Consider the following 72,089-nt stretch of genomic DNA (forward strand, 5'->3'; position numbering starts at 1 on the left):
CCATATATTCATTTATTGGGTCAAAGAGGACATGGTTATTTTGATGATCATCATAACATTCTACATCTTTAGACAATTGATTTTCATCCACACACGATTTCTTTGATATGCTATCCAACTGCCTTTCTGAACGATATCCACAAACAATGTAATTTTCTTCATTATAAAGATCATTCTCTGAAGTCTTCTGAGCTCCTGCTACCTTCAGAGTTCAGTCTCTTGATTTCAGGAATGATTAATCTTCAAGCTCCTGGTAGACGCACCAAAATGTTATCAAAAAATCAGACCCCGATAGGCTACTGATGAGGTAGACCTTGTGTAACTCTTTCAAACCAACTTTTGGTTGAGGCTTAGCCTCCCCAACCTGAGAGGGCTCTCTCACAAGATTAAAGATTTGGATAATGAATAAGATGGCTAACTCTATGGATTGAAATCAAATGAAAATGTATAAATGGTTGAAATTCCAATCAACATATTGGGCTATGGAGTCATAGTATGTTTTAGTACAAGAATATATCAACTTACATGGAAGTCAGGGAATAAAGAGTTTTAATCTACTAGCAAAACAGAGACATGATATAGGAAACACAGTTTATGAACACATGAAGGAAGTTATAGCATTATCAATGAATTCTAAGTAACATGTGTTCATACCACTACAAGTGAGAAAATGAAGAAATCCATGAGGAAATAAAACACATAAAACCCTCTCTGAATCCTGAGTAGTAAAGCCAAAGTTCTGCATTAACATAAAACATACAGTGTTCTGCAATAACATAATATGTACCGTTTCTCTTGAAATTTCCATCCCTTGATACATTTCTCTTTATCCTATATATAGAATTCCTTACATAGCTTAGATTCCTCCTCCAGCATTAGGGGAACTCGAATTTTGCTTGCTATGACACCTATTCAAACTTTAACTAACTATTAAAGGCAATAAACTGCTAACTAGAAGTTTTACAAACCTAAGACAATTAGGAGTCTAACTCTACATCATGCTGGTAATAGAATTAATTACGATCAAATCTCGTTCTCTGACAAGTGGTCTCCTTCAATTTAGCTGTGGTGGATGTTCTAGCTCCTTACTGGTCCTTAATGTCTCATCCCTTTACTGCTGCTGAGAAGTAGGAAACTGCCCTTGTTTTTATGCTTTTAGTTTCCTCAAAGATATCCGGAACCAAATAACCATGTTGATCTTCTTTAATTACCTAAAAATCTATTGGAGTGCCATGTTCTTCATGTGCTATAAGCCTTTTCCATGTACATGTGTGATGACAAAAACTTTTCAACGTTGATTGAAAAGTCATTTACAATACTAGCGGTGATCATTTGTATAACAAAAGGTTTAAAGTTCATAGAACTTCCTCCCACTTGTTTTGCTTTGGCTAATTGCTTGCACATTGTAAATGATCTTTTTCTAAGACTTCCTTTCAAAAATTTTCCCTCAGTCCATCAGAATTGGTGGACTGAGTTTTAATTATGTAGCTACAACAGTTTTGTAGTGCGCTACAAAACTGCTATGTAATCACAAAACATAGTTTTAATACCAAAATCTGACTGTCTCGAGGCTCTTTTATATTTAAATGTCCCTTTCAATTTCCCTGAAGCTATTCAAAATTGCTGTGTGATTTCCTTAAGGAAATATTTCCCGCTATCTTAGCTACATCTTCAAAAAATTTAAATTGAAAGCCTATTAATTTGCTTGCCATGTATGAACCCTGAACGTGATGATTTTCTAGGTGATGTGTTTTTTTTTTTTTTTTTTCGTTAACTCTACAAGGTTCGATATGTCTGAATCCACACTACCAAGTAGTAGTAATAGACCTCCATCTGCTCCTGAATTTGCAACCGCAAGAAGTGTTCCCCTGCTTCCATTGCAGATAAGACTAGCCAATGCTTGAGCAACAAAATACCTATCAATCATTTCATCGGACCTCAGTAACATAGCGAGAGACGGTATTACACGCATTGTAGCACCAACTCGAATAACATCTCTTTCTTGGAATATAATAGCGAATAGCAATGCACTGACCCATGTACCTCCACCATCCTCCGTTTCTATTTGATGTGCACTTGAAGAAAAATTTGCCAGTTTTTGAATTAACACCTCGATTGCACCTGCTTCCATGATGGCCACTTTACTTTCACTATTAAAGGAAGCAATCATTGATAACAACAATAGTGCAACTATTCCTCCCAACACTGATGCAGAATCGTGCTCTGTGACTGTTTCTCTTTCTTGAAAATGCCCTCCCTGGTTTGTGCGACCTTGAACTTCTTCAAATTTATCATCTGTCAAATCCTTCATTTTCATAGCATGCTTCATCATGCGCACAAGAGAGTGAATAAGCTGTGCTAAGAGCCCAGATTCATTAAGAGTATCCAATGCTATTTTCTTGTGTTCCTTGGCAGCACAAATAAGAAGAGCGGTTCCTCCAACTTTCACTTCTAAGCTAGAAGAATATATGACTCGGTTTGCCAGAGCAACAATACATCTTGGAATTTCTACCACCAAATCTCCAAGAAGTATAGACTGGTCCCGACACAATCTACAAAGAACCTCAATTTCCTTTTCTTGAACTGGTGGAAGTCCAATGGCCAAGCACTTCAACAATGGTTCCATGTTGTTAGGCAATTCAGCAAGGACTACCCATGTTGGAATAGCAAGACCTCCACCTTGTTTCAATCTAGCCAATATGGCAAGAGCTTCTAAAGCATCTGATGACGTTACATTGTCTAGATCAGTAGAAGCCAAAAAGTTACCAAAGCAACAATTGTACAAAAATGATGAAGACATTCAATAAACACATCATCAACAGGCATATGACTCATAAATCGAGCAAGAGCGCTTGCTGCATGTCCATTTCCCCCTTTTGTACCATCCCCGAGGACTCTTGTCAATGATGGAATGATATCCTCTCCGAAAACCTGCTCAGCAATTTGGGCATCTGATAGAAGACTAGCCAATGCATTGATTTCCATTTCTGCGGCAGAAATGCTTGAAGACTTCCCACGTTCAATTAATGGTTTGACTGCACCACTAGCAATTTAGACCACATCTTTGTTAGTTTCAGTTGAGGAGAAAAGTGTTGCAAGTGCTCGAGTTGACTGCATAGCAATGCGCTCAGTTCCAATATTTAATAACTTGATTAAAGGGTTGATGATTTCTAGCCTTGAAGGATTTTCACAAATATCATTTCTTATGCCAAATACATCGGCAAGAACTGGTGCAACATTTTCTTGAGTTTCCTCTTCAGAAGAACCAAGAATCTAAACTAGTGATTGGAGACCTTCATTTGCAGCACCTCCTTTCTGTATGATCTCTTCATGAGATGCCACTGAAAGTAAGCAACCCAAATCCATTATCACATGTGCTTTTGAGTTCGGTTTATTCCCACACAGTAAAGCCACCAACTGGTTGACAATGACAGCATTTGTATCTCTAATAAGATACTTAAGCGCCTTAGTAGCAACTTCTTGTCCCTTTGGACCAGCATTTCTCAACAGCCACAGGAGGGCTGGAACAACATCTACAATTTGAACACAAGCACGAATTTCTTCACTATGAGAACATAAATTTCCTAACAAAGTGTAGCATCCTGTTTTTCTTTTTGGGATCCAGATTCCAGCAACTGGACAAGTGGAGTTATCCCACCTGCTGCTGTAATTGCCCATTTACTATCATCGACTTCTACAGACAAAATAGAAAGCAAAGCAACAGCATGCTCATGTTGTTGCTCAGTAGATAGACCAAGGAATGAAATTAATATTGCTATCTTTTACCAAGGTGGAAAAAAATTTCATTCCCATACCAAGCGCTCTTAAGAATATGTGTATGCAAAATGGAACACGATACAGGATATTCATGAAAATGCATTGGATCAATACCACTGGAAAACTAAAACTGAGCTCAAGATTGTTTATAAGGAATAGTTACAGACTGCTCCAAATCTAAAGAATAGATGCAAAACCTAGAAGAACATTTCCCCAATTGCTCTAATACTATTTTGAAAAGCCTGATTGAACGACCAAAACCGCAGAACAAAATACAACTGCAAACATGTGCCAGTACCAAGACACCTAACAACCTAATGATGAGGATAAGCGGTTGCATATGATAGATGAAGTGTATAAGCTGACAACTGTTGATGTAAACACAACAAATTTTGATAAATATGACAGCTAGGTGAGATTTGCTACGAATCCGAATGAATCCCTGATTTCGTAGAGCATCCAGTATAAATTCTGGGTTTTGCGCTACGAAATCACCTAGATAGGGTTTCTGCACATAAGAACTTTTTAACGAGTTTCGACATATAATATTCATGTGAGATATGAGACCAATGATAGCCTGAAGCAGAGAATTGACCCCTTTTGACATACCAACAAGAATCTGAACAAGACTCCTATTCAAACTCTCTAAGCTCTAAAACAAGATGAAAAGACAAGACCCAAAACTGACACCAACCCTTTGACAAATTTAAAAAGAAATTGAAGCTTAAAATTTAAAATATTTTTCTTAAGTGATAACACATCAAATTTCTGTTGGACTCATTTTCACTGTTCAAATTCCACACCATAACCCTTATCACTTAGCAAATTAGATGTCCAACACTTTTAAACAAAATGAATATATTTTTGTTTTTTTATTTTTGTAAATCATGACTTCTCCCTCATAATAAAGAAAATTTGTTACAATTTGCAAATACTACATTTTGAATATTTCATAAGTTTTGGGAAAAATCTAAAAGAAAAAATTGTTAGTATTACATATTAGTGTATATTATGCTCTTGTACCTTTGAAATAATCCTTAGTCCTACATTTCTTCCTTATCCTCTTTTTACTTTACAATGCACCCTTAGAGAAGAGTCCATAGTGATAGATGGTAAATTAGAAATTGGATAGTCAAGATTGAAGAAAAAATTAAATGTCGAGCGTTGGGTAAGAGAGACATTTTCTTATTAGATTAGTCGAAAGGTGGTGGGTTTAGTCAATTCACAGAGATTACAAACCATATCAAATTTCTACTTTCCATTATGCTCTTCAAGAGTTCTACATTCTAGATATTTGATAAATAAATGAATAAATAAGAGTGAGAAGTATTTCATTTTATTATTCTACACTATGCTACTTAACAAATTGAAATAGTAGAGAAGTATATCTTTAACGTTGTGAGAACATTTTTACTAGTAGTCACTAGTGTTATCCATAGATTTCATAAAAATAAAAGAACATAAAGATGTAATTGTTTGACCATTGACATCTACATGGGGCATGTAGGTGACAACATCTTCACATGGATTTGAAAAAGGGTTTTATAAAATGATGAGAGCTTTCATTACTTCCAAATGGCGAGGAGGACGTTAGATAAACATTATTTCCTCGCATGCTGCACAAGGAAGCCCTAACTTCAACATTCTAGTTATAAAAGTTGTTGAGGTTGACATTGAATATCTTGTTGGTGCATAGGGTTGCAATCCTTCCTTCTAGTCGGAAATGAAATAATGGAATCCATGTTTCCATGCATAATGAGGGTTGCATAGGTGGTAGTGGATCATGCCAAGTTGGCTATGAATCCATGCTTTTTGAGACATCTTTGCATATCCTCCACATCTACATCAAACATCAATGATAATAGTAATGAACTATTGGGGTTGTATTCCAAAATGTCCTAACCATGAAAATACATTTTAACCCTAAGGCATCAAATATAAGTCTTATATATAATTGTTCTAAAGAGCTCTCCGCACCTCAAATATTTCTAGATGTAGCTACACCCAACTCCACAAAATAGTAATAGTATAAGCAAAAGTCAATGGTGAGGGAAGAGAATAAAGCCAAATACATTGAGAAGGATGACTAGGGTAGATATTCAAATACTAAGAAAGGGGGATAGAGGAGCTAACATTTTTTTCCTAAATGTGATCCTTCCATGCTTGCATTGGGATGGAGGTGAGCAAGGGAATGTTAAGCTATATGTGTTTGGCCAAGGATTCCTCTAGTGCTACATGAAAATGCTAGAATGGGAGGAGAAGGGAGAATATTGAATGCCCCATTCTCCTTACTACATATTACAGTAGTTTGACAACAAGTGAAGAGAGGGGGTAGGGGTAATGACCCCACCTTTTGAGACTCCTTTGAGGTTATGAAGGTGGTTGGATTTGTCCACCCGTTAACCTAACTAAAATACTTTTTATATTAACCATAACTAAAACATGGGTCCTAGGGCCTGGTTGATGTGAGAAAATATAGAGTGGATTTGGAACCCTCCCTCCTAAAAATGAGTTCCCATGTATTTAGTTTGTTTGACCATAGATGTATTGATTTGGAGGATAAGGATGAAGGTATCCCTTTATACTTATTAATTATTGTGTTGGCTTGTTTAATAATTCTAGTGATTGGTAGTGAGGAAAGGCCTCCCTTGTTTTAAAAGGTATTTATAGTTAGGATCAAGCTTCTTATGATTTTTATTGTATCTATTTTGTATTTAGAGATATTATTAAGACCTTAGAATGAAGCTAAGGCCTTAGCCTCATTATTTTTTGCAATTTTATGTAAAATCTTAATTTTCACTATGGTCATTGATGAGCCCACTCTTGTGAGCCCAGCTCACCCTTGTGCACCTATTGCTCCTAGAATCTAAAGTGGTTTTATTACAATGAATATACATTCATTAAAGCTAACTTTTAGTTAATCAGATGATTTTTTTTTTTTTTTTTTTATGGTATGTGGAGTTAAAATATATATTAAAAAAAATAAAATATCTAATTAATATCCACTTAAATTAATTCATTTTGTTGAATACATGTCAAGTCTCTTTAATGAAAGAGAGAAATGAATTCTACGATAAACTTCCTTCATACATGCAAAGGATTTATACTTATTATGTTCTAAAATACTTATTGATATCTAAAACTAGATTATTTTCATAATAACACCATGTTCCAACAACTAAACCACAACATACACTTAACATCCCAGATTTATTTTTCAAACCTAACCAAAAAAAACCATGCGTTGTTAGTTATACAAATTGATGCCATATTAAGACATTTTAAAATATAAATTATAAAGTTATATTTAACTGTGTAATGCTATTTACAATTTTGTTTTTCATAAAGTGTATTGTTATTAATTATGAATTAATGGTTAATTTCTCTTTCACCGGTTGGAATGAAAATATTTTTCTCACTATGCGAAACCAGTATTTCTTTTTTCCAACCATATAAATAATAAGTTACCCAGTTATTTAGCAATACAATAAAAAAATATATTAATTATAAAAATATTATATCATTTATATTAAACAATAATTTATTGGTTTATTGTTACTTTCTTAAGAATAGTCAATAACAACATTATAGTTATATTACATCATTAAAAACATTAACTATAAGATTTTATAGTAAAATGGTTAGAGAGTTTCCAGAGAGTTTCTATATACAATAATTAAAATATATAAGAGTAAGTTAAAAAATAATAAGAAACATTTTTGGAAAAAAAATCTACATGCCAATATACAATATAATTAAATATTTATATTTTAAAACAAGTTCGCACAATAGGAAAGTTAAATATTAAAAAAAAATTATTCATCTCTCTTTACATAAATTTATTGAAAATTTATAATGTTTGTAAAAGGTGTTATTATTATGTTTTGTAAAAGGTGTTCATTATTATTAGTTTTCTCTTTGCCATGGACTATAGCATTCGTTTCGTAGTCAAAGTGTGTTGTTTTTGTATTATTTTGCTGTGTTTTTACAATTTTAACCAAAATTTTGGGAAATTACTTAATATTTCTGTCTTCGCATAAATTCAAAAATAATTTTCTAATTTTTTGTAAATATTATTTATAATTTACGATTGGGTGAGGGAGCTCTGATGAGACATAATTCCAGTGGTAGAAGGAGTTTTATTTTCGGTATTTTTCAATGCTTGAAAATTCAATTAATTATTAAAAAAAACTAATTTTGTGATTGGTCATTCTGTTGGTAAGTGCTTTAACACTAACACTGTTATATTAATTCTCTTCCCAATGATGCCATAATTGATGCGGTTTCAGGTCCTTTGCATGGGGGGCAGGGGGAACAAAATTGCAATTAATATTATTATATTTCTTTTGGAAGACGAGGTATGCGTAGACAATGGTTACATGTGTATTTGGTGAATTAAATACTGAAAAGACTGATATTTACCGACATAATTGCTTTCTATTAATCATATATACCAAGTAACTTTAATCAAATGTTATTGCTATGCACAATGATGCCAAAATTGACGTGGTTGCAGGTCCTTCACATGGGCAGGGCAGGGCGTGTGGGCGGGGGGGTGAACAAATATATATATATATATATATATATATATATATATATATATATATATATATATATATATATATATATATTTATTTATTGTACAGAGCTCTATTATGTGGAGGAAGGGGTATTTGTGGGCCACGATGACACATGTATTCAGTGTATACTAGTTAAATTTAATCATGGGTTATTGGAAATGCTTTTGTGACATTTTGTCAATGTGTTGTGGCAGGACGAGAATTATATTATGAATCTATTAGCACAAAACTAGCATGAAATTGGTCAATGAGGAAAATCATTGGTCAAATTGTAATCATTATTGGAAGATCAAGGTGATAAAAAATCATATTTATTTCATTTCATACATTTTTGTGGCTTAGGTTAGATATTTGTATATAATGTGCCTTGTGTAAAATGTTTCACATGCAAAATAGTTACAGGGGGATTATATAGGGAAACAATAATTCTAGAGTTTCGTTGTTGATTAAGAAAGTATTTTCAGATATAAAGCGAAACTTGGGTAGCAATTTTCTTGTTGCACGATGCGTTTAGAAATTTTGAGAATTGTGCATTTATAAACTAAGAGTATTCTTATGTTTTCTTACATTATCTCCAAAGTTGGCATTGCATAAGATCACATCTTCGACTTTCAATTGGGTCTGAATGGCATCTCTAAATATCGTATGAAAAGTATGAAATGTTGAACATAAACAAATGTAGTATTTGGAGATGTTGTTCAGGCTCAATTGGAAATCGAGGATGTATTTTGCAAGAAATCATGAATGTGAAAGACAGTTGATTGTTGAACAATGGCAATTTTTTTCTCTCTACATAGTGAAATCTCTCTACACAAGCATTTGTTAATAGTTGTATGGGGGTTCAAGTTCTTTTAAGGGTTGGTGGGGGGGCGCCGGGTGGGGGGGGGTTATTTCTTTGGTTATTTCTTTGACATATATTGCTAGTGCATTTATTTTTCATAGTTTCACTCTAATATTTTTTCCGTTTAACACTTTTTTCAGATTTAACTGTGTGGAAGAGTAATTGCATAGTGCTGTGAATCTGTGCAAAATGAAGGATGTGTAGTAGAATGAGGATGAAAATATGAATTTCTTTAGCAAGGACAATATTATTTTTAAACTCTTTTCAATTTGCGTGACCAAGGACTATAGCATTGGCCTCACGGTCAAAAGTGCGTTGACTCTCATTATTTCATTTTAAGCTCTTTTCCATTTAAAATTTTTCCATATTTAGCCGTGTGGGAGAGTGGTTTCATAGAGCTAATGAATTGATCAATGAATTTTATCTCATAGTGGAAGACCTTTTCATAGTGGAAACTTTCTGTGAAATGGAAGTTGTCCACATAAGCATTTGTTAATGGGTGTGCGGAAAAATAATCTCATAGAGCTGTGAATATGTGTGAAATGAAGGATGTGGAGAGGACAAGGTATATGCAGGAGAACAGGGTTCAGAATAAAAATATTAGGAAGAAGTATTCATTGTGTGGAATAAATGATGTGCAGTTCATGGGGTATATGTGAGAGAAAAATGGTGCAGAGGGTTTATTTTTTATCATTTCATTTAAACCTCTTTTCCAATTTTTTTTTTTTTACTTACAGATTTAGCTATGTAGGAGAGCAATTACATAGAGCTATCAATCTATGTGGATGATATGGCATGTGTGTGAGGATGGGGGGCACAATGTATAGAAGTCGGTACATTGAATTTAGACATGTGCATGTGCGTGGTCGGTGAATTGAATGATGAGAGGATAAATATTTACCCACAACGCTATTTTTTTATTAATTAGAGGAAAAAATTGAAATGATAAAAAATATGGATGGTAGCTTTATCTCTATAACATGTTTCAAATGCTAAATAGTAACATTTAGTGATTTCTAGGGAAATGGGATTGCGAGCATTTGAAATGGATGGTATAGTAAGGGAAAAATGTTACTTGCAATGATACAAATAATTAATTTTCTCTTTGCAGAATATTTCTGAATACTATGTGCATTTGTGATATGCGCCTTTTTATAGTTATTATTGTGCGGGAGAAGAAGTGTGCATAGCAAGGAAGAGAATCTTCAATTCATAGTGTAACAAAAACTTTTATCTGCAACATTATCATTAGTCTAAAATACTAATTATCGAATATTCAATTAAGTGTATTTTTATTGTGTTTTAGGAACATTATTGCTATTGAACTGATAGTAATGCAATGCTATACATTTTGACATCATTGGGCATAAAAATAACATAATACATGTTGAGGAGGACTCCTATTTAAAAGTGTCAATGTTTTATGTTAATCAGATAACAAACATTGGGATGATAAAAAAAATTTGATGTTGTCTTCATCTCCGATACAAATATTTTGTGACTTGTGTTAGACATAAACACATAACATGTGGTGAATTTTAGCGAAACAGGCAAGCAAGAATTTGAAATCATTGGTGGAGAAAGGAAAGAAGCTATTTGGTCATATAGTGATGGATGTAACGTTTTCTCTTTGCAAAATGTGTTTAAACATTAGGAGTATCGTACGAGCTTTTGTTGTCTTACATAAGTTGTTATCTCCGTAACTAAGGTAGCATAGAAATGCATTCTAAACTTCAATATTGTCCCAATGGTGTCTCTGAACATATTGGCATAAACTACTAATTCTTGGTTAGTAGCAGTAGTGTAGAGATATAGAAGCTCTACAATACTCCCAACTTTTAAACAGATTCAACATGGACAATTTTCTATTCGCATTTATTATGTTAAAATATATAAAAAAAATTCCCAATAGAATAATAATTAAACACTAAATATTTTACGCGATTAGGAGGAATAGCTAAATATATGATAATGCATATTTTCAATAAAACACACATGTATGCAGATACTTATTTCATATCGATGAAAAACAATGTCTAATTCAAATGGAAGATAAATGTATATGAAAACAATCACATGTGGGTTGTATTTATTTATATGGTAAATTTATGTTTCTTATGACACATATAATAGTGATATTAATGTAGTAGAAAAGTGTAGAATAAATGGACATGATGTTGGATAGCTTTGGTGTGTTCAATTGCTAATTATTGAGCATGCTATGTGTAATAGATTTGGCACATGTAGTAGTAACATCTACAGGAGAATGGTTATGTAGACCAAGGAACATAGAATTTTTTTGATGCAATGTTTCGTATGTGCATATGCATTCAATATTATTGAATTTCATAGCAAGATGATGTATTATATCTCAACATTCGAAGACTGGAAACATTAGGTATTTTAACAAATATGTAAACATAATATTGATAGGATATTTTCCTTGTGCGAAGCCTATAATAAAAGCATTCATTTGGAGGAAGATTGCATCTATTTCAATTTGAGGAAGCTCATTGTGTGAGGATTATAATAAAATAATCGACCATGCAAAGGAAGAAAATAAGAATTTAAAGAGCTCGTGTTGGATTACATATAGCCAAAATTGTAGGAGGGTGTTCAATTGTGTGGAGCTTACAGTGAAAGGTTTGATTGTGAAAATGAATATATTTGCATAAATGCATAGTCAGTGAATTGAATGTTGAAAGGAATAATATTTATCTGTAGTTTGGATACAATGTAAATGATAGCTAATTAATCAACGTAATGTGTGCAGAGGTAAAGAGTGTTATTTTATGTTCCTTGACTTGTCCAACTTGCTCGAAATTTTTGGTTTTTTTTTTTGTTTCAAATGAATTCTAATGTTAAATGAAAATTTTCCTCTCTATAGTAGCCATTTCAAATTCTTGTTGAGTCATCTCCCTAAAAATAATGATCTCTTACTATTTTTCATTTAGAACATGTCATGAAATATTTGTATCGAAGATAGAGTTGTCATTCAGATTTTCTATTGTACCGATATTTGTTCCTTGATTAATAAAAAACATTGTTGCGGGTAAATATTAGTCATTTCAACATTCAACACGTCGAGTATGCATGTGCGCACATCTTTGTTCGATGTACAAATGCACGCAATATCAACATTTGTCATCCTTGTTTTTCATATCTGTTCTCCCACAAAACACTATTTGTACACACACATTAAAAAAATACTTAATCTAATGTTGCATAATAAATTCCTCTATACACGCTTGTTCTGCTGCACATATTCGTTCCTCCACACATCCTTCATTTCCCAGTTGTTAGCAAAATCAATTGACTTGAAGACAATGAACCTAAAGCTACTTGCATGAACTATTAGTTAGTGGGAATGCAATGAACATAAGGATATTGATATAAACTATTATTTTGTGGTTAATGGCATTAGTCTAAGAATACTTTATGTATCATGATATTTTTTTGTCGAGTATGTCATATTATGATTAGAACCAGACTTTGTATATGTTCAAAGATTTTGGTCTAGTATTATGAAGAAGGTAGGCATACAAAAGAAATGTGTAGAGGAATATATGTGATTCTATGTAGATGGCATGAATTCATTTTTGACACTTAGCTTTTCATTGTAGTGTTCAAAACTGCATGTCAAGTCATTTGTAAATCAAGTTTGATTCGATTTTACATAGTGGTGGGGAGCAACTGTTAAGTTGATTCGACATAGAAGGTAGCTAAACACATTTCCACATTGTATTTATTTGTCAATTTCCTTGCATAATTTACTATTTATAGCTATTATTGGAAGTTTTAATCTAATTGTCATGATCAAATCCATAGTGTAACGAGACTTCAAATTTGTTTGGATAATTATCGCAATTTTGGCACGTCTCGGATAAAATGTCGTAGTAATTTTTGTAAATCTAGGTTAGAACTGTCAAGCTTGAAGGTTTTGGGTGGTGATGGGGTTTTTCGTAGTACTAAATTCATTTTTGGTATAAAAAATGCGATTCAAACATTCCTACTACCATATTTTTTAGAAAAATACAAAAAAAACTCAGATTTCATAAATTTTTGTCTGCGTGGGAAAATTTACTGCCTCGGTACACAATGCCACTCCCTTTTATTTTATATTATAAATTTTTTATCCTTATGACACAGATGTAAATGATATTAAAGCAGAAGCAATGCGTGGAGTAAGTGGACAAGATTCTTTTGGAATTTTGAAATTTATTTCCATTACTTTCCATAAACATTTGCTTTGGTATCTTTAATTGCTATTTATTCATGGTGTCATGTGTAAAATTTTTTACATGAGTAATAGTAACAATCAGAGATTGTGAAGAGAATTGACAATTGTAATGTTAAAACTAACTTTGAAAATGTTGTACACTGACAAAGTATTTTTTACTGCAAATCACATATGGGTTGTAGAGGAAAGAAAGAGGCTATTTGCATTGACGCCGTTAACTCACTTGTTGATACTGACAATAGCTTTGACTGGTCAATGATGTATTAGTGGTATGTGAATCTATCAACAGAAGAGAAAACAAGAAATGATATTTGGAGTACTCTATTAGGAAAAGTTGGATGTGTTCCATAGGTCTTTGATTTCAAAGAAATTGTTAATCTGTGTGCAAACAATTTCAATTAAAAAATGAGAACAATTATGCTAAGAGCAACAAAGTTTCCTCTAAATTCTAAGGAGTTTAGATGGTCACTCAAGTTACTGAAACCAGACAAGTGTTTAAAATTGTCCGATGCAATAGCTTCTTAAATCAAGGAGCAAGCAGGATTGAAATTATCTGAGAATTCATTTCCTTAACTTCTAAGGTTCCTTCCGATCAGTCTCTGCTAAATATTTCTTTGTTTAGATAATTGTTTATGGATTTATGTTGGCTCTTTGCTTGAGTAATTTGCCGAGAAACTACAACAAATGTTCCGAAATGTATTTTCTATGTTGCTGATGAGACATACAAAAATAATTGTACTTTCGATTGGGTTGACGTCATTTCTAATGAATTAGTGGTTCAGATACTTGGATTTTCCAAGAGAAATAGATTCTTTATGATGGCATATCTGATAACAAACCTCATGTCAAGGGACGTGTTTGACAATTTTCCCTATAATTCTAAATCCATTTTTTGTGAGGAACTTGTACAATTCTAGTATCCTATATTGTGGAAGCATACAACTTCTTTAATTTTTTGCTTAATTCAAGATGTGTTTGTAAGGGAAGTCTATTGCATGGTAACTGGACAAGGTCCTCCTCAAATATCTGCAGAGGCCCATGTTTTCCTATGTGGCAAAGGGGAGCATGAGGAAAGAGAAAGTAATATGGTGATTCGAACTAAGGATTTTGAATATAGTCCATTTATGATGTCGAGGTTTGTTATAGATTGGTATTTTTTATTACTGAGGTTTGTAGGAAATATCATTGTTGGCTAGTTACAATTGAATGGAAAAAGAAAAAATAGTTTATTTCTTTTTTGTTTACAGTTGGAGGCTGTCATTGTGAACTGTATGGTTCACACTCAATTTTTTGCAAAGTCTTTATATTCTTTTAACTTAGGTGGAGCGAAGGCTATTTAAGGCTTTTATAAAAATAAACTTTTCATAGAACACCTAGAGTCTATAAGGTATGGGAAGTTGTTCCCAAGAACTAGAGAGTAGAGTCAAGAAATCCATAGTGAACTAACAAAAAAACAAGAATTTCTAATAGGTGCTGAAGAGATTGTTGAAAAAGAGATCATGCCACGGGTCGAAGAGACAAGCAAAGAGACACAAATCCTATAGGAAAAACTCGATCTTTCACACGTAGTGCTGGCTTGACTTCATCTACCGGTCCAAAAAGGAAAAAAACTACTGCAAGTCAAAACTAATTCATAGTGGCCTATTAGATGACGAAGATGACAAAGAGCATCTTCGTATAGTAAGTCTATGTTATGAAACCAGCTCACAAAAAGATAGAAAAGATAGATCAACGCCTTAAAATTCAGCCTCTTCGAGGGGGAAACATCCTTTACATTACATAAATGAACAATTCTTTGATGATACAAATGAAAAGACCTCCTTTCTATATATAGGAGTCTAAGGGGTCATAATATAATTAGAACCGACATAATAATAATAATATAAGGGCACAATAATAACAATAGTGAGCTTCTGTGGGGCACAATAGTAATAATATGGGCACTAAATGGGTACATCAATATAATAAGGGGGTTGTACTAATAACAATAAGGGGTTACACTAGTAGTATAGGGGACTAACATGCCCCTCTCCTTGAAAAAGTGTTGTCCTCAATGCTTGAGTAGTTCTTGATGCTTCTGTATAAAATTCTTGTCCTCCCATGTGGAATTTTCAGTGGGTAAGTTCTTCCACTTGATGAGATACTCTGAAATTGATCAATTTTGTAACTATCGGGTTCTTGTTTCTGTGGTTGCTCCAGGTTCCAATATGATTTTTCCTTCCTCTTCAATTTCTGGCAATATTGTTTGAATTGGGATCTTTTGCAACTTTTGAATTAGTGGCCATAATTCTTCGTCCTTCTTCCATTCATCCCTTGCTTCATTCATCCAATCTGGTTGGATAATAGAAATAGCACAAAACAATGCTTCCACATCCTCATCCTTTCTTGAGAGTGCATCTGCAACAATTTTTTTTTTCCATTTTCTATAGATGATGTCAAAGTCATAACCCAACATATTTGTGACACATTTTTCTATTCTTCTAAAGATAATAGTTGTTCTAAAAATTATTTAAGATTATCATGATCCATTTTTACCTTGAAGTGTCTTCTCATTCGGTAAGGTCGCCATTTCTTAAGTGCATGTAGTATTGCCAACATTTCCTTCTCATAAATAGCTTGCTTGAGATGTAGCAGTAAAAATACCCAATCGCCTACATCAAAACATTTTTCACTACGATGTTGATCTACTTGTTGTTTCATTCGATTTTGCACCAAAGTGGTGTTATCCTTTAAAATTTGGAGAACTTGTTGTTGATGCTCGACGTGATTTTTCACTGCTTGAACCTTTTTCTTCTTGATATGTCCTTCTATCTTTAGAGTTTGAGGAGTGGTAATTTCTTCCAATCCTTTACAAGATATGGTCGGATTCATTTCTTGATGCTCGATGTAATCTTTCACTTCTTGAACATTTTTCTTCTTCATATGTCCTTCTATCTTGATAGTTTGAGGAGTGGCAATTCCGACCAATGAATTACAAGATATGGTTGGATTTATTTCTTCTTTCTCAATGTGATCTTTCACTTCTTGCACCTTTTTCTTCTTGATATGTCCTTCTATCTTGAGAGTTTGAGGAGTAGTAATTCTTGCCAATTCTTTACAAGATATGGTATGATTCATTTCTTCTTTCTCTGGGGTTGGGTCCTGGCATATATCCTCTTCTTTTGATGTTTCTTGATCCTTTTCTTCCTCCTCTTCATACTCTATGTAAAATAATTTCTTCTCAGTACACTTATGACCTTTAGTGCATTTTCTATCACAATTGTAACAAAGCCCTTTTTCTCTTTTTTCTTACAATTTTTGTGGTGTAACCCTTGTAGGTTGTGGAAGGCTAGGAGAAACAACACTTCCATCTTTATAGTTGTGAAGGGTAGACTTCCTTGTTGCCATAGTTTTACTTTCCACTATGTAACAAAGCCCTTTTACTCTTTCCAATTGTTGTGGTGTTGCTCTAAAGAAGGTGTTTCTCTTTTTATCCTCATAATGTGCTATCATTTCCTCCATGAGAATTGACCACGTAACAAGTTGTTTACGAGAAAAAAGCCCTTTATACCATAAAAATTGATCCAGTTCTAAATATGAAGATGCAATACATACCTTTTGTAACAATGGTACACCATGTAGTTCAAAATATTGCTCCATATGAAGTATCCAATGTACCGGATCCTTGCCATCAAACTTCCTCATATTGCCTTTTCTTGATTTTAGGAGCTTGATATTGAAATGACTATAACTCTGTAATATCGACTCTTCCAGTTGTAAAATTGTGACTTGCAGTAGCCCTCTGTGTCCTCTATCTAATGCCACCAGTTTGATCAAATTTATATTCTCAAAGAAAGAGTTATGCATAATCTCCCAAGATGACCTGATTATATAACTTTTCAGTAGAGTGAACTTGTAGGAAGTTACACATGTCGCTGTTTCGACCTTAGGATCTGAAAACTATACAAAGGAAACTACAGTCCGTCCTCTTTCTATAACTTCTTACAAAATTTCAATCTGATGCTCAAAGAGAAAGATATGAACACTTTCCCCAGGTCACCTGTTTGGAATGTAATTCAGGAGTTTTCAAAAAGACTAACTTCCTCAGATCATATCTTCGTAAATATAGCGTAAAAAGCTATGAAATTCAGACCTGAGGTTCAGTGTGATTTCGTCTCAAATGGGAATTTTTTTTTGCTTCTGAAACATCGCAGGAAAAAATTTATAGCGAAAATGCCACGATGACCTATTTGGAGCAGCAAAACCCTAGAATCCAAATCTCTGATCCCAAATGTTATGAAACTAGCTCACAAAAAGATAGAAAAGATAGATCAATGCCTTAGAATTCAGCCTCTTCGAGGGGGTAACCTCCTTTACATTACATAAATGAACAATTCTTCGATGATACAAATGAAAAGACCTCCTTTCCATATATATAGGAGTCTAAAGGGTCATAATATAATTAGAGCCGACATAATAATAATAACGTAAGGGCATAATAATAACAATAGTGAGCTTCTATGGGGCACAATGGTAACAATATGGGCACTACATGGGTACATCAATATAATAAGGGGGTTGTACTAATAGCAATAAGTGCTTACACTAGTAGTATAGGGGCCTAACAGTCTAGAAAGAGAACGCATGGATAAACCATATAGATCCAAAAGCCTTCCTAAAACAATGAGCATTAAAGAGGATATGGACATGGAAGTTGATAGTGCTATAATACATGATTGAGTTATTGCTTGTTTGCAAGAAAATGAAAAAATGATGGAGAAAATTGTCTATTAGGTGACAAGAAGTAGAAAATATGAACCTAAAGGAAAAAGTAAAAGAGCTAGAAAATCCTTTAAGCCTGGGTCTTTTGTTAAATAATCCACTAGAAATATACGGATCACCATTAGTAATCTCTAGTCCTAGGGCATCTCATAAATTTGATAAATTCGTTAATCTTATTAATCTAGTAAAATCTTTCATTGTTAGTAATATATGAAAACGATTGTGAATTATTGAATCTATGTGGACAAAAACTTCAATCGATGACATTTAAAGTAAAAAACTAAGTCATCTATTGAATTGGTTAAAAGTGAGCTTGAGGGAGACAAGAAATTAGTAGACAATGACTTATTAACTTTTAGTCGTAAGATTGATTTATTGTCCAATCTAAAAAAACAAAAACAAGGGCTCCTAAACATTGATCGAATGAAGCAAATCAAAGTTGCACGGTCAGAGAAAATCATAACATTAGAGGACATTATTCCTGAATGTGGAGCCATAGAAAATATAAGAGTTAACACAAATTTCAAGGCGGTAGTGATTTTTCGAGATTTAAATGGTCCGTGCATTACATATGAGCCTAGATTAATTATGAAAGACAAGCTAATGGATGAATTAGAGAATCTGGAAAAATCATAGGAATCAAAGTTCGATGATATAAATGATTTTATTGTAGAGGAAATTAGAAAATGGATAATTACTTTTGTTAGTGTTAACAAAGAGGACTCTGCCTTGGCTTCATAATTGCAAGATGAAGCTAGAGAAATTGAAGAGGAGAAATTCAATGAACACATTAAAAATGATATTACGGTTTCTCCAATGAAAGAGTTCATTAAAGCTAAGGTGAAGCAATTCATTGAAGAAATCATGATTCTGAGAGATAACTGACATCCAAACAATGTCGAGCTATGCTTTTTCATATTGTAAGTGTTTTAATACCTTGGAACATTTGTTTTTTTTTCATATTACTTAGAAATTAAAGTTTTCAAGGCACATTATCACGGAATAGACTAATTCCTGAATGCAATTTTTGTTTTGGGTTGCATATGACTTTTAGAGATTACGGTCCATGGGAGCCCAACCCCAGTCCCCATTGGGACAAATAATTTTACTTTTGCGATTTAAGTATTAGTATTTTGATAAATGCTTTACACATTCTCAGTCTTTTTAGAAATTATGTAAAGGATTATGAGATAGGCCTGAATTCTAGGAAATTGCAACAAACACTAATTGAACATATTTTTTGTTGTTTTCTCTTTCTGATTTTATGTATTAGCTATTGTTTTGTAATTCAAGATAATTAAAATTGAATTTGTTTACTTTGTCCTGCTGGAATTCTTATATAATTTTTTGCGTGTGTAATTGTGTAGATCTTGATTCTATACCATTCTTGAAGAACACTGATTGAACATAAGTTCATGGAGCTATGTTTTTGAGCTTTTATATTCTGTGTAATGGTATGAAATTGATTACAATGAGAGTGAATGTTTAGCAAGAGTTTTCTTTCTGAGATATCTATGCCATTTGTACTGTTTATTCTCATAGCTATAATGATTAGCATTTGACTATTAATACAATTGTAGTTTCAGATTTAGATTTCTGCAATTGTTTTTTTTATATAGAATTCCTTTCTAGATCCATCACATAAGTATTTATTGTATCAATGTTTTGAACCAACATATGTGGCTCATCATCGCCATTTAATTTTAGTTACTGTAACTATGTTGGATAGTGTCCAAAGCTTCCGAAACAAAAAATTGATTACTATCTCCCAATTCTCTTTATTTATGAATGCATGTACACAAGAACATGTTGCAGTGATGAATGTTTCATTGTGTCGTGCTTAGAATGAAATTTTTCATTGTGTATAATAAGCTTCTTGCCGAGAGTGAAAGCTCCAAATAATAGAAGATTGACTATGACTAAATCATATTTTCTTAATAATAAATTTTATCACTTTCTAAAAAAACCAGGGACTTATGACGTAGTAAGTAATTTTTCTCAATGTGAAAGTGAGATATAATAATAATAATAATAATCATAATCATAATAATAATAATAATACAATGAATTAAGGATTCTATTTTTCAAATCATTATGCAAAAGCTCCATATTTCATTTTCCAATAGTCATGGTAAATCAGTCTTTGTAAGTATTTTAGTCATAGACATGTACATTTTCTTTTGCTAAAGAAAAATAAGAATTCAAAGAACTTGTGCTATATGTAGAAACACGTTTCATTGTGTGGAGATTTTCTTCTTCATACATCATATTAAAGTTTAAATTGTCGTTGTCTATGTTCAAAGATTTGGATTTCGTATTATGCGAGAGGAATGTATATAGAAGAAATGTTTAGGAAGATATCCGTGACTCCATCTTGCTTCCTTGAATGCCTATTGACAATTATGTTTGAAACTGTTATTTGTAAATCAAATTTTGTTTGGTTTTACATGGTGGTGGGGAGCAGTTGCAATGTCAATTCGTGGTAGAAGGTAGCTAAACATGTCTCCATGTGATATTTAATTAAAAATTTCCATGCACATATTACTAATTATGATTGATAGTTTTAAGCTATTTGTCATGATCACTACTATGGTGTAACAACACTTCGGATTGCTTTGGAAAACCATGGAAATTTCGGCATGTCTCTCATAAACTTTGGATGATGGGGTTTTCGATAGATCAAAGTGTGCTTTCCGTGTTTTCATATTTGAAAAAATGGCATTAACTCAATACTAAGACATTTCAGTATACTTTTGGCAAATGAACATGTAATCGGGCATGGTAAATGCTATCAACTATGAACTTAGATGGATATAGTAGTGGGTGCAAGTTGAAGTATGAAGTCATTTCGTAATATAGATTATTAACAACCTGTAGGATACTTGTTATGATTAGAAATAATTCACATTTAATTTGGTTCATACATCCATGATATTAATTCAACAATAAAATGTGGAGTACATGCAATAAATGGTTTTTGAACTTCAGAATTTATTTTTAAATTATTACTGCTACTTTCTGCAAATGTTGGATTTGCTGTTTTTTAATTTCTATTTATTGAGATTTTTTTTTTAACATATTTCCTGTGAAAAATATTAACAAATAATATAAATAGGAAAATAACAAAATTATAAACTAATGTTATAGTTTTGAGTTTCGTTTCAGTGAAATTGTGGCTTGTTTAGAATGAATTATTTCCATTACTGTGTGGCTTTGCTATTTTGAATTTTTATTTATTAAGAGTGTCCTGTGAAATAACTTTCACATGCAGAATATTAGGTGGTGATTATTTAGCCTATCAATAAATATATACGTAATGGGTAGTGAAAATGTTGTTGATTAACAATATATTTTAAAAGTACAAAGCTAAAATGGCTACCGGGGGAAAGAAATAAACTATTTGCACTGATGTAATTAACTCACTTGTTTTTATCCATTAGAGATTTGAGTGGTTTGATCTATATCAACGATGTGTGAATATGTCCATAGAAGAGAGGAAAAGCAATAATATTTGGCACAGGAGATTAGTGTATGCAACATGCGTCCCATAAGTGTTCGATTTCAAAAAAATAATTTATTTATGTGCACGTAATTTTGATTTAAAGATGAGAAAAATTACGCTACCGGCCAAGAAGACTCCTATTTCTTTGACTACGGAGGCATTTATGCATATATTCAAATTATCAAACTCGGATATGTGCTTAAAATTTTCAGAAGCAAACAATTTTTTAGAGTCATAGGTAGGTGACAAGAACATCATTGAAGAGTTCATTTCACCAACTTCTAGGCTTCCTTCTCATCTTTCTGTTCTAGATATTACTTTGTTTAGAGAGTTTTTTAAAGACTTGTATTAGCTTTGTACTCATCTAATGGGCTAAGAAACTACGTCCATTGTCCCAAGGTCCTTTGTCCATTTTCTCTATTATTCATATATAAAAATTGTGTATTTAAGTGGGCTAACCGTATTTCAAATGAATTAGATTTTCAATTAGTGAAAATGTTCAAAAGTAAAATATTATTCATAATGGCATAGCTGATAACAACCCTCATCTCGAGTCATGTATTTCATAACTTGTTTCATAACCCTAGCTTCAATTTCAATGAAGACCTAATGCAGTTATGTTATCCCTTATTATGGAAGCAGGATGTTAGTTCAATTTTTTGTCTAGTCCAAGATATTTTTGTCAAGCAAGTTATTTGCATGATAATTGGACAAGAACCCCATTGAATATTTGGAAAAGATCAAGTTTTCTTGTGGGGAAAAGAAATACATGAGGAAAGAAAAAATAATACGGTTATTTGAATTAGCGGGTTTCGACGTAAGCCATTATTGCTTCCAACAATTGTTTTAGACATTATTTTGTTGTTGAAGTCTGTAGAAAATACTATCATTTGCTACTAATATTTGAATATAAAAAGAAAAAATAATTTATTTCCTTTCCATTTATTGTTGGACAAGTAATTGTCAAGAATGAAAGCCATCTTGCAGAACTTGTGAAGTCTTTGCATTGTTTTAATTTAAAAGAAGTTGAAGACTCACAATGCTTTAATCCAAAAGGCCTATTTATAGCACATCTATGTACTGTTAAATACGGGAGATTTTTCACAAGAGTTGAAGAGGAAATCGAAGAGAGTCACAATGCTCTAGGCAATAATCAAGAACCAACAATTAGTAGTAGAAAAATTGCTGAAGAAGTGAGCATCAACACCAAAATGAAGTAAAAGAAAAAAGGCAGAAATCCTCCTGAGAAATCTTCAACATCTTGAACTCGTCAGAATTCATTTTCAAGTCAAAGGAAGTGAAAAAATATTTTAAGTGAAGAACTGATTCATGATCAGCTATTAGCTAGTGCGAATTATGAGGAGCCTCATCAAACATTTGTTCCGGACAAAACACACATCATTGAATCGACCAAAGCCGAAAGTCCTCCGAAACCAGGAAGCATTGAACACGCCATGCACGTGGAAATTGAAAGAGATATGATACCTTAATGGGTCAGTATTTGTTGAGCCAAAAGCCGTAAATAAATGGAGGAAATTGCCAAAGAGATTTTAGTTTAGATGATTTCAATGTCTATTTTCAATATGCAAGCTATAACAAAGAAAATAAAACATTGAAAATTGAAAAAGTAAAGGTGCATGGTAAAAAAGTTACTAATAAAGTAGAAACAAATGTTGATATCTCAAGAATTTCATCTAGTGGTCACATGAGATTCCATCAGGTTACTAGTAAAACAGTTGTAGTGTCTATTAAACAATAGGAAGCAGAGAATGCGATACTGAAAGCAATAATACAAGAGTTGGAAAATGATTTAAATCCAGGTCTTTTGTTGATGACTTCACTCGTAAAATGAGCATTGTCATTTTTAATTTCTAGTCATAACACATCCCATTGTTCTAATAAATATTTGAAACTCCTTAAATATGCAATCAAGTACCATATTATCACTAATCTATTCCAAAGATTTGAAATCATTGAACATGTATGGCAAGAAGTTTATGATATGTTGTGTTTAGCACAAAAAAAATTCATTCGCTGATTTGGCTAAAAGTAGTGTTAACAAAGATAAGCATTTCGTTAACAATGACTTACTTTTATTCAAAGGCTTGAATTATTATCTAATCTAGAAAAAAAACAAAGAACTCCCAGATGGTAATTGAATGAAGAAAATCAAGGCTAGATGATGTAAAATAATAAATACACTAGAAAACATTATTTTTGAATGTGAAAGAATAAATAATAGAATAAGTGATGCATTACTTGAGGCAGTGCAAATTGTTCAAGACCTAAATGGTCCATGTATCATACACAATTAAGAATTGATCACAAAAGATATGTTAAGAGCTAAACTAGATATGCTAAAAGAGTTAATGGAAAGACAATTGATGATATAACTGATTTTATTATAGAATAAATTAGCAAAAAACTAATTATATTTGTTATTATTAATGATCAGAAGTATGTATTAGACGCTCAATTACAAACAAATGCCATGGATATAAAAAACTAGATATTCAATCAACATGTTAAGTTAAATATTACAATCGACCCAATGAAAGATTTCATTAAACCTATGTTGAAGAAATTTCTTCTAGAGATCATGGATCTGGAAGACTGCTTATAGTGAAACAATTAACATATATGCTTTCACATACTATAATTGTCCTTAAATATTAACACATTCATTTTTTTTTTGTTTACTAGTATTTAGTTATTAGGATTTGTTAATTGTATTAATGCCACCTAGTCAAGCTGTTGAGTGTAGTTCCTTGTTTTCTTTTGCAGTTTCCTTTTTTGCATATTATGGTTCGAGGGAGCCCAATTCTAGTCTCCATTGGGACAAAAGCATCTACTTTCCTGGAATGCAAGAGAAAATAGTTAAAGAAAAGGTGTCAAAATATCATAATGAATGAACTAATGAAGTAAGCTGTTAAGCATTTTCATTACCTATATAAGTGATTTATGCTCAGAATCAAAGTTCAAATATTTTTTCATAAGACCTTGTATGCATCTGAATTTTGTGACATTGCTCAAAAAAGTTAATAGAACATAAGTTTTCGAGCATATGCTTTAAAATTTTATATTATATCTAATACTCTGTTACTGATTAGAGTTATACTGAATAGTTGAGAACAACTTTAGATTTCAAATGCATGTTAAGTGTATTGTATTTATTTTAATCATAACTATGATGATTGAAATGTGTAACTCGATATAATTATTCTTACTGTGATTGTATTGCCTACTATTAGAGACTTATGCTTTGGGATGATGTATTATTCCATGTACACATTTTTCAATAAGACATGATAGAAATGCAATTAAACGTTTTTTAATATTAGCACTTTTGTGAAGGAAATTATACGGAGACAGAAATACAAAACGTGTAGCATGTTTATTAGGTAAACAGTGCATTGTTTCTTCTAGATGCGAGTACTTAGAATATTTATACAATATATGATATAGTTATGTAGCAATGAGACACAAAGATCAATAACTGGGTAATGTGATAGTGCTATGCAGGTTTACACAAAATACGTTACTAGCGTATAGCTCTTACTTCTCAATTATTTGCATACTATGAAATTATAATATCTTATATTTCTTATTTGTATGCATTTAATCTAATTCATAATGTTGGAGCAACGAATATGAACACAAGAAAAAATAAATATCGTTAAAGACTATGATAACTCTTCTAAGAGGCGTGTTTCTTTTCTATTTATTATCATTTGATTATATTTACATAATACAACCCAATCTATTTTTTTTACTATATTTTTTACCTACTATAACTAAAAACAAGATTTTTTTCAATATTTCAGGAGACATATAACACATAAAGACGGACAATTACAATGAAAAAAGTACTTTCAACATTTCTATAAAACACAAACTAAAATCTATTTAGAATCTTAGCTATATCAATAGAAATAAGATTATATTTGGTAAATATGAACTTGATATTGGAGTAATACTTACTTAGTATCAACTATAATGTTGTTTTAGACAATGATTTAAATGTATTATTTGTGAATAGACAAAGAATATCAGATTCGAATGATGTCATAATAGTGATGGACGAGGGCATTGATATAACAATGAGAAATGGCACAAAAATATATATCACAACAACCAAAACAAAGGAACAAAGAATAGGGAGCAAACAAAAGAAAATAGGTAGCTATGTGCAAATTTGTGAAATGTATATTAGTTTCTTTTCTTTTATTTTTTTCACATGTTTAGAGAAAAAAATTATAGTGTAGAGCCTTTACTAGCAAATAAATTGATTATGTGGGAGTGTGCCAAAATCACTACTCTCCACACTTTCGGAATCGACCTTCAAGATGGCTTCATGGACATCTTTGTGGAGAGTTTTTGTTTGCACTCCGCACAACCTTTAATCAATTAATTAGTGATATTCATAATAGGGAGATATGAATTATTTAGTATTAAATATTACCAATAATATATAATAGCAAGCATGCAGATGAATTGTGCAGAGAGACAATGCATGTACAAAAGTCTAAGAAAATCACATAACGCTTTTCTTTGTTATTAGCAAATGCTTTTGCACAAAGTTCTTTTTATGCAAAGAGATTTGCGCATAAAGCCTTCACTGTTGAAATATAAACAATCAATTAACTAGCAATAGAAATAAAATTATTCAGACCATAAACATATCAATTATTACATAGAAATGTACAACATCGTCGCACACTTGTATTTGTTATTAAAAAATGCTTGTGCAAAGAGCTTTGTAAATTTGGTATTGTATGTTGGCTTTGAAGTTGATTGTGCAATATTGTGTTTTAGCTTTGAGCTTTTCCACACTCACCCTTGGAACTCAAATAAATCTCTTCAATCTTGCACATGTTCCGAGAAAAAAACTACAATGCAAATCTCTACTCTCCACACTTCTGTGCTCGGCCTCTGAAAGGGCTTTGTCAACATTTGTATGGAGAGTTGTGCCCACACTCTGCACAACATTTAATCAATTAATTAGTGATATTTAGAATAAAGAGATATCAATTATTTAATATTAAAATTTTACCAATAATAACATACCCGACACCCAGTCCATTCCCTCAACAGTAGAGATAATAGTATTCAGAACATGGACATATCAATTATTATACATAAGTGTAGAACATTGCAGTACACTTGTATTTGTTATTAACAAATGCTTTTCTCAAGAGCTTTGTGCGGAGAGCTTTCAACGTTGAAGTGTGCATGAAGGAAGTTGTGTGGATGAAACTTGTGCAAAGGAAACATGAGAAGAAGCATGTGCAGAGTTGGATGCACAAAACAATGAAGGAAGAGAGTGTGAAGGAAATTATACAGAGACAGAAATACAAATGAAATGTAAACCCCAATAATTAGTAATAAAGATAGGAGCTACACTGTGTTGCAACTATTACTCTTATTTACATATCAATAATATTAATATATAGTAAATAATTTTTAATATATATATATAAATAATTTTATAAAGTTTAATTAAGATAATGAAATTTAATTTAACAAAAGATTGTTAATAATATTTTAAAAACATTTTATTATTTTAAATGTAAATATAATAAAAAAATATAGTCCGATTAATCTTACAATTATGTATATTTAAAAGGAAAACTCTTAATGTTAGAAGAAGGGTAGTGACACAACATTTGAATTAGGGTATATATATATATATATAAATTAATATACAATTTTATAAAATTTAATTAAAATAATGAAATTTAGTTTAACAAAACATGGTTAATAATATTTTAAATAAATTTTATTATTTTAAATATAGAAATAATAAAGAAATATACTTTAATTAATCTTAAAATTATATATATTTTAAAATAATTCTAAATACAACTAGAGTTGAAGAACTGTAGTGACACACCATTGGGATTAGGATCAGTATAGAATATAATATTTCGTCCTAGTTTTTAACATTAAAATAGAGAAACTTTTTGGTAAAAGAGTTTTTTTTTTTTAATTAAAAAAAAATATATAATAAAAAGATTTAAAATTAAATATTATTATATTATTTATAATTTTTTCCTTACAATTTCTTTTTGCGCAAGTCTATATTATATATAAAATATTATGTAAAATTATGTGAGTGACACAAAATTTATATTCAATTTCCTCAAATAATAAGTCCATGTTTTATTTACATATTAAGGGAATTACACTTAAACATTAACCCAACTCAATAGTTAATTCTTAAAAAAAGAATGTTTTTATATTCTATAACCTAAACTCTTATAATCCATTTATTAAACACTTGATGATGATGATGATGGTTGGTTAACGTCCGCTGAGACCAAATAATGATCTATCGGACCTAAAAAGACAAATTATTTATTTTGATTTAAGATTTTATTCCTATGCTCAAAAAGCTTGGAGAGAAGCCTCCCGAGTTCACTATAATTTTGGCATTGTAAAAGGCTAGGAAGGTCAGTATTGTAACAAAGGTTGTGAAATTGAGATCTAATGTGGTTGTATGCAGCGCACTCTAAGAGGAAGTGGTTTTCATCCTCGATGCTCCTATTCTCACAAATATGGCAGATCCTTTCCATCCATGGCGTTTTAGGAACTGCCCAACGGCCAGTTTCACTATGGAGCTCATGAGAATTCGTTCTAATCTTTGCTATATTAATTTTCTTCTTTGAGCTAGTTAAAATAGAGAGATACATATAATCCATCCACTAAATTCATATATGAATATTTCATATTTAACCATTAATCTAGTCCTAAGGATTAATTACATATTTTTTTTATCCTTTCATGTTTCGCTTATTTCTAATGATATCAATGATGTGTTTTTTAACTAACCGAAAGCATCGAGTAGCCAAATTGCACTGATAGCAATAAAGACTATCACTACCACACAAATCTTCCATCTTGGTTTTGCATGAAAAAGGTAACAATAAAGCGATAAATAACATGTCATCAATACAGTGTGGTGTGGTAGAGGGGATGTGAGGGTTTTCCATGTATGGAGGTCTCAACTTTGAAAATACCATACCACATTGTCATGATGGGGGTGACACCTATGTGGTGTCTTAAATATATGCTACCTTTTTGTGGTTGGCTATCCGTGTGATGTCAAAGGTTGTGGTGTAAAGTGATGAGAATTTAATTCAAAAATTTATGAGGAATGGTTTGTGGTTGGTTCTTTGGGCTATCCTTGTGAAGTCAAAGGTTGTGGTGTAAAGGGATGCGAATTTATTACTTTTTAGGTGTCATAGAGATTATAAGGAATGTTTGTGATGATATAGAAATGTATTGTGATTATGAGGAATGTTTTGTGATGAGATAGAAATGTATGAGATTATGAGGAATGTTTTGTGATGATGATGATTTGGAGGGGTATGCAACTTTGATGTGAGGTGTGGAAGGATTTTGTCTTCCCATATGTTGTTCTGTGATTTTAATGGGGTAAATAAGTTTTGTTTAATATGTGGGGAATAAAGGATCGAAGTCATTTTAACCTAAAGTTTATATGGTGTTGTTAGAGTGTTTTATATTTAATAATATGTAAAAATGTTAATGGTGGTTAGGTGAGAATGATTATGATTATGTTTTTAATATTCAAAAAAAAATTATTAATAAATTTGTTGTTGAGGAATTAATTAAATTGATATTCACAGTATTCATTTAATGTTAATATTTCGAGTCAATAGTAAAATTTATCATCAAAACTTTATTGTTGTTAAAGTAATTATTTTGATGTAAAATGTAGCATAATAAAGTAAGTATTAATATGTAATGAAATTAATCTATGCATTTGAAGTTGCTTACATAAAGGTATGTGATCTTTATTCAATGGAGTTATGATATTGTATATGTGTTCATGAGGTATTAAAAAACATCTTTAATCTCACTAAATATTGATAATTACATCCCTAACTTTTATTTTGGACCCTCATCCTAATACATATTTTCAATAAATAAATAAAAACATTATTTTTACTGATTCCATATTTTTATCAAATACACCCTTTAATACCTTCCAATATCTATAAGTCCTCATACCCTACATCTCCCTACCCGCCAAACCCTCATAATACGTACAATATATTGATTATTTTTCACAATTTTAAAACATCTTTTATTAGTGAACATGATCAAATTCTCCTCAATAAAGTGAAGCTTCCTTGCAAAAAAAGAAAAAAAAATGTAAAGATGTCAAAAGAAAACCAATTATTAAGTGGATCTAGTATGCATTATGAGTTCTTAATCCTTTGCTTTAAAATTCAATTGGTTAACATTATATAATTTTATATCCAATATCATTGGATATCCTTAAATTAACTAGCAATGCCATCCAAAGGATGAATAAGTCACCTTTACCAATATCACGGGGGTGATGATTGAAACTAACTAACACCCTATTTCATCTTGTACATTGGCTACTATTATATACTTTTGAATTTGAAAAGTGGAGCAAGAAATTTGTAAACCATGATAAGACAATGGTGCTCACACCAAAACTAGTTAGAATAGTCCTACACAATTTCATCTAATTTACGAAGTGTCTATGGAATTGTTTGCATAGGTGGGAGTAAGGGAGTAGTAGTTGATGATAGCAGCTACGTGTTGTACGTTAGGGCCCCAAAATGTTAAGGGTATTCCAAGGCATACATAAATAATATGGTTGTCACTATGACAAAAATTAAATAGAGCTAATAAAAATTATATCATCCAATATAAGAGTAACCAACTTCAAGAAAATATGTAAAGAGATAAATCATGTGTGAAATAAGCATATATATATCTGTGTGTGTGTGAAACAAGCATATATATATATATATATATATATATATATATTTATATATATGTATATATATATATTTCACAAAGTCATAACCTACATGAGCTAGTGAATTAAGGGTAATCATTTCCCAAACTAATAGGGTTAATACATCCATTGGTGTATCCCATGGAAATCCATGTGGGTTACATGTACCAAACTCTTGGTATCCTTGCTTTGTTCCAATGTATTGAGGGTTATTTGATTTAGCTTTAGTGGCATGTTAATATGGAATTCATGCACTTGCCTGAGCTCCCTCAATCCTTCAAACTCTCAATACACAAGTGGATTACATCATTAGGGTTTTGAGCTACACCTACATTAGCTTCATGCTTCACAGCATGGCCCACAGTTGACCCAATTATACTCTAAATTGGTGTCCATGTGGAGGTATACATAGTCATTGGTTATGTAATTAGCATATTCATATGGACATTGGATTACAATGGTCGACCTTTCACAAGCCACACAACATGGCATAGCTTATGGTTCTATGGACCCTCGAATGCACCATACCTTTTGATCCAAAATGGATTCAGTTTTTCCCTCGGGTCAAAGTCTTCAAATGCAGATGAAGTGGTATTAGAACAATGAAGCATAGTTGTTGGATCAGTCAGATCAACAAATGAGAGTGAAGGAGATAGACGGCTAGGATTAAGTCACACAAAATAAAGTTAAGAAATGAAGAGATCAGATTAAGCACGTGGGTTGTATTTGGCAAGTGATAAATGGTATCTCGCGTGCTGTAAAGGCTGGAAATGATATTTCTAAAATTCACGCGATTAACCTTAGCGTGCGACACGTAGCACGAGAAAACCACTTTTCTCGCACACTCTCAATCCGATATCAGTTGTGCAAGATTTCACGCGATATTGCGCTATAGTCGTTCAATTGGGCGAGTCACATTGACGATGGAGATCGTCTGAGCTAGTTGGTGAGTGGACGACGCGATAACCGTTGGATCAGATGGGACAAATCGACGGTGGAGATTTGGAGGATATGATAAACTTGTATTTATTTTGATGTTGGGATCTCTGCTGGAAAAATGTCGGACGTCGGGGTCAACCCCACAACCGTCGATCGTTTGATTTTATGTTATCACATTATCCCACATTCACCGTAGATTGCAACTACATATGGTATATAATACCATATCACCAAAACAGAACCAAGAGGCCGAAGGGTGGGACTTGGTTAACCAAGCCACCAATTTTGTAATAAACCGTTGTAGGTGCCGAACCGGCCCTACCACCAGCGTGCAGTCCGAGGTGGTTTTATGTAGGTCGAGGCGGTTTTTTCCAAATAGAGGGTGGTTTTTCAAGGACATAGGTGGTTTTTGACCATTCCAGGGGGTCTGGAGGTCACAATGGCCAAATATGGTCGAGTTTATAATCATTTGACTCAAAATCTCGAGCTGAACGCTGTGGTGATGTTCATTTTCTTATTTGAGACTCTGTTTCCGAGCTCATACATGTAACAACAATTTGAAGAAAAAATAAAGAGATCAGCATTGGAAGTGAAAGGACCAGGAGACGTAGCTATAAAGTCTGGTGAACTCCTTTATTAAATTTGTCTGTGTTGATGTGTTTGAATGTGTTTTCAAGTTATTTATGTGTTTATGTTATTCACAATCTTTTTGATCCGTTGCACTAAGTAACATAAGAAAATTCACACATAGTCTATAATACCTTTTTCATTAATGGATCAAGTGGTATCAGAGCTCGAGAGGTTTTTAAGGTTTGACAAGTTCGTGTGGAGATTTGAATGCTTACTAGGTTGAGGCTCGAATGAGGTGAAGGTGAACTTGTTGAGGCAAATCCAGAGATTGGAAGGGTCTTTTCACAAAGAAAGATGGCAGATGAAACTCCACTTGGGTCAGAATCTCAATTCTTGGATAGTTTCATGACAATACGTGCAATGGTGGAAGAGATGTATTGCGAGTTTAAGAAGAACAAAGTTGAAGGCACTTCATCACCTACAGATCAAGAAGATAAGGGAAAGGGAGGAATTATTCCTCCACCATCTCCTCCATCATCACCGTCATCGTCATCATTTTCCTCTTCTTCTCATAAATCTAGTCCTTCTAAGAAGAAGAAGAAATCATCTTCGATCAAATTAGATGTAAAATTTGATTTGCCAATTTATGATGGATAACTTAACGTTGAAAAGCTTGATAATTGGATAAGACAATTTGAAATATATTGCATGGTGCAGAAAGTTGTTTCAGAAAGAAAGAAGATCCAGCTTACTAGCCTTCGACTTGGAGGAACCGCGCTTGTATGGTGGGAAGGCAAGACACAAGCAGATCTCCAAAAGCATGGTAAAATCATTTCAACTTGGAATGAATTTTTTTCTACTATTAAAAAGCAATTTTATCCTTTGGCTTATATGAAACAAGAAATGATGAGTTAGAAAACACTACGTTAATTAAAAGGTCAAAGTGTTCAAATTTATACTCAAGAATTCCGTAAGAGAACTTTAACATTAGGCATATCATTGGACTCACCAGAGACATTGTTGAAATACATAGGTGGTCTTCATAGTTATTTGAGGCATACTATACTTATGTTTAATCCAACTAGCTTAGATGATGTATTGATTCAAGCAACTCATCTAGAGGCTAGAGGAAAAAAATGTAACCCAAGATGTTGGGAAATCATCCAAACCTATGGAAAGCAAGAATAAAGGCAAAAAGAAACTTAAATGGAAGGAGAAGAAAACAAACATTGTGAAGAAGCATAAACCTTCATGCACTGATTGTAAGAAGGAAGGACACAATGAGGCACACTACTGGTCATTGCGTTCGGAATTGAAGCCTAAGAAGTTTGGGAGTAGAGAGTGAAAGAATGATGCTGCTATTCAAAAGGACTTGGGATCAGATTCAGGTGACGAGACAACGGTTACAGTTATAGGTATAAAAGTAAAAGATTCTAAAGCATCTACAAGTACTTCTCCGCATTCTGTTGATAGTGATAATGATGAGAGGAAAAGAAATGGGTTATTTCATATTAGAGTCATTTCCAAGCATACTAAAACTGATACTTTATTTGATAGTGGGTCACAAGTTAATTTGATTTCTGAAGCAATTGTAAAGAAGTTGGGTCTAGAAACAAAACCTCATAAAAAGCCATATCCATTTAGATGGGTGTGTGATAAAACTAAGTTACAAGTTACGAAACAATGTAAACTTTGTTTTGCTATTGGGTCAAAGTTTGTAGATGAGGTTGAGTTAGACATAGTCCCATTAGAAATATGTGGAATTGTATTAGGAAGTCTATACTTGTACGGTATAAATGATATCTTCTATCGAACTGAAAAAAGTATCAAATCACTAAGGATGGAACTGAATATATTGTAAGGGCTCATAAACTCAGATAATTTCTCTCTCATAAATTCAGGATAGATGAAAAGAATTGTAAATTCAAGTAAACAATTTTTACTTATGGTTGTAAAACCAAAGGATATTGATAAATCCGGTGCATTCCAAGGTTGTAATCCTAAATAGAAAGTAGATCTAGTTAAAGTTGTTTCCAATTATGATATTTGTTTCAAGAGCCTAAAGGGATTCCACCCAAGTGAGAGATAGAACATGAGATTTATTTGCAGCAAGATGCTCCACTACCTAACATTGGAATGTACAGGTTATCAACTCTAGAGAATGCAGAGATAAAGAAGCAGGTACAGGAGTTGCTTGATCAAGGGTTTATTCGACCAAGCACATCACCATGTGGATCACCTATTGTGTTAGTGTGAAAGAAAGACGGTTTGTGGAGAATGTGCATTGATTTTAGAGCATTAAATAAAATCACAATAAAGAATCGTTATCCTCTTCCTCATATTGATGATTTGTTAGATCAATTAAAAGATGCAGTTTACTTCTCTAAATTGGACTTGTGAAGTGGCTACCATCATATCAGAGTTGCAGAATAGGATGTATGGAAGACTGCTTTCAAAATGAAGCAAGGACTCTATGAATGTATGGTTATGGCTTTTGGCTTAACTAACACTCCAGCTACATTCATGCGAGTCATGAATGATGTATTTAGACCATTCATTGATGATTTTGTAATAGTCTATTTAGATGATATTCTTGTTTTTAGTAGAACATGGGATGAACATGTAAAGCATGTAAAGCAGATTTTAGATGTTTTGAAAAGAGAAAAAATTTATGTAAAACTGTCAAAATGTGAATTTGTCAGAACATCTTTGAATTATATGGGTTATATTGTAGGGAGTGGTGAATTGAAGATAGATCCCTCTAAGGTCGAAGTCATTGTATATTGGCATAAGCCCAATACTGCTACAGAAGTTAAAAGTTTCTTAGGGGAAGCGCAATATTGGAGAAATTTTATTGCTAACTTTTCTTTGATTGCAGCTCTTTTACATACTTTGACAAGTGTGAAACAGGTGTTTTAGTGGGGAGGCAAACAGAAGAAAGCCTTCGACACATTGGAAGAAAGGATCAGTACAGCTCCAATACTAGCACTGCCAGATCTTCAACATCCATTTGAGATCGAGAGAGATGCAAGTGAATATGCCATGGGGGCAGTGTTGATGCAACACAGAAAGCCTATATGCTTTCATTCTGAGACATTCAAATCAGTAATAGTTAATTATCCTACATATGATAAGGAATTGTATGCATTAGTTTAGAGTGTTAAAAAGTGGAAACATTACATAATGGGTAAAGAAAAATTCATACACACATATCATCAACCACTACAATACTTACACTCACAAACTAAATTGCAACAGTCACAACATTACAGGTGGATGGGTTTTCTACAAAAAATTCATCTTTTTATCAGATATAAGAAGGGCATATATAATAAGGTTGCAGACATGTTACCAAGACCAATTATAAATGAATCCATAATACTTAAGCATAATTCGGTAATTCATGAAAGTTACATTGAACAATATGCTCAAGACAGAGATTTTAAGGATGTATATGCAACTTTAAGTCATGGCAACTAGGTAGAAGAATTGGATTATTTCATAAAGGAAAAACGCTTATATCATTTGGGAAAGTTATGCATTCCATAAACTGAAAGAGTTAATATAATTCAAGAAGCATATACTTCTCTCATATTAGGTCATTTTGGTGTAAGTAATATAGTTGCACAATTACAAAGATTTTGCTATTGGCCACGAATGAATGAGACAATTTCTAGATATATTAAAGGATGTACTATGTGCGCTACAAGCAAGCCAAGTAATAGAAAATTAGGCTTGTACACTCCACTTCCAATTCCTTCTCGTCCTTGGGAAAGTGTTTACATGGATTTTGCTGGGGGATTGCCAAAGTCTAGAAAGAGTCATGATTTTTTGTATGTAGTTGTGGATAGGTTTAGTAAGATGTGTATTTTGACACCATGTAATAAACAGGTCACAACTGAAAAACTGCAAAGTTGTTCTTTCAAAATGTATGGGCTCATTTTGGGCTACCCACTTCTATTGTATCCGATCGAGATTCTTGATTTGTCAGGAAATTTTGGTCAAGTCTATGGGAGTTAATGGACACAAAGTTAAAGAAGAGCATGGAATTTCATCCGGAAACAGATGGTCAGACAGAAGTGGTCAACATGACAGTGATACAGTTGCTTCAAGGATATTGCAGCAAGCATGCCAAACTTTGGGATGAGCATTTGTATTATGTGTAGCATGCTTACAACCATGCAAAACATTCTTCTACTCAGGGATCTCCTTTTGAGACTTGTTTTGGTTTTATACCAAAGTCTCCCTTGGATTTTGTCTTTGGTAAAGACATAGTAGTTGATGGACACAATGATGTGGAAAAAGCAACCAAGTTCATTGAACAAATCCAAGTAATTCACCAGGTAGTATAGGAATAGATGGAAATAAGCCAAGAAAAGTATAAGGCGCGACATGACAAGCATCGAGTTGAGCATAGTTTTCAAGTTGGTGATTAATTCTGGTTGTACATCAGCAAAGAAAGACTGCAAGGGGAAGGTAAAAAGTTAAAACCAATTAAATATGGTTCTTGCAAAATACTTGACAAAATTGGTGAAAATGCTTTCCGCCTAGATCTACCAGCTTACATGTAGATCTATTCCATCCAAATGTTGAAAACTTGCGATTATATGAACCTTCATTGATTGAAGATCCCGAAGAGCAAGGTTAGCTACCTTCCATTAAAGAGATTTTGCCCGAGTATATCAATGAGCTACAAGAGGACACAATTCTTGACAGGAGGATAAGGACTTCACGACAGGGAAATGTTGAGTATCTTTGAGTTGGACTCAAAGGTACAAATTCGAGTAAAGCACAATGGATAGAGTTTGGAAAAGTGAAGGAAATTTATCCTCACTTACTCGACAGCTAAAGCCAATTTTCGGTGGACCAAAAGCTTCCAGTGGGGAGGAGTGATCCAAAATGGATTTAGTTTTGCCTATGGATCAAAGTCTTCAAATGCAGATGAAAGTAGTATTAGAACAGTGAAGCACAGTTGTTGGATCAGTTAGATCAATGAACGAGAGTGAAGGAGATAGACGGCTAGGATTAAGTCGCGCAAAATAAAGTTAAGAAATGAAGAGATCAGATTAAGCACGTGGATAGTATTTAGCAATTGGTAAACGATATCTCATGCTCCCTAAATGCTAGAAACATATTTCTAAAATTCACGCGATTAACCTTAGAGTGCGACACGTAGCACTAGAAAACCACTTTTCTCTCGCGCTCTCGATCTGATATTGGTCGTGCAATATTTCACGTGAGATTGCATGATAGTCGTTCGATTGGATGGGTCACATCAATGGTGGAGATCGTCTAGGCTAGTTGGCAAGCAGATGATGTGATAGCAATTGGATTAGATGGGACAAATCGACAGTGGAGATTTGGAGGATATGATAAACTTGTATTTATTTTGATGTCGAGATCCCCACCAGAAAAAGACTAGACATCGAGGTCAACCCCATGACCATCGGTCCTTTGATTTTATGTTATCACATTATCCCACATTCACCGCAAATTGCAACTACATATGGTATATAATATCATATCACCAAAACAGAACCAAGAGGCCGAAGGGTGGGACTTGGTTAACCAAGCCACCAATTTTCTAATAAACCATTGCAAGTGCCGAACCCGCCCTACCACCAGCGCGCAGTCCGAGGTGGTTTTATGCAAGCCAAGGTGGTTTTTTCCAAACAGAGGGTGGTTTTGTAGGGACAGAGGTGGTTTTGGACCATTCTAGGGGGTCTAGAGGTCATAGTGGCCAAATATGGTCGAGTTTATACTCGTTTGACTCGAAATCCCGAGCTGAATGCAATGGTGATGTTCATTTTCTTATTTGAGACTCTATTTTGGAGCTTATACCTATAACAACAATTTGAAGACAAAATAAAGAGGTCAGCACTGGAAGCAAAAGGACCAGGAGACATAGCCAGAAAGTCTGGTGAACTCCTTTATTAAATTTGGCTGTGTTGATATGTTTGAATGCGATTTCAAGTTGTTTATGTGTTTATGTTATTCGCAATCTTTTCGATCAGTTGCACTAAGTAACATAAGCAAATTCACACATAGTCTATAATACCTTTTTCATTAATGGATCACCTTTCCAACCCTTAACACTCGGGGTAAGCTTGAATTTGAACCACAAAACTCATAGTTTTCCCTTTGATAGATCCTATGGTGATTCTATGGCTACACACAATTAGTTATAGGGAAATATCTCATACCACATGCACCCATGCTTCTTCATACGATACATTTCATACATGTGGGTGTTTATATACCAACATGTGACGCTATATGATCCAGGTGTCTCCAGAGACACACACAAGACAAAGAGGGCTTATGAAAGCTTGAAAATCAAAGTGATCATAATGATTTCGAACTATGACCAAAGTGTAGATCTCATCGTCTTGATCGCGACAGTGAAAATGGTTCGTCAGCCCGAGCTCGTATGAGGGAGAATGAGCCAGTCAAATTTCTGGTCAAAGTTGGGTTATGGGCCAGGTTTAAATGTCCTACAATTTGACTAACCTAGGGGCTTAAAACTTAGCTCCCAAAGTGGGCGAAATTGTTGCCTCTTTAATTTGTCTAATAACCCTTATGTTAGACAAATTTTAAAAAGGCCCCATTTTTAATATTAAAATTAATATATATATATATATATATATATATATATATATATATATATATATATATATATATATATATATATATATATGAATGAATGTCATGGTCGGCCACCACCCCCAAAACCATACAACAAAATTAAGTTTTTTTTTAGGACCGACGGCCATGACCCTGCCGGTCCAACTGCACCCCCAAATATTGCATATAGTTTATATATATGGGGTGGGCACGGGCCACCTCTGGTGGACCCGACCCACACCCAAACAACACCAAACAATGTAACTATAAGCCGAGGGTGGCGGGGCTCGAACCCGCCTGGCTAGTGTGGTTGGCCAGCCTCCCGAGAACCCTCGTACGCCTCACTCCAATTAAATGCAAAGGCCCATGTGCTATAGCCCAACCAACGAACACCCAAAACCTCACGCCAATTAAGCGAGGCCAGAATAGTGGTAAGGATGTCGGTGGGGGTCGAACCCGCCCGGCCCCCAAGTGGGCGGCCCCATGATACGGACCAACATACCAAATTCTATCCACCAAAATTAATTCACCACCAAAAACAAAGGAGTTGTAGGAGTTACGGGGGCGGGCCACCTAATGCGGACCTGACCCCCACATCAATTCATGCAATTTTGTTATTTAAAAAAAAAAATTAATATGGTTGCTAAACCATAATGTATAAAAAAAGGAGGGACGGGGTTTGACCACTCGACCCCTCCTCAATAACGCTTATATTTTACCACTGCACCAACCAACCCCACATGGGAATATCTGCCTAGATTTTATATAAACCCAGTTTTCTCAGTGCACCCAGGTAGATGCAAGAACTAGGAGTGGGCATGGAAAGCAAGGCAGAGTTAATTTCTAATTAATTTTTATGCAAGTGGAACCATGACTGAGCAAAATTTCCAGGAGGGTGAAATTTTCGCAGTCTCCAAATTGGACAAACTTTATGTCGATCTTACACCTCTCAGTGACACAAACCCGATGGTGCAGCCAGTTTCCTGATCTGAGCAGCTGATTTGCAGAGGACCCGGAGGAGGGAATCTTTGAGGAATCAAGGGGGAATATAAAAGATTCCTTAAGCCCCAGATTTTCATTTTCTTAGAATTCAGAAATTTGACAGTCAATTTTGCACTATTCGACGCCAAAAATCTAATGGTGTGTTCAGATTTTCCATTTTCTCATTTCATTTTTCGGCCACTTTTCTAAGTGGAGTGCAGGTGTCAGCATTCATGTGCGAGCAGCTATTTCCATGATATTCGACATTGCGAGGATGATGGTACGACCAGATTTAACAGTTTGACATCCGCTTCTTCAGATGGCCCCTAGATGTGAGGTATATGCAGTATTTTCATGTACTTCTTTTTGCTGTGCATTGTGCCACATAGATCCCTGTTTGATGTTTGATGAGGGATCTTGTTTATTACTTTTTTTCGTGATTCCTGCTTGATGTGATGCAGAATCATCTATGTGATGTAGTTGTTGTCATGATTCGTCATGTTTTGTTTTGAGATCCCTTTGTCATATGTTGATGGGATACTCATGTGTCACCATGCATGTTTGCATTGAGATCCCTTTTATTCCATGTTGGCGGGATGATCATCATGCATGAGTTTTGTGTCATATTGATAGGAGTCTTTTGACTGAGAGTTCCTATAATGGAACATCTCTTGGAGCCACTATTGCATGAGGGCATTTTCCTTGTATGATAGCAACATCACCTCTTATGTACATCGTCACTATTGATAGCACTTAATGCAGCGGCCTACACCATCTTGACACTGGGGCCCAGAAACATAGTCCCTCCTGGATGAACTTCATTATCAACGGCTTATGTTTTCATGTGTTGATGAATGTCATGTTCCTCTTCTTTACAGCATGCAGATGTATTCATTTATGTTCTTTTTAAAAATGCAATTTAACAGCACGAAAGTAAAAGACCTTGGAAGGGTCCTTTATCACACCTGGACCTGGATCAAGTGGTATTGGAGCGGTCTTTTCATGAATGTGAATTGCAAGCATGAAAAATGGAACGTGCAACGATAGAGGATGAAAAAGTGATGTACGAGACCATGCTCAAAACTTCCCAAAGGGTGGAAATAATGTATGAAACTCTAAAGAAAGAGAGGAAGGAAAAGGAGTGATTGCGGCATCAGTTGCAAGCCACAAAAGAGGCCCTGGAAGAATTGAAGCATGACAACCAAAGTCTTCAAACAGATAACGCTGAATTGAAGATGCGTCTACATGAAGAGAAAGAGGAAAAACATAGTTTTCTACGAAAGCTGCAAGAAAAGGATGAGGCCTTGGAAAAGCTGCAACATGACCCATGTGAGGTAAAAGGTAGTTCTTTGTCTTCATGTATGTCTCCTGATGATGATTTCGTTGTTTTTAAAAATCATACCACAAGAATTGGCTCCAAATTGTTGAAGAGAATGGGGTATGAAGGAAAAGGCTTGGGTGTCAATGGCCAAGGAATTGTCAACCCCGTCAAAGTAGAAGAATTACCCCATCAGATAGGACTTCGGTATGTTAGAAAGGAAGTTGGGGAATGCATCGAGACAGCTAGAAAACCACCAACAACAGATGATGAAAAGCCCTCACCTGTTCTTTCCAAATCGATAGAGGAGGTAAAAGATGTTGATTTCCTTTTGGTTCCGTCTTCACATAGTATGATTTCTGTTGTAGATTTGGAGATCCCAATTATAGGGAAAAACATGAGGCTCCTTACCAGGACGAGGCACAAGGAGGAAAAAGAAATTGGTGTTAATAACCAAGGCATAACTCAACCATTGGAGGTTGTGTAGAGACCTCATTTTGCAAGCTTGAGATACACCAAGGGAGAATGCTCGAAGGTGTCAGATTCTTCCAAAACATCATTGAAATTTTTGAAGGAAGAGAATGATGGGAACACATCCCCATCATCCCATGACAGTTTCCATTGCAGGGAAAGAGTTGAGGCAAGCTCTCATCACCATACTTACACCAGAGACAACAAGGAAAGGTATAACCCGTTTCAATTTTCGAATGTTCATTTCGATTATGATGATTTTTTTAATGATGAACGTAAAACATGTTATCGAAAAACATGTGCCTTTTGTGGATTACATAACCATACATTTTCTAAGTGTTGAAAAAGAATGGTAGCACACAAAAGGATGAGGCATGAAAGGCCCTCTTAACCGCAGGTAAAGAAAAATGTTAAGCAGATTTGGAGGAAGAAGACCTATTGCAGTCATTGCGACAGAAGTGGCCATCAAAGAGCCACTTGTTGGAGGCTCTATCCAGAGTAGTGCCTTAAAGACAAAGTGTTGATGCATGAACCAAATGAAATAGTTGTTCGACAAGTAAAACCACCACAGGGGGATGACCCGTTCACCTTGATAAGTGAGAAATGGTTTTTAGATATGTTAGCATTTCATGGTCGTGCTTTTGTAAATCATTTGTTGCATTTTAAAAGGTAAAATTGATGATGTGTTTTCCATCACTTGTTAGGCAACAATGATGTCCGGTCTTATTTTGAGTTGCATTTTAAACTCTTAAAGTGATGTCATGTTTCCATCACTTGTAAAAAAAAATAGTGTTTGGCCTTATCTTTGTAAATTATTTGTTGCAGTGATGAAGTGTTTTCCATCACTTGTTGAAGCAACAATGATATGTTGGCCTTGGTTTCATAGCTAGTGTATTGCGTCCATCTTGTTGTAGACTTGACCACCGAGTATGTGTTATAAACTGATGACAAGTGTGGGATGCTTGGGTCATTAGTTGGTCATGAAATTCAAGCATGTAATTTGCAAAAAAAAATGTACTACAAGTTGTAGAGGTTGCAGGTGTCGGCTCATCGCTTAAGGCTCCAAAGAGTAAAGGTGAAGGATATCAAAGCGAGACCTTTCATGACACTTGTGATGCAGACAAGGTACAGAGAAGTTGCAGATTACTTTTCATGCTTTTGGAGGACCAAAAGCTCCTTAGTGGGGAGGATTGATCCCGGTGGCTCCAGAGACACATAGAGGACAAAGAGGGCTTATGAAAGCTTGAAAATCAAAGTGATCAGAATGATTTTGAACTAGGAACAGAGCGTAGATCTCGTTCTCCTGATCACGGTGGTGTGAATGGTTCATCAATCCGATTTTGAATGAGGGAGAACGAGCCATTCAAATTTCTGGTCAAAGCTAGGCTGTGGGCTAGGTTTAAGTGTCCTACAATTTAATCGACCCCGTGGAATGAAACTTTTCTCCGAACGAGGACGAAATTGTTGCCTCTTTAATTTGTCTAATAACCCTTATGTTAGATAAATTTTAAAAAGGCCCCATTTTTAATATTAAAGTTAAAATATTTCTGTATCTATATCTATATCTATCTCTCTCTCTCTCTCTCTCTCTCTCTATCTATCTATCTATCTATCTATCTATCTATCTATCTATCTATATATATATATATATATATATATATATATATATACACACACACACACACACACACACACACACACACACACACACACACACACACACATATGAATGCGGTGGCGGGCCACCACCCCCACCACCCCTAAAACCATACAACAATTTTTTATTTTTTTTTAGGACCGATGGCCATGACCTCGCCGATCCAACTGTAGCCCCAAATATTGCATATAGTTTATATATATGGGGTGGGCACGGGCCACCTCTGGTGGACTTGGCCCACACCCAACCAACACCAAACAATGTAACCATAAGCCGAGGGTGGCAGGGCTCAAACCCACTCGGCCGGTGTGGCCGACCCGCCTCTCAAGCACCCTCATACGCCTCACTTCAATTAAATGCAAAGACCCATGTGCTACAGCCCAACCAATGAACACCCAAAACCTCATGCCAATCAAGTGAGGCCAGAACAATGGTAAGGGTGTCAGCAGCAGTTGAACCCGCCCGACCCATGTGGTCAGCCCCCAAGCGGGCGACCCCATGATACAGAACAACATACCAACTGTGGTCCACAAATATTAATGCACCACCAAAAATAAAGGAGTTGCAGGAGTTATGGGGGCGGGCCGCCTAATGCGGACCAGACCCCCAAATCAATTCATGTGATTTTGTTGTTTAAAAAAAAAACATTAATATGGTTGTTAAACCATAATGTATAAAAAAGGGGAGGGGTGGGGTTTGACCACCCAACCCCTCCTCAACAAATGCTTATATTTAACCACTACGCCAACCAACCCCACATGGGAATATCTGCCCAGATTTTATATAAACCTAGTTTTCTCAGCATGTCTAGGCAGATGGAAGAACTAGGAGTGGCCACGAAAAATGAGGTAGAGTTAATTTTTAGTTAATTTTTATGTAGGTGGAACCATGACTGAGCAAAATTTCTAGGAGGGTGAAAGTTTCGTAGTGTCAAAATTGGACGAACTTTATGTTGATCTTACACCTCTCAGCGACACGAACCTGGTGGTGCAACAGTTTCCTGATTTGAGAAGTTGATTTGCAGAGGACCCAGAAGAGGGAATCTTTGATGAATCTAGGGGGAATCTAAAAGATTCCTTAAGCCCTAGATTTTCATTTTCTTAGAATTTAGAAATTTGACAGTCGATTTTGCACTATTCGATGCCACAAATCTGATGGTGTGTTTAGATTTTCCATTTGCTCATTTCATTTTTTGGCCACTTTTCTAAGTGGAGTGCAGGTGTCAGCATTCATGTGCGAGTAGCCATTTCCATGAGATTCGATGCAGTGAGGTTGATGGTATGGCCAGCTTCAACAGTTTGACATCCACTTCTTCAGATGGCCCCTGGATGTGAGGTATATGCATTATGTTCATGTACTTCTTTTTGCTATGCATTGTGCTACACAGATCCACGTTTGATGTTTGATGAGGGATCTTGTTTATTACTTGTTTTCATGATTCCTACTTGATGTGATGCAGAATCATCTGTGTGATGTACTTGTTGTCATGATTTGTCATGTTGTGTTTTGAGATCCCTTTGTCGTATGTTGATGGGATACTCATGTGTCACCATGCATGTTTGCATTGAGATCCCTTTTATGCCATGTTGGTGGGATGATCATCATGCATGAGTTTTGTGTCATACTGATAGGAGTCTTTTGATTGAGAGTTCCTGTAGTGGAACATCTCTTGGAGCCAATCTTGTGTGAGGGTATTTTCCTGGTATGATAGCGACATCACCTCTTATGTACATCATCACTACTGATAGCACTTAATGCAACGACCTACACCATCTTGACACCGGGGCCCAGAGACGTAGTCCTCTTGGACGAACTCCATTATCAATGGCTTATATTTTCATGTGTTGATGAATGTCATGTTCCTCTTCTTTACAACAAGCAAATGTATTCATTTATTTTCTTTTTAAAAATGCAATTTAACACATCACGAAAGTGAAAAGTCTTGGAAGGGTCCTTTGTCACACCTGGACCTGGATCACTATACCATTCCAAATGCCATAGAATGAACATAACATGGATTCATTTGTATGTGTGGCTACACATACTTGCACAAACACATAATCTCTACATGTCATTCAAGTAGGTATGCATCTAAGGCTCACTTCCAAGCCACTTATATATCTATATCTATATATATATATATATATATATATATATATATATATCTATATAGATATATATATATATATATATAGATATATATATATATATATATATAGATATATATATATATATATATATATATATATATATATATATATATATATATCCAAAACATGCAAGAACACACACACAAGGCCATTCAAAACCCTTTGAAACACCAAATCGTTAGCTTGAAATAGGGCCTATTCTCGGGGCTTATCAGGGCAATTCCAAGCCTAAAATCTCAAACAATTATTACTACACATTTAAAGGAAAAAGGTCATCGTTGAGGCCTATTCTCGAAGAACATAATTCCCATAACTTCCTATCAACTGGAATGAAATACCTCATATATCTTTTCAAAATAATAGTAATCTATATAAGTTCTTAGGCTTTCTCTAATGGACATGGGCTATGCTTTAACATAGCCCCAAAACTACGAAGAATACCTCTAGATATTTTTCATCCAAATTAATGATATAATTTAGCTAATTAAACTACAAAGTTGTCCCAACATGTATATTATTAATATGGATTAAGTTAAAAGGTTTTCAAAACCACAATTAAGTCCTCAAATAAATTTTCCAGATCTTGTATTTCTTTAGTTTAGCTATTCTTTTAAGCAATTCATTGCAAATGCTCTATGAAGACTCTTCTAACTGAATTTTCACTATAAAATATTTTCTTTGGATTTTACAATTACATCCACATCACAAATTGGGACAACCTACCCAAAAGAAGAATGTTCAAGGAATCTATTGCCTAACTAGTGAAAACCCCACCTTCATGGATGAGACCCACCAATAGTCTTCTATACCCATATCAACCATCATGGCTGTTCAATAAGTTGAGGGGTTGTCTTCCACTAGATTTCTAGCTAAAAAATCTGTTTCAAGAGGCATGTTACAACCATAACACCAAAAATAACCAAGGATTAAATTTGGGTCCCATGCTCATAATAAAAAATAAATTATGCAATCAACCATAAAAATACATCACAAGAATCAAACCATGATTTTATCAGGCAACTATTGAGAACTATGTAACCATAACTTTATTTGTAGTTCATGTAATAAAATTTTCATTGAAAATTATTTCACCAAAAACACGTCTCCTTTACTTCATGTGTCACCTACAATTGATGAAGCATGGGACATTTTCCACCCAACCATAGCATCAATTGTATATTCCATTATTTTGTAGATGGACCCCTAGTTACATCATGATGGTATGGGGTGAGCTCTCTCTCTCTCTCTCTCTCTCTCTCTCTCTCTCTCTCTCTCTCTCTCTCTCTCTCTCTCTCTCTCTCTCTCTCTCTCTCTCTCTCTCTCTCTCTCTCTCTCTCTCTCTACCTTGCTCTTTACAAGGTGAAATAATGAAGGTCATTCTCCTTCATCGATAGAAAATAAGCAAGTTCCCTTTAGGCCCAACTAAGCTAAGAGCCTGCTCCAACCATGGGTGGTTTCTTAGCTAACTTGCATAGCACAAGGGAGTCCCTTTCCTAACCTAGGAGTCTCTCGATGACCTCCCCTCTTAGTTCCTTTTATGCCTTGTGATGTACGGGCATAAACCCCAAGTCCATCATTATTGCCTAGACCTAAGGGGTCTTGGAATTTTAAAATGGGAGTGAATTTCCTCTGTTTGAATTTTGTATAAATTAGGAATTTAGATGTAAAGGAAAGTGTCATAGTTCTAGAAAGAATCTAGGTTGTTAGTGAGTTTTGATGAGTTAGAACTCTTAGCCACATAGCACATTGTAAAAGAGCCAAATAATTAGGTTAAGATATTTTGTAATTTCTAAAATGAGGGAAAATGTGAAACAACCTCATAATGTAATAGATATTTTGATTAGGGTATGAGATGGTAGAGTAGGAAAGAGGATAGATAATAGAGGAAGAAAAGGAAAGAGAGGAAATAGCAAAGACAGAGACTAAGAACCAAGAGAGGTCCAAGAGAGGGGGAAGGCCAACTTCTATGTAATAAATATGATTTGTATAGATCTCTGTGTTAATGAATTTTGTGTAACATTATCCTCCAATTTGGTTTGACCTCTGTGCATTGGAACTAATAAATTATTCCCTGTGAATGTTGTGCCTATGTAAATTGTGATTATATTATTTGTGTTTGTTCCATAATATGTTCATCTATTTTGGAATTTGTGTGAAATGGACAAACCCCCATAGACAAGTAGAGGGATATGTGTTAAACCTTTGAGCCCACATAACTAATATGTAGTGAATAAAACCAAACTATATGCTCCTAGTTGTAATGCGATTTGAGAAAAAAGAGAAGCCTAAGGAAATGTGATCTAGAGGAACGAGTGAAAGGAGTAGATTGAAGAGGAAAACGAGAACCCTTGTATTAAACATTGGTGGGAATAAAGTGCTCGTGAACCATTGATCGACTTGGTGAAAGAATCAATAGTGTCGAAGACTTTTGGGAGATAATGACAGGCGAGTTGTTAGTTGATAACCAATTTAACAAAGAAATATCCATCCCCATTTATGTCCATCGTCCATCGGGTGATTAGGGAATCAATCAAGTGTTCAATGATGTTTCCGATGCTAAACAATGTTGCTAGTGTCAAAAAATAATGGTCTATTATCTTGTCATAGGTTTTATAAGCGTTAATACTACGAGTTCTCTAGGACCATCAGGATGATCCATCGAATGATGCGAAAGATATATGGGAACTTCCTTGTCATTTTTTGTGTCAGGCATTAGGATGCCAGGGTTGGTGGTAGTCGAGACCTAGGACCCAACATCGAGGTTGATATTCAATACCTCATTATTGAGATTTGTTAAATTTAAAAGATCAGTTCTAGTCTCATAGTGAATAGGAAACTGAAAATGAGTTAAGAACATGGTTTCTAAAGAACTGAAATTGTCGAATGAAGCTTGTGGTAATTCAATATACCACTTTGCTGCTGTACCTATAAGTGTCCATTGGAAAAGACACAATTGAATAGAGTCATCATTTAAAGAGTTTGAAGAACACCATAAATGATGCTTCATAACGTGCGTAGATGAGTCTTCTCCAGGATTTCCATTGAACTTTAGGATATCACTAGGAAATTTGGTAGGAATAACTCACCACTAAGGAGAGTGAAAAATGGGATCATTTGGAAGTCATATAAGATATGGAAATTCAAAGGTTACCATAAATGGCAAATGTTGATTAAATTTTGGTGGAGGGTGTCCTTGGTAAGATGGGATGGCTTGAGCAACAGGTATCTACCATGGTATCTATGCTCGTGGATAGGGAGGATTATGATAACTTGGATATACGTAACCCTACTGCCCAATTCTGGGATAACCTTATTGTACAGCTCTAGGATAACCTTGCAAAGGTTGAAGTGGTTGGGTTTTCATTTGCTGACCTTGGTAAGGCATTTGAGGAATATATTGATATGGTTTCCATGTGGGATTTTGCATCATCCTTATGTAAGGTGGGATAGGTGGTGTCTATGCCATGCCATGTACAGGTTGAACTATTTGGATTTGAGGAATATATGGACCAAGTGTGTAGGTTGTAAGGAACATTGAAGAGACTGGATAAGTGGGACTTGGGAAACCCCAGACACCAGTGGAAAAGGTTGAGTTAAAGGTGAAACCTGCATATGTTGTCTTACATGAACTAGACCTTGAATACGCTGAGATACAGGTTGTAAAATAAGAATCTAAGATGTAGGTCGAACAAATTGAGAGGATTGAATTTGATTCATAACCAAGCTAGGTTGTACGAGCAATGTAGGTTGCCAATAATTGAAAACCATTCATGGATATGGAGGATTCAAATGAGGATGAGCACTAGTTTGTGGTGCTTGATTAAGAGATGGGAAAATTCTGAAAATATGTTTCCTCCCTTTTGGAAGAGGAGGGGAATATAGAGGAAACTTCCCCCAAAGAGGAGGGTTCCTAATATAAGGTGGATTGGGTTGTCATGGGTGTCCATACTGACTAACATAAGAACCAAATTGCTACTCTACTGAAGGTTCAGAGGGAGGAGGAGGAATAAATTGTGTAGCACTCATGAAAGAAGTACCAGATGGGATTCCAGGAGAAGATGGCATGGGAGAAGTCGATGGATAGGATGCTACACTAGAAAAGGTACCAAATAACGATTGGTAATGAGGCGGGTCATACGAGCCACCATATAAATGTGTCTTTGGTGATGTTGAAAACATCGAATAAGCCACAAAATGGTTTGTCTTGGTCATAATAGTAGATATGGGATGAGAAACCATAGAAGACTCAGTCATGGTTAAATTTCCTAAAGAGGACCATCAGGGGAAATTCAAGGATGAGTTAAAAGGACATGAACCAGGCAAAGGAGCTTGTGATGGAGTATTAAGAGAAGGAAAAGGATGGGCTTGGTAAAGATGAGTCCCTCTAAAATGGATATGAGAGGAAGGTCAAGGTTCTTATTGAGGAATCTCCTCAATGCTCACAAGACCAGGTGGAAGTGGTTCACCATTGGGTCCAAGATATATAGGTTGAGGTTGGGTCTGAGACAAAGGAAGAGAAGAGGAAGTGCCAGAAGTAATAGGTGTAGTTAAATGAGGTGCCTCAGGTTGTAATGTTTCTGATTCAAGATATTCAAGTTCAATAACCTCAGGTAATGAAATCTCAGGTGCTTATGTTTCGACTGTGTTAGAATCACCAACTAGCATAAAAGTAATCTCCGATTTACTACTCACAGGAAAATAGGATTATGGTCGATCAATTTCAGATGGAGGACCATAAGGGGTAGCCCCTGAAGTATTGGATATGGTAGTATGCATCATTTTTTTCTCATGAAAACATCCAGGAGTTGCCTCAAGTGGAAGAGAAGGTAATCTTTGCATCCTATGCGAATGACGAGCTTGATGGGGTTGTTCTTCCACGTTGGTTTAATAAATTTTAGAAATTAACAACAAAAATAAATAAAAAAGGGGTAACTAGGCAAAAAGGGTTTACCAAGTAACTTTGAACTGCAATATACAACCTTAGAGAACCAAGGATTTACATATGGGAAAGAAATCTCCCCAAATTTTATGTTGAGTGTATCACAGTGTACAAGGTGTCTGACGCGGTTACCTAAGGAGAAGATAACAACCTAGTGTGGACTTCCAAAATATACTTGAGGATACGTGGAAGTGTAGTCTGTGTTAGTGTTATCTAATATGTAACCATACGATGAGAGCCTTCCCATGTACTTTTAATGCATGGAGCACCATTCGATATATCTGGAGGTACATGGAGAACAGTCTGATACACTTACATACATGAAATGGGATATCACTCCCGGAATGCAACGCTAGAAAAAAATGGCAGCTCCTATGTTTATAGACGTTGGAACATGTCTCTAGCCTAGACCTCTAGATGTTTGTGTTAATGTTTCAAATGCTCCTTAAGATTGATTCAATAAATTTTAAAGTTTATCTTGAATTAAGTTTTAGTTTTCAAGGCTCACTGTGAATTTCACCTGAATATCCTAAAGATTCAATCTAGCATGATAAAATGAAGTATTTTCTTTTCAATGAAAATCTATGTATGGGAGGGAAGAAACAAAGAGTAATGTAGCATACAAAATGCAGCAAAAAAAAAATTGTTAAGTGAATTTCCCTAATGTAACTGTTTATGAAACAATTTCACACGTAAAACCCTAAATGAAATGAAAAATGAAAAATGACGATATTTTTCTTTTCAATCCTCTTAATTTTCAAATGAAATGAAAACTAAGATTCTTGCTAAATCACTAATGAGAGAAACCACACAAAATGATGACTATAATATCAATTTCTTCAAACAATCAATGATCAAGAAATTTTTTTCCAATGACCTAAATGGAATGAACAAATAAAACTCCAAACAAATTCTTATCAAATGCTATCAAAACCAAAATAAAACTAAGTGAAGGCTTCTTAGAGAAAAGGACACACTTAGGGATAACAGGAAAACAATCTAGACAAATTTTTTCATCTCACAGGGATCAACACAGGTGCATAATAGGCACCAATGCTCCGCAACACAGGTAGAAAGAAGGTGAGGGTGTGCTAAAGTGCTTTGTCTCTAGACCATGGGGTGTGCTGAGGTTGATTTGGCCAAAATATGACACAAAAAATCAAATTAATCTCAGAGAAGGGTTTTCCTAAGGTCAATCAAGATATGAGTGAATCAATCAAGATTAGTTTAAGAGGTGAAAAATGTGCTAAGTTCAAGGAAACCACTAAGGGAAAAAAAATCAATCCCCAGTATGGTCGCCAATTTGTTATGTGGAATTTATGATTGCAAATAATGGTGAATTCCTTGGATCTAGTGGACTGGTCTAGAACAATAGAAGACAAAGAATATAGAATTTTCCTTCGAATATGTAGCAAGTTTCACATTCCTCTTCACTTCTAAGCACAACTAAAACAAGAAAAGGTTCTTAAACAACCAAGTAGCATAATCTAACATATATATTCAATGAATCAATAAGGCATTGAGATACATGAGTGCAAACATAACACAACACATATAGGAAAACAATATACTCTTTGTATTAATAAAAATAAGAGAGATTTTACAACCGTAAATAGTAGTTGATCTTGTAGAAGTCTCCCCAAGTTTACTTGTCCTTCCTTGCCACTAAGCACTCCTCAATATCAATCCTAATCAATGAAGATGATGACTCCTTTAGGTTCAAGGTAGCAACATAGGGGCACACTCAATCTCCAAAACCCAACCCTGATGTTACGAATGGAAATAAATTTATAGGAGAAGGATGGTAGTTCAAGATTTACCATTATGGGCTTGAAATCCATATATGATGGGAGGATGAGATCAAGGGATAAGAGGTGAAGTATCAAAGTTAGGATCATATAGGATTCAAACTCTTATCCATGGTAAATAGTTAAAACAACCCTTGGATGATTTTGGAAGAGTAAGCTTCAAAATATTTTTAAATTTTCCCAAATTTCTAGAATCAACACACTTGTAGAAGGGAGCAACAAGTGTTGATCAACACTAGTGCAAAAAACAGAAACTAGAATTGAATGTAGGCCGCTAAAGGGACAGGGTGCGTTGGGGCCAAAAACATTGATTTTGAGCAATTAATGCCCAAAACTTATAATTTTTGGAAAGGTCATGCTTAGGGATTTGTGAAAGGATGATGACAACTTCACATGTGTTGATTGATCTGGTTTGTAGGCCTATTGAATAGACATGACAAAATGGCCTATAACAATGGATACTAATAGTAGATGCTTGGGGTACCTTCCTTTTCGTGTGATTGAAGGAAAAGTTATTTTCTTGTCTTTCATGCAAGTACAATTAAAGGTATATGATTTAGTGATTGGATTATGCACAACAACAATTTTGATGGTGTCTCCATGGTTGAAACATTAGGGTTCCATGTGCAATCAATTGATGATTTCAATGATTTCATTGAAAATGGAAATGTATTCTCGCTTGTTCGAGATGCAGATTCTATTGTTGACATACCTCCACTACCTACAGATACTGTTATATTGCCTTTGAGGGTTGAAGATGTTTGTTATTTCACATTTTTATAGATGCTAAATTTGTTTAATATTTTAAATTATCTTTTTGAGATCATTGTAATTCAAATTATGACGTTGAACTAAAAACATAACTATGTTGATTTTAAATGGTTTTTCTTGGAGAGAAATTTTGTTGTTTGGTTGTTTCGGATATTCTACAACACAACTCATATTTGTTTGCCTATTGTGATTTTTGAAAATGAAAATGTTTTGCCTGTTATTCTAAGGAAATCTTTTGGAGGAAAGAAACCAAAAATTGTCGAGGAGATGGTTTTTGGAACTTAATGCCTTGAAAATATTTGTTTTTTTGGATTTCTATATATGATTTCTTTGTGCCATTTTTTTCATTGTCAGTTTGGAAAATTTGTTGTGTGCATTCCAAGATTGTGTTGAAAAATATAGTCATGCTAATTTTTATGATGTTTGTATGGATTTCTTGGAATATTTTGTTGTTAGTATATGGAATAATGCAATTGATGATTGCTATTTTCAATGATATTTAAAATATTGTTTTTATATTTGTATCTAGGGAACATGAGAGGTTGGTTGTAAGTATTTTAAGTTACATAGTTTTAAAGTTTGGTTGATGTATAAAGTTAGTGAAGATTGAGAAACTGAGTTTTTCAAAATGTGACACTGGGGTTTAACCTCATTGGGAACTGAAAAATTAACATTCAATACTATAATTTAAATTTCTTGTAGAAATGTTGAGCAAAGGAAGGAGCATGAATGCAACGAAAATAGCTCACTCTCGTGGTTCACGCAAGAGAGAAAATGAATATCAGTGAAAATGGTATTAGCAGAATAATGAGGTTATAAAAGTGCAAAGAAGAGCCACTTACTAGCAAAGGAAAACAACTTCAACAAATCTTTAAGATGGTGGAGTCGACAATTGTGAGTATGAAAAAAAGAGTAGTGCGATGGGAATAATATTTTGTTCAAATGTTTCTTTCCATGGATGTTGACTATCTGCAAAAATTTATGTCGTTCCAAACTTTTCTGACAATAGTCTTATTTGTGAACCTTGTGTTAACAAAGAGAAAATTGATACAAGAAAAAAACAAGAGTCATTTGCAAACAATGTAAGAAATGCAACATTGGAACATGAACACAGTGATGCAAATAGAAAATTTGCAGCATGTGGTTTAATTGTTGATAGTGATATGGTTCCTGGCATGGTTGACAATTTAGAACATTCTACTAGAGATGTGGGTTGGGACGTTCCTAGTAGCAGCTATATAGCCAATATTTTCAACCCTCTATAATATTTGCATACTCTCTCTATTGCACCAACCTAGGTACTTCAAGTTTTTTTCTTTTTATGTCATTTTGTCATTTTAATGGAAAAATATTTATTGTTGTATCATTTTTTGTTTTGTATCATTTATTGTAGAACGTTGTGGCACCAAATATTGGTGTGTGAATATGTTTAAAACTAGCAAAACCTTTATTCATTCCTCAAATTCAGCTTCATGGATTAAACTGTGAAACTCCAGTAAATGGTTAAACTGATTGTGTCCTAAACCATGAGTATGGAACCTTTGGTATTTTGTTGCAAGAACATTTTGTTTAAATGTTCATTTCCATGGACGTTGTGCATCTCGAAATTTGTCAACTCTTGCGAGTAGTTGCTTACTCTTTGTTGTTTGGGTACATTTTATTTACATTGGGGTACTTCAGAGAAGTGAAAACTGTGAGTGGTCTAGAAATGATGGAAGAAATCCTATAATGGAAGGTAGGTGAAATGATTCCATTGAACAAGTAGTTGCATCTGATGTTTTTGCCGATAGTAGCATGCTTGCTAGTATGGTTGAAAATTTGCGACAATCTATTGGGGATGTCACAACCAATGTTTCTTGGTGTAACTCTGTAGCCAATATTCTTGGTCGCAGAGAAAGCCTCCAAACCTGTACTATTAGTACAACACAAGTGATTGATGGAATTTTAATTTCAATGGCTTTCTACATTTGAACATAATTTTGTTATTGTTTTATTCATCTTTTATTTTATGTTTTTGGTAGAACATTTTTGAAGTGAATAGTGGATGACAAATAGATTTTCATCCATGGAAACCTATATCAGTTCCTCAACTTGCAGTTGGAGTATGCAACAACCAGGAAATTGTATATCTTTTCTATTTTCAATTGGTTGGTCACTTCAAAAATTTAAGTTTTCATTCTTGAAATCTATGAATTTTACATTATGATCTATTTTTTTTGCGCACAAAATGTACTCAACTGCAACCAATATAGAAGAATGGATTCCCATCATTTTATGGAAATAAATGATGCTATATATGGACTAACTGAATAGGTTGTTTCAAATGTTCATCAGGTTGGACTATTTTTTGGTGGAGGGAAGGGAACTGCTAGTTTTCATTTTAGCAGAGACATGATTGAAGTACATAGAAAGTTTTGGTCTAGGGTTGATAATTTTTCTATTGTGAAAATGTGCCAAGTGTGTAATGAATGTTATCCTGGTATAAAAGTTGTAAGATGGCATGAAGGGCCCATTTGTAAAATGTGTAAGGGGGAGAAATACTTAAACCATTTTTCTTTCTTTAACAACATGGATCCAAGTGAACAACCAAAGGTTCTAAGAGTTTTGACACAAGTTGAAGAGATGCTAATAACAAGGGTGAATCCAATATTGACGCATTCTCATGGTGGTCAATATAAATGTAGTGCAGATAAAATAAGTTTTCCACAAGATATATTTTCAATTGCAAAGAAGCTTCCACGACATGTTGAACTACTTGATTTTTTTATTGTGAGAAGATGTGGCATTGAATCAAAATATTGTGAATGTTATGTGAAGAGACAACATGTCATGGATGCATTACTTTACAAAATCCAAATGGATAAATATTACTGGGATGTTGAAATTGATATGGATTCAGTTGCTTCTCTCCCTGAAAGACCTATCGATGTCTCCAATAGGCTATAATATGTTGATAGCCATCTTGATGAAGTACGTAGGGTTTATGAGGAGATAGAAATGGAGGGGGGTAATTGTTTTCACTCTCATCCATCATCATTCCTTTATTGCTTGTCAAATGAATGTAGGGAAGTGGATTGAATAAGAATAATTATTGGAAATGTAGATTCAACAGTAGATGAACCTTTGGAATGGCCATATATTGGTACACATCCCATAAACAAATACGATAATAAAGTGTTGCTAGAAATGGCTTCCCCACTTTGTTACCCACATGTGATGGTGATTGGTTACATCCACTTATTTGAAACATTGAAATGCACAAATATGGTTTGCATCTACTTAGATATTATGATCAAAGATTTGGAAGCCATCCTCGATTTTGGTATTTCTTGTTGAATATGATTATGTGACATCATAGCCAAGGAAAAACATCTTTCTTTTTAAAGAAGAATATTCATGAAAATGCACCTACAACTGTTCAAGAGATGTGTCCATAAATTTGCGATCTCCCAAATAGTAGATTGGTAGAAAAATTAATGCATTTTGATTTTTTTGTCTTAGGGGTACAAGGGTATATTGGACAAAGGGTGATTCTGTACTCACTGACATGATCACCCAGTTGGGTTTCCCTTCTTTTTTACACAAACTGCAACTGATACAAAGTGGTCTAACTTGCATAGTGTTATGCCTTCAAACAACCATTGTTCACGATAAAATGAGCAAGAAAAATAAATTTAAAATGTTATTTAGTATCTGCACATAGTTGCTAATTATATTCACCAAATATTAAATATATTCCATGAGCTACTTCTACATAAATATCTTGGTGCCAGAGATTTTTGGTATAAGTTCATTCTCATTCCTTTTCTTCATGTTCATGAGGCTCATCAATAGGTAAACTATACGGGTCACAATGCCACTCTCCAACTTACTAAATTGACTTTTCTCAGATTTTTTTACATATTTTGTTATATTTTGCTTAATGAGAAGAGTAAAGGTGAGTTAATATGTCATGTGGCCTAATGTGTATTAAATTCAAGAATTGGAGCCGTTTTGGGTTGAATTAAGTGTAGGAATTCAGAGTAGGAAAGAAAGAGATATTTTAGGAGTTTGTCTCCCTCCTTAACCCCTCAAATTATTCGAAGATTCCTCCACCCTATCTCACAAGCTCGGTTTCACTGATAGCTAAGCAAGCCGAGTTCATTGGCATCCAAGCCAATGACAATCAAGGAAGAGTTTTTTTGAATTTCTGATCGGAGAACCCACAGTAATGGAGTTTTTACACCAACGTTTCGAATCCCAAATGGGATCCATCATCAGGGAAAAGAGAAAGATGAAGAGAAAGGGAGCCAAGGGACTCATTAGGATTCAATTTTTTGTTGTAGCTAAGAGGCCATTTGAGCTGAAACATTTTGACTCTTATTGTTATGATGTACTTGATATTTTTATGATAATGATAAATTTTGTTTTGATCCAGCACTGAGTTGGCTCAAAGGGTTGAAGATCTTGGGTTAGGGCCCAATCCTAGCAGCAAAATTTCATCTTTTGTAGCTATATTCTTAACTTAGAATGGTAGTTAGTTGCTGAAGTTTATTTATGTCTTTCTGTTATATTAGCAAGTTACTTAAATTGTTGCTTAACCTTGTTTCCATTAGTTTAAAGAGGTAGATTATTGTTGAATATTAGTGAAGGAAATTATACTAGAAAATCTTGTGACAGTGGCCCCTAACTCATCTCCCTCATGGGATTATGATTAGAGGAACCCACTCTCAGAGCCCCAAAATCATAGTTTTTCTTTTGTTTATTGCATAGATTAAGTTTCATTCTTAGCTAGATGAGTGTTTATTATTTCTTCGAAGCATATGTAGTTGTTATCTTGTTTTATTAAGGTTTTCATAGCTTAAAAGGAAATCCATTTCATATATCTATTCCTTAACAATAGATAGATCATCTTCCTCAAATTCAACTCATCTTTTCCATGTGGACATATAGTGATAGATAAATGAAAAGAGAAATAAGTTTTATTGCATGGATTTCTAATCTGTTGGAAGGGACTCCTCCAACCAACTTCACCTAGGTCTTCTCCACCTTCTGTTGAGGCATACCAACCCATAGTTTGAACCTCTATTTTCTAGTCACCATGAGCAAGCTACCTTAGGCAAATATGACCTCCTTGGGGTGCTGGGCTTGAACTTGGGCGATTTTCACCTTCCCTACACCTTATACAACTTTCATGCACCCCTCCAACACCTTATCTCACTATTCTTACCCTCCAAAACCTCTTAGCTAACTTCCTTGTAGTAGTTCAGGACATCCTATAGGAGATTAGGACTTCCTATAGAAAATTTGTAGCAACCTATTTTGACCCAAAATGATAGGATAGCCTAGTATAGGAGTAGGTTAGCCCCTTAGCTTGGACTCCATGAACAGAAGTTCCACCTAGACCAAATTTCCCATTCCTTTCCCTCCTGCAAGATCAGATAGCATTAAATTTTATATTTATGAAGTTAGCAATTAAGACCTTTTTTGCAAATGTGAATGAGATAGTTAATGCATGCATGTTTGAATTCTAAGATGATAGAGTAACTTTCTATTTTCAAGAGTTCCTGATAGCTAGATGATCAATTTCAATATTATCATAGTTTCCTTTCTGCAAGTAATTTGTGTTATTTCATAGCTAGATGATTTATGACATTTCATAGAATTTACCATTTGGCAACTTTCATTTCCTAAATAGAGAAGCATTTACTTTTCCTACACTAGAACTAGCTTTACATTCACTATCAGTAGTGAGACTCCCTTTAGTTCAAGAGAGGATTGGTCTGGAACCCTAATGGTCAAGTGGCCCAGTTGAGAAGTGACATGAGTAGAATGATGCATATGTTGTGTATATAGCACTATCACCTCCAAGTTTTTACGAAACCCAGGGTTCGTAAAGTAAAGTTGGTAGCCCTAGGAGTTGGAGCATTCTTGCTACAATACTGAGGGTCATCACGTTTTGGCACTGCTGCTGGGGAGGTGTCTAGGTAGAAGTAATGTTTGATTTTATTTCTAATTTTCATCCAGTAGGTAGATGTTATTCTTCTTTCATTTCTAATTTACGATTAATTATGAAAAACACTTAAAAATAATAATAAGAAAATCTCATGCCTCATAGGAGTAGGGACAATTTAAGGAAATTATTTCCAAATACCCCCACACCATCAAACAATCAACCTTCCCTCTTCTTTTGTGACTGTTAGCTTCCCTCTCTGATTGCAGGGGAATCAGAGGACCCATTAGGTGAACAACCAAAGGTCTTTGAAGATCCTATTTTGGAAGAAGATGAATAAATCGCTCCACACACTTACATCATGGCTGAAAACATAAATGAGGGTTTTTTTCCCATTAGAGAGACTAATGGAGATTCTAGGATGAAAAACATATTCCCCTCTTCCCTTCCTCACTTCCATGGCTTAACCTCAGAGGACCCAGATAAATTTTTGTTTTAGTTTGTTGTCATCTTCAGAACTTATGATTATACCTCTGATGACTAGATGTTGAAGTTGTTCCCATCCACCCTTAAAGATGCAGCCTTACGTCGGTTCATGGGTTTACCTAGGGACAACATCACTACCTAGGCTCAAATGCAGCAAGCCTTCAACAACAAGTACATGGACTATTGTAGCTCCAAAGACACCAAAGAGGAAATCTTTATAATGACCTTGGGACATGATGAATCCATGGAAGATTTTGAGGAAAGGTTCCAACTCAGTTACAAAAGGGCCAGATGCACCCTTGATCTTGAATCACTCAAGTTAGTCCTTCTTAGAGGAATTAGGGAGGAAATTCTGGAAACCATAAACATGATGTCTGGAGGGTATATTTATCATCTACCTTATGATGATATCAAGACAATTTTCAAAAACCATTCTAGGGCTGCCAGAAAGAAGGGTAGGGCTAGTCAAGCTTTGGCCAATTCCTCTTGCTCCAACACATCTATCAAGAGTGAAATTAGAAACATGTTGGAAGACATTAAATGTGAAATGTTGCATGTCCTTGCTTTATAAATGGACACCATACAGATTAAGAGGAAGAAGAGGGAGCCTTAGTTATCTTTTCCCCTAGATGCACTAGACGGTACCCCAAAAATGAATATCCATTGAATGTTATAGAGGTCTGCTAAGTCTGTGAGGAAAACCATTCCACAAATAATTTCCCTTATCTACCTGGATTGAAGGCTTTATACCAAGGGGCTAAAGGTGGGGCCAAACAACTGTGTTATATCCATCAAAGGAGGCCTCAAAGACCTCAGCCATACTAGAAAGGCATGCAATGGGCATCCTATTCCTATGACAATCCCAATCAGGATGCATCCCTTTTGCCTTGGTGTTATCCTGCTCTTCCTTCATGGTCCACACCTTCTCCTTGGTCTTATGCACCTCAATATTCTTCCCAACTTGCCAATCAGTCATTTCATCCATATCCTCCCCCACATCCTCAGCAGAGTACCCCATCGCAAGGTTGGAGGCCTCCATTCAACCAACCTCCAACCTTACTACCCCCAACTCCATCTCAACCAAAAATTCTTCATCCTACTCCATCTAAGCAACCTCAGATTCCTTCCCAACCAAATCAGAACCCAAACAACAAGTAGGCACAATAGTTCTATAGTGGAGAGACATCCTACCCTCCCTATGTTGTGGAAATTCAAGAAATCAACATCAGGTCTGGAAGGGTGCTTCTAGATAACCAACCTCCATCTCCACCTAAGGAGCTTGAAGAGGAAAAGGAAGAGAGTGTTCCTAAAGCCAATCCACCTCCTTTTCCTGAAAGATTGATCCATCCTAGTCAGCACAACCAAAAAGAGATTGAACTTCTAGGAGAATTGAAAAACTTGTGTGTTAAAATCCCACTCCTCCAAGACATCAAGGATGTCCCCATCTACAACAAGTTAATCATGGAGAAATGCTTCAAACATCTTGGGAGGAGAAAGAAAGACATCCCTTCCATTAATGTCATTGGACAATTGTTCAACTTAATGCTAGGGAGAGTGATTTACCCAAATTATCTAGACCCTAGAAGTCCTATGGTAGATATGCACATTGATGGCATCATTCTCCTCCACACCTTGATTGATATTAGGGATGCCATTAATGTGATGAATAAGGAGACCATTCTCAAACTGAATCTCCAAGAACCCTAAGAAACACCACAACAATATTGCAAGTTGCAGACAAATCCACAGTAGCTCCCGAGGGAGTTGTTGAGGATGTGATGGCCTCTATTGATTCTCGGGAGTACCTTGCTAAGTTTTTAGTTCTCTATCCCAAGAAAAAATTCAATGGTTATCCTCTCATCCTTGGAAGTCCATGGCTAGCCACTTCTGATGCTTACTTAAGTTTCATAGTTGGGAGCATGACCATTAAGAATGGGCAATTGTCCAAACAGTTAGTCTTGTACCTTCTTGCTCAACCATCCCCAGAGAATGAATTACCCTTATGGTTGGAAGAGGAGGATGAAGATGAATTATACCATACAACATCCTACCCAATCTATAACCTAGATTCTATTATAGGAGGGGGGCAACCTGATGAAGATGACCTCATTGATCAAATCCTCCAGAACCAACCCCCCAACACCATGCCTCTTGATGAGCTGGTGAAGAAATATGAAGATAACCCTTGGACTGATTTGTGCCTAGTTGACTCAAGTCCTGCTCATGTCAAAATGGTAGAATTTGGTCCATCTAAAACATTGAAAATCAACCCCTCTCTCTCAGCACATCAGGAAGAGAAGTTGTGCAACATATTGAGAGAGCACCTGGATGCTTTTTCCTAGAGATATAAGGAAATGAAGGGAGTACATCTTTCGGTGTGTACTCACCACATCTACATTGAGGAGGGATGCAAACCAGTGTTCCAACCTCAGAGGAGAATGAACCCAACCCTCAAAGGCACAGTCAAAGAAGAATTGCAGAAGTTGTTGGATATAGGGTTCATTTTCCCCATCTCAAATAGTGAGTGGGTATCCCCTCTAGTTTTGGTCCCAAAGAAGAATGGCAAGTGTAGGATCTATGTGGATTACAGAGAGCTAAACAAAGCCAGTAAGAAAGTCAATTTTCCTCTACCTTTCATTGATGAAGTCTTGGATGGTCTTGCAAGGAAGAAGTTCTTCTTTTTCATGGATGGATTCAATGGTTAAAACAAATCCAGATCATCCCATAGGACCAAGATAAAACCACCTTCACTTGTCCTTGGGGTACCTTTTCATATAGGGTTTTTCCTTTTGGATTATGTAATGCCCATGCCACTTTTCAAAGGGCAGTTCTGAGCATATTTGTTGAGCTAGTCCATGACTCTGTAGAAATATATATGGGTGATTTTACTCCCTATGGGTGTGACTTCCTGGAGGCTCTCTATAACTTGGGGAATGTATTAAATAAGTGCATTGAAATGATCCTATCACTTATTCCCAAGAAGTGTGAATTCTTGATCAATTCGGGGACTGTTTTGTGTCACTCAATATCCTACGAAGGACTATAAGTGGACCCAAATAAAATTGCCATCATAAAAAAGGTACCTACTCCTCAAAAGCAAAGGGATGTCAGGAGATTCTTGGGATTATTTGGATATTATAGGAGATTTATCAAATAATTCAACAAAGTAGCCTCACAATTATTTGGACTGCTAGCAAAGGACTCTGAATTTTGCTGGTGAGTAAGTTGCCAAGAGGCCCCAGAAATCTTGAGGGACAAATTGAATACTGCACCCATACTCAGAGGCCCAAATTGGGCTCTTACTTTCCACATCCATGCTGATGAATATGACAAATCTATAGGAGCAACTCTAGGCCATATATATGACAAGTTGCCTTATTCCATTTAATTCATTAGAAAAAATCTGTCCAAGGCTGAATTGAACTACACAATGACTGAAAAGGAAATCCTAGTTGTTGTCCATTCTGTGAACAAATTCAGACACTACATCACTGGTTATCAAACCTTTGTGCATGATGACCATGCTGCTATCAAATACTTAATGAAAAAGCATGTTGTGAATGCTAGAATTATTAGATGGTTGCTTTTATCAAAACATTTTGATTTAACTACCATTGATAAGCCAGGTAGAGAAAATGTAGTTGCATATTTTTTGTCTAGACTTGCTTTTCCTACAGGTCAGGAAGGAATGGTTGATGATCAACTACTAGACGAAAATTTATTTGTTATTTCAATTCTCTCTCCATGGTTTGTTGGCATAGCCAACTACCTAGTTCCTACAAATCTCACTCCAAATTTTTCATCCATGGAGAAGAGAAAAATTGTAACGAAGAGGGACCCATTCACTTGGATTGGGGGGAATATCTTCAAGCTAGGCCCAAATCAAATTTTAAGGAGGTTTCAGGGAGGTGGAAGTCTTTGAAATCATTCTAGCCTCTCATGATGGGCCTTGTGGAGGTCACTTTGCAGCCAAGAGGACATATTTCAAGGTACTGAAAGCTAGCTACTATTGGCCCTCTCTCCACCAAGATGCAAGAAGGTACACCAGTCGATGTGATCAGTGCTAAAGGATGGGAAAACCTACTCTGAAGGATGAAATTCCCTTGCAACCTTAGGTGACTCTAGAGCCATTTGACAAGTGGGGCAAGGATTTCATTGGGGGCATTGAACCACCATCAGGTCATAAAAAATATATAATTGTATGCACTGATTATTTGACAAAGTGGGCTGAGACCAAGGCTATCAAGGTAGAAATAGAGGAGAAAGTGACTGAGTTCTTAAGCGATAATGTATTATACAAGTTTGGGAACCCTAGAGAACTAGTCACTGATCAAGGAGCCCAATTCACATCACATATGATTGAAAATTTGTTGACGTAGTATGGGATAAAAAATAGGAAGTCAACTACCCATCATCTTCAGGATAATGGACAAGTAGAGGTCACCAACAGAGCATTGGAAGACATCCTCACCAAGGTTGTGAGCACCAACAAAAAATATTGGGCTGATAGACTAGTTGAGACCACTTGGGCCTATAATACAACCTGGAAGGCAACCACTGGTTTCACCCCTTATGACTTGGTCTATGGAAATAAGGCTCTGATCTCCATTGAGTTTGAGTACAACACCTTGAGAATGGCATCATTATTGGATTTGGATGTTACAAAGGCACAACATGAGAGGTTTCTCTAGCTGAATGGTCTAGATGAATTTAGGATGCAAGCCATCTTAGACATTGAAGCTATCCAAGTACACAGGAAGGTTTGGGATTACAAGAACATCAAGGACAAGGTTTCTCAAGAAGGGGATTGGACTCCGCTATATGAATCCAGGTTTAAGGAATTCAAAAGGAAAATTGTTGACAAGGTGGTTAGGCCCATACCAGATAGAGAAGTGCCATGAAAATGGGGTTTTTCAAATTAGGTCCATTGATGAGGAAGATATTCCCTTACTTGTCAATGGATATAGATTGAAAGCTTACAAAAGACCTCTGTCCAGGGAGGAGTTCATTAGCGCCATTACTAAGGAGGTAAATGTGATTAGAAGTGTCCTAGCTTCCAAGTCACAAAATTCTTGAAAGTTGTTTTTATATTTGTGAAAGAAAAAGAAAAAAATAATAAGAGGTCTGGATGAAAACCTCTATGATGTATTTGAGGCCAACTCTAGGGTTGAAAACCTCCTTAAGGCAGCACAGGAGTGGAAAAAATCAAAATAAAAATATCCCTGGGTGAAAACCTCCCTTTAGGCGCCTAGGGTAGGCAGGCAGGTTGAAAACCTATCTTGATGCAGCCTGTGTGTCTTTCAAAAAAAAGGGAAAAGAAGAAAAACAAAAACAAAAAAAAATACCATGATAGGGAACTCAAACCTGTCCACTAATAAATTATGTGATTTTGCAGATTTTGAAGGTAGTAAAAGATGCAAAGCTATATGGACAACATGCCAAGTTTCATTCCATTTATCCCTCCATCAACTCCATGTCATCCATGCCATCCATGCCCCTACCACTCATATCCATTTTCAGGGATCAGAAATAATTTTTTTTGCATTTTATGGCTTGCTACAAGATGTCCTATAACTGCTACAAGAAGATCCTATATCACTACAATATGTCCTGAAATGATACAGGAAAGGGGACCCAATAAGAAAATCATCATACATGCCTATTCTAGGTTGATTAGGGACCTTACATTTCATTAAATCACTCACCCATCATCCGTGCATCCCTGGTCCAAATCACCATACCCATACCTAGCTCTGTTGCATTCAAGAAAAAACAAAGGAAAATGTCCAAAATTATAATGAAAAAACTAGAGGACTTTTCCTCCCTTGCCTCATCCATTCACTATTAGATCAGAGCTCTTCCATCCTCCTCCAACCTCTACACCACTACCCAAAATGCCTTAGAGAAAAAAATCATTTTTAAAAGAAGAAAAGAGGAAGCTACATGATCTCCTTTAGCAGCCTGTGCCACTACTGCAACCAGCCTGAGACTTTATTTTTCTTCCCAACCAGAGCAAGGAGGAGGACCATAATCTATGAACACCTTGTTTCTCCTAGCCTAGCTCCACAGTAGCAACAACAACAAAGATATATCAAGAGCCTACACACATGAATGGACAAGCAGTTAACTATACAAGCAGGAAGAAATAGACAAGAAGAGAGCAAAGGAGCACTTCACTGAGCAGCATCACAGAAGGAAAATAATCCAACATGCATTGATTAGCAAAAGGTAGGCAGAGGGATAGAAAATTACCTAGCTCCTCCCTAGGTATGATATAATGGAAAATGTATAAATGTCTAAGAAAGGTATTTTTATAAGATGGAGGTGACTAGTTAACTTGGCCACCCTCAACTCATGATAAAAAAGTGAACTCTGAGTCAACATGCCACATCATAGTGTCACATCAATGAGAGTCAATTAAAAACGTGGTTGAATCAATTAAGGGGGGGTGGCTGATGATTATAAGGAGGAAGTGAATGATCACCAGTGGTGGACCAACAGTCCCAATTGGGAAATATCGTACCTTTTCTAGCCAGGACAATGCTCCGATCCTCGATCATAAATACATAAAACCCCAAAATTTCAAGCACTTTTTTTCTCATTTCAAGATCAAGGAGATAGGGACTAGTTCAAGAAGCCATCGAAAAGTTGAACCCTACTCTGATCATCCTACAAGAGACAACTATAGGAAACAAATACAGGAAACACAAAATCCTATATGAAGCTATAATAAGCACTGGAATTCGACAAGAAGTCTGCAAGGGGGTGGCTAGGGTCAACTTGGTCAACAATTGTCATAATCCCAAGCATTACAGTGAGAAGTAAGTGGCCCATATCTCCTCTTTCCATGATTTTATAATTGATAAAATTTTCACTCTTTTAGTAATTACAGTCAACTTGGGAATTAGACATAATTTGGGGCTATATAAGAAACATTCCGTGGAAATAAGGAACTGTATAAATTACAGTCATCCACTAAAAAGGTTAAGCTCTTAACCATCCTAAAATCCATACTGAAGCTATCCTACAAAACCTCCTACACTTAGCTAAAACCGGAGAAGAAAATTGGAAGGGGATTCAATAGAAGAGAACCCATAGATGCATCAAGAATCCACCTTCATCCCCTTGTGGTAGATATCTTCAGGAGGCATCACTGATTAGGCTTCTTTGAGTTTCTCAAGGGATACGATGATGATATAACCTATGAGTTTTTCATGGAAATAAACCCTCAAGAAAGAACACATGCTACCACTATGGTGAGAGGGTTGTACATTACAATCAACTCTAATGTGATCTACAGAGTGACAACACTTCCTCTAGGGGTTCAATGGAGAAAGTTTGACAAGGCCAACAACACCTTTTCTAAGAAACGTTTCTTTGTAAATGATGAAGAGCCAATTGAAGAAAAAAATGGGGTCAAAAGGGAGAGCCTTCCCTATCCCTGGGATGAGATGGACTACCACATCCTTAAGTACATTTCTTGTGAAGGGAGACTAAATGTAGTGTATGGCTACCAATTCAGACTCCCCATGAGTTGAGTTTTAGAGCCAGAATACCCATAAACCAAAAGCTCAGTTTGCCTTATTTCCTTTTACAGTCCATTATAGACATGAGTCAGAAGGTGAAAGAGGGGAAACATTAACAGTTAGCACACCATGGTCTCATCAAGCTAATTATGGAAGATGCCTTAAGCCAATTGAGAATTCATGTTCTCTGGTCCAAATTTAGAGACATGGATAAAGAAAACTTCCTTGAAACCTGAGTCCTTGAACATTATGGAACCCCAACCTCTAATGCTAAAGAGGGAGAGGAGGAAGAGGAAGGAGAATAGGAAGAAGAAGGAGAAGAAGAAGCAGAGACAGAAAAAACAGAGGAAGAAGAAAAAGAAGAGGAGGAAGAAGAAAAAAAAGAAGGAGAGAAGGAGAAGAAAGCATAGACCATCCCTAAGAAAAGTAATGCACTTGAAGAAGAGGATATATCCCCAAGATTGTCTCCTAAACCCACTGAAAAGGAGGTAGCTACTACCTTGGTTGCCTGGAGCACACCCATCAAGGCCAAGAGGAAAAGGTAAAGGCAAACTCCCCTCTATTTCAAAATAAGAAGAAGCACTAGGATCAAGCAGGTGAAGCCACAAACACCAAAAAAACTCCCCATCACAATTTAAGGATCACCAAACAAGCAGGAGGAGCTAGAGCCCATGGGAATGAAGGCTGAGAAAGTCACATCACCAGAAGCAACCCAAAAGGCTACCATCACCTATGTCAGGAAGCCTATCACCAAGTCAACATCATCTAAGCAAACCAAGGCACCTGTAACTCTCCAACATAAAAGAAAAGGCCTGCTACATGATCCCCAAACAGTGCTACAAGAAACACTGGAAATGCTACAGGAAAGACAGAAAGAGCCACGGGAAGAGCAGTAGGGGAAGAAAGAAGGAAAGGAAGCAACACCACAGGTGTAGGAAGGGGAAGCTTCTCCAAATAAATTTGAGGGAGATTTTCCAGAGTTGTAGGATCCTTGCACACAACCAAATATAAGCCCCTACTACAAGTTCATTGAGGGAGGCAGAGTGAATAAAGTAGAAGATGTGGGCCATATGGAATAAAAACTCCTAGATATGGGCAGGGAGTTGATTGAGTTGAGAGATAGAGAGTACACCATGAGAACACAGTTATAGGCAGAAAGCACATGGTTGAGGAGGAAGTTGCAAGAAAAGGAGATCCAATTGGCCACCATGGCAAGCTTCTCCATGGAGGCACTTCAATGCAGGTTTCCATCCAAATAATATCCACTATACCTCAAAGATCAATAGATGTAATTTCAAATCAAGACATTGGCACAATAGGGTACCATGCCATTCCAAGATTATATGCAATTCATCGAGCTATGTGACAAGAGAACCCTTGAAGACAAGGCCAAATGATCTAAATTATACCTGCACAACCTTGCCTTGACAAACTTGAATGTGTGAGACTCCAGTGAAAAGTTGGGGGACTTGCAGATGATGGCCCTTGCATCATGGATGAGTCATGAGGAGGCTAGGAACAAGGAGGTGAAGAGAATAGTATAAAAAGAGGAAAGGGAGACCATCTACATCAAAGCAGAACAAATAAATCCTGTGGCTGTTATTAGTAACCACAACATCATTTCCAATGATGCTCAACTTGCACCAAGATACCTGGCTACCCAAGAATAGGCCATCTCCCATTTCGATAACACTTTAAGATTATTGGGGATTGAGGGCCAACAAGAATTCCAAAGGAGATGGAATAACCTACCACATAGTCTCCAGATCAGGGAGTACCACTCTCCTGAGAGATTGAGAAATTAATTGGAAAAAACACCCCTGTATGAGAAGGCCATGCAAAGACTAAAGATCAATTGGATTGGATTAACGCTCAGTCCACCTTTGTTGTTGGGTTTGGTGGAATGTCAGAAGGAAGAACAGGAAAGAAAGAAGTGGGAAGAGATAGAGAAAAATGAAGGGTTCCATCCTCAAGAAGGGACACCATCCACAAAAGCCTGGGATGTTAGAGAGGCCACTAGGGCTATGAAAGATATGGATATAGATTACTATTTTTCTTAATGGATGAGAAACAATTTTAGTAGCGGAGTGATGATGAGGCTCATTAATAGGTAAACTATATGGCTCACAATTCCAATCTCCAACTTATTAAATTGACTTTTCTCACATTTATTTACATATTTTGTTACATTTTTCTCAGTGAGAAGAGTAAAGGTGAGTTACTATGTCATGTGGCCAAATGTGTGTTAAATGCATGGATTGGAGCAGTTTTGGGTTGAATTAAGTGCATGAATTCAAATTAGGCAAGCAATAGACATTTTAGGAGTTGGTCTCCCTCCTTAACTCCTTAAATCATTCAAAGATTCCTCCACTCTATCTCATCATCTCAGTGTCATTGACAACCAAGCAAGCCTAGTTCATTGGCAGCCAAGCCAGTGACTCAAGGAAGAGTTATTCTCAAGTTAGGAGCTGTTGGTAGCTCTAGTTTTTTATAAATAAGAGAGATAATGGACTCATTAGGATTCAATTCTTTGTTGTAGCCAGGAGGCTATTTGAGCTAAAACATTTTGACTCTTATTGTTATGATGTACTTGACATTTTTATGATAATGAGATTTGCTTTCTTGATCCAACATTGAGTTGACTCAAAGCGCTGAAGATCTTGGGTTAGGGCCCAACCCTAGCAACAAAAGTTCCTCTTTTGTAGTTGTATTCTTAGCTTAGAATGATAGTTAGCTACTGAAATTTATTTATGTCTTTTAGTTATCTTAGCAAGTTACTTAAATTGTCGCTTAACCTTGTTTCCATTAGGTTAAAGAGGTAGATTAGTGTTGCATTTTAGTGAAGGAAATTATACTAGAAAATCTTGTGACAGTGGCCCCTATATCATCTCCCTCATGAGATTATGATCAAAGGACCCCACTCTCACAACCGCAAAAACAAAGTTTTTCTTTTGTTTACCGCACAGATTTGGTTTCGTACTTAGCTAGATAATTGTTTATGATTTCCTGGAAGCATCTGGAGTTGTTATCTTCTTTTTTTAAGGTTTCTGTAGCTTAAAAGGCAATCAATTTCTTAGATCTAGTACTTAATAGTAGATAGATCAGCTTCCTCAAATTCAACTCATATTTGCCACGTGGACATGTAGTGGTTGATAAATGAAAAGAGAAATAGGTTTTACTGCAGGGATAGTTGATCTGTAGGAAGGGAATCCTCCAACCAGCTTCACCTAGGTCTTCTCCACCCTCTGTCGAGGCATACCATCCCATAGTCTAAACCTTTGTTTTCTAGCCACTGTGAGCAAGCTACCTTAAGAAAATTTGACCTCCTTGTGGTGTTAGGATTGGCCTTGGGCGATGTTCACCTTCCCTACACCTTCTACAACTATCATGCACCCATCCAACACCTCATCACACTATTCTTACCCTCCAAAACCTCTCAGCTAACTTCCCGTAGTAGTTCACGACATCTTGTAGCAGATCAAGACATCTTGTAGCAGTTTCTTGTAGTAAACCCATAGCATCCTATTTTGACCCTGTTTTGACCTGAAATGATAGGATAACCTAGTATAGGAGTAGGTTATCCCCTCAGCTTGGACTCCTTGACCAGAAGTTCCACCTAGACAAGACTTCCCATTCCTTTCCCTCCCACAAGATCAGATCACATTAGCTTATATATTTCAGAAGTTAGCAATTAAGAATTTTTCTGCAAATGTGAATGAGATAGTTAATGCATGTATGTTTGAATTCTAAGATGATAGAGTAACTTTCTATTTTCAAGTAGTTCTAATAGCTAGATGATCAATTGCAATATTAGCATAGTTTACTTTCTGCAGGTAATTTGTGTCATTTCATAGGTAGATGGTTTATGAAATTTCATAGCATTTACCATTTGGCACCTTTCATTTCCTAAATAGACAAGCATTTACTTTTCCTTCACTAGAACTAACTTTACATGCACTATCAGTAGTTAGACTCCCTTTAGTTCAATAGAGGATTGGTCTGGAACCCTAATGGTCAAGTGCCCCAGTTGAGAAGTGACATGAGTAGAATGATGCATATGTTGTGTATATAGCATTGTCACCTCCAAGTTTGTACAAAACCCTGGGTTGATAAAGGTAAGTTGGTAGCCCTAGGAGTTACAACATTCTTGCTGCAACACTGAGGCTCATCACATGTTATGCATGATTTCGAACAAAATATTTGTCAATATTGTTGGTTTATATTTCTTGATTGCATGTTTTTTTTTGGTACGAGTGGCGGTGTAGAGTTTCGACACACATCCATGATTTCCTTTGGTTGTTTGCAGCTCCTCATATGGAAACACTGGATTAGTCCAACCCTTTGAATATCAAAGCAGTAAAGCACTATTTCGAAAAATATGTAATAACCTAAAATCCATGTGACATACATTTTCGAAATGTGATGATCTCTCGAAGTCTGAATAATGATCCATGCCTTTTAAATAATCAATTTTTTTTCCTCAAATGTTGAAGAGGATTACAAGCATTTGGTGAATCGAGTCCAAAGACATAGGAAATACAGTGTTGATTCTTTTCTGGAAAAAAAGGGGCCAATCCTTTCGTGTCACTATGATGCTTCATGGGAGGTTCATGTTGAGTCAAATATGTACATATATGAAAAAGGGGAAAAGAAATATGAACCAAATCGAAACGATGATCGTTTAAATGTTCACAATGCAGATATTTTGACAATGTGGCGAGCAAATGTTGATTGTCAGCCAATTGTCTCTCGACATGCAGTTTTGAAATATATTGTGAAATATTCTTAAAAGGGGAAAATAAGATAATAAATTTATCACGAAATGTTGACAAGAGTTTCAAGTGCAAGTGGATGTGAGGCTCATGCGTTGTCTACGTATAAAAGGTTTCTTGTTGAAATACTTGTTGAGCATGACATTGGAGCTCACAAAACCTAACATATGTTGCTAAAGCTACCTCTTGTTATTTATATTCATAGATTCTTCCCTTTGAACGTTGGAATAAAAGTTTTCCAAAATCTTATACTGCATTTTGATAAAATTTCGTGTGGAAATTTTTTTGAGCAGGTGTATCAAAGACGACCGCCTTTTTTGGGAAATTTTTTCTTGATAGAAACTACAAGATCATGGAGTTTTGATGTTGGGCATTGACAAGAGCCATGGAGATCATGAGAATTACATGCTATTGTTCATGTACGGCCACATTTTTATTCTGTTCTGGAAGAGTCAAAATATTTTGAAACATTTTACTAGACTGAGTTGCTTTTGTACAATCCATTTCGTGACATCACTTCAGCTATAGGCCTTACAAGAGAAATAATCATTGAGAATTGGAGGAATTTGAGATATCGCACGTGGAATGTTGATCGAACCCCTTTGACAAATGAAATAAATGATGAATATTTTGAGCCCCTTATA

The sequence above is a fragment of the Pinus tabuliformis genome, chromosome 2_1 (assembly GCF_031772625.1).
Source record: "Pinus tabuliformis cultivar Carrire ecotype Pingquan chromosome 2_1, CPIR1, whole genome shotgun sequence".
NCBI classification, from domain to species: domain Eukaryota; kingdom Viridiplantae; phylum Streptophyta; class Pinopsida; order Pinales; family Pinaceae; genus Pinus; species Pinus tabuliformis.